Raw genomic sequence first — 72,089 nt, 5'->3', positions numbered from 1 at the left:
TTATGCCCAGACGAGTGCACATGGCGGCAAACACAGTGGACTCAAAATTTCTCCCCTGGTCACTGTGCAGCGTGTCAGGCAGCCCAAACCGGCTGAATATGCCTCCCAGCAGGGCACCAGCAACTGTCTCTGCCTCCTGATTTGGGAGGGCGTAGGCCTCAGGCCACTTCGTAAAATAGTCAATGGCAGAGAGAATGTAGACGTTGCCCTTATCTGTTTGCAGAAGTGGGCCCACAATATCGACAGCCACTCTCTCCATGGGGGCCCCTACTAGATGTTGCTGCAGTTGTGCATGTGACCGACCTGGTGGGCCTTTCCGCGCTGTGCACAGGTCACACTGCGGGCAAAAGTCTTCCACGTCCCTTCGAAGACGTCCCCAATAGCAGCTCTGGCGGAGCCGGCGGAGCGTCTTGGTCACACCGAAGTGGCCTGACCCCGGAGCTCCATGCACAGCCTGCAGCACAGCTGTCCTCAGGCCCCTGGGGACCACCAGCTGCCAACGCTCCTCCCCTGTAGCCGGCTCTTTCCACGCCCTCTGCAGCACGCCATCACTCAGGCGCAGCGCGTCGAACTTGGACCACAGCCCCTTAGTGGCCTGTGAGAGTCTTGCCACCTCTTCCCACGAAGGCCTCTGCTGTGACTCCACCCACTGACGCACCGGCTGTAAGTCGGGGTCGACCTCTTGCTGCTGCCTCCATTCCCCGGCACTCACCGTTTGCAGCTCCCGACAGACAAACACCTCAGCCTGCCGTACCACCTGCTGCTGCTGCTCTTCACACAGTTCATGCTCACGACTGTCCCTTCGTTCGCAATAGCGGCAGCCATCGTATTTTGTAATTTTTGGCGAAGACATGCATTTCGTTAGGGATATTGAACATATTTAACATTCTCTAACCATCGTGATTTCGAATTGGTGCAGTTGTCAGCACAAAAACTCATTTTATTCTTTTGCTCTTTTGCATTGCTCTATGCTGTTCTATGGTGCTTTCTGCCTCTTGGTTGCGCAGGCATGTTTTCGTGACGTTTCATAGAAATCCATGTATAATGAGCGCATAAAACGACTTGTTTTGGGACATTAATCTAGGCTACGTTAAGCTTTAAGGATTGTATGTCCTTAATTTATTTATATAGGCCTATTTAGGCTAGGCTACTTACTTAGCTTCAAAAGGCACCGCTTCAGAAAGCTGCACTGCTTGTGAAAGAAGGGGGTGGGGGAGGGGAGCTTGCAGCCAAGTGTCGGAAAAATGCATAGCCTACAACACAGAACCCGCTTCTCACATTAGTCACTGACAGTAGACACGCTTCCAGCCTAATGACTTTCAAAGCTCGAGTAGCCGAGAGAGACGCCGAGAATGATCGGTTGAAAGCGGAGGTCAACAACCTCAAACGAGAGCTTCAACAACTCCGAGAGACCAGCCACTTGGAGAGCCACAGAGACATTTTACAGGAGATGAGAGCTGGAATCCGAGAACTTCAGGCGACGCTACGTGAGCAGAGAAGTTATTCGACGCCTGAGAGACCAATCCCCAGGTGCACCTCGACACCAGCTCCAGAAACGTCCTCCTTGCAGATGTCTCCATTGGCCCTCTCCGTCACACTCAACGACAGCATCCAAGTTCCTAGTCAACACGCAGACGTGATGTTGGTCCCGAGGACCACGCTAAAATTCACCAACAGAGCTACGGCCAAGTGGGCAGATACGGATGTCTGCTCTTCAGGTCCATCGTCACAGAGGAACACTATAAAGCCTGGAGCAAAACCACCAACTGGGATGGAGCGAAGGGCAAGCGAGCACTGCCGCAGAATGTGAAAAACTTTGTGGTCTCAACACTACAACGAAAGTTCCCTGCTATGGGGAGGAGTGAACTGAAGGACTGCATCAATAAGATCAGCGAATTCCTCCGCACAACACGCAGATCTTCCCAGGGATTCAACGTGCTTTAAATTTAGACTGTAGAATGTTGAATGTAGACTGTTCATTATTTCAATAAATACGTTTTCTCTGAAGCACTTTCCCGACTTCGTCTTTCTATAGGCTAAGCATATCATGGAGATAGAGTAGAAAACTGGATTTAACTAAACAAATGTAACTAAGTAAACTGCTTGTTTACAGTAGGCTATGTTCCCCCTCTCAGGCTGTACAGTAGGCCTATTGAAAGTAGACTAATGAGCTTAGACACATTAGCGCTTCCAGCCTAATGACTTTCACACATGAATGATTTACAGTAGACACATTAGCGCTCCACGCAGTGGCGTAAATATAGTAGGTGCAGCAAGTGCAGTTGCACCAGGGCCTGTGACCTCCGTCGCTACCCCCGCAATGCAATTGCTGGAAAATTCTATACCGGTCCTTTCTGACTACCTGCGTGCCTTTGACCAGGCCAAGGCTACAGCGCAGACACTCGCAAATAAATGGGGGTTCAGAGTACATTTGAAAATGTTAGAGCACGGAGAGTGAAGCGTCACTTTGACGAACTATCGGAAGATGAACGCTTAACAAAGGCGAACACTTTAACAGGGGGAATTAATTGGGCATGAATCATTGTGCTGAACGGTATTTGTCAATGAGCAGAAACACACACGACATTCAAACTATTGATAAGATGTACTGGTATGTATCTATAGGCTAACATTGGACAAATAAATGACACTGACTCGCCATATCCTGACTCAGGAAAAAAAAACATTTTGCAGGTAGCCTAACGTCTTTTTCATAGAAGGGAGAGCCCAGTCTCTCCTGTGACATGGAGGTGCGCAAATAGTTTTTAATAGCCTGTTCAACTTCGAAAAGCTTCGTTCACCCGATGCCAGTCACTGATCGCAATTTCAAAATGGAAAGCTTCATCTTTTTAAGTTTTAAGTGCAGTGGCCCCTATCTGCCCCCTTTGGAATTATATCTCGAGCCTATTATAAGGTCCAGTGCGTTATGTCCTGGGATTCGGATGTGCTCAAAAAGAAAAGAAAAAACACTTTTTTATAGATGGTTATGAGGAGCAATATGAGAGAGAAATTTGATGATCATTGATCGTTGTTTTGGGACGTTAAGCCTTTTCCATAGGCGTCAGTGAAGGAGATTGAAGAATGACCATTTTTTTATACGAAAATATTTCTTAACTACAAAAACTCAGTGTCTAAAAACTCAGTGTCATTCAGACTCAACCCTCTTGTTGTTTTATTATCTTTTTCGTTGTCGTTTGAACGTTGGCAAGCAGGCATGTTGCGGTTGCAATTTAAGTGAAATTTCTACAGTAGGCCTACAACATGCTGTTAGGCTGGGCTACTGTCAATGTACTTGTACAGGTAAATGTTCAACAATTGCTGGTGTACAGGTTATATAATCAATTAGCTAAATCATTTGTCCAGCTGTTTAAAAAAATTTTCGTGCTACATTCAAACGCAAAAGGTGCTTTGATATATTTTTCGTTTGAACGTCGGCAAGCAGGCATGCTTTGGTTGCAATGAATGAGGATAATTGCTTTTTTTTGCATTATTTTGAATATGACTCGCTCCAGTCTCAACAGCACGTACTTTTTCCACATGCTAAGTTCTAACCCACATCCCCTCTCGCTTTCTCTCTCTCCATCCCTGCACACGGTGCTTTCTTAAAGGAGCTGCACCATTTTACAACAATTGCATCTACATTTTCATATTAGAATGTTTTGTCAAGTGTAAGCTTAAACTACCGTGATCAATTTAAGTTCCCGTGCCCCCGCTGCGTCATGGAAGCAGTAAGTCAGTCGCATCAAAAAGTGACCAAAGTGACACCTTGTGGTTGTTTGTGTCAACTGCAGTTTGTGCCATTTCTGCCGAGAAAATGGGGATCGTGATTCCTGAAGGAACCCGTCCAAACTTAACAGGGACCCACTGTAGTATTTGAAGTGGCGCACAGAAAGTACTACTGCCAGGAGCTCGCGACGGGTTACGCAGTAGCGCCTTTCAGCCTTGTTGAACACCCGGCTAAAATAGGCCACTACCCTCTCTCCGTCAGCACCCTCTGGCATCAGTGCCACTGGCATCAGTGTCCAACATAAACGGGAGGGAAGGGTCAGCTGGGGCTAGCACAGGGGCATTGCTGAGGGCCCGGCGCAGCTGGACGAATGCCTCCTGGCATGCTTCTGTCCAGACAAACTCTCTGTCTTTCTGCAACAGCTGGAACAGAGGAGCAGCTATGCATGAGAAACCCCGTACAAATCTTCTATAGTATGAGGCAAGGCCCAAAAAACTTTTCACCTCCTTTTGAGTGGACGGGACAGGCCATTCAACCACTGCTTGCACTTTGTCCTGCACAGTGCTAATTCCCTCCTGCCCCACCCTTTGTCCCAGAAAAGTCACCTGGCGCTGCATAAAATGACACTTATCTGGGTGGAGCTTCAGCCCGGCATCCCTGATTCTTCCCAGCACACGGCGTAACGACATCAGGGCGGCGTCAAACGATGGTCCATGTGCCAGGATGTCGTCCAAATAGACCAGGCACTCCTGGCGTGGTATGCCAGTCAGCACCCGGTCCATTAGTCTGGCGAATGTTGCTGGCGCATTGCACAAGCCGAAACTGAGGACCTTAAATTGCCAAAGCCCACGCCCAGTGCAAAAAGCAGTGTTTGATCTGGCGGACGAGGAGAGGGGAACCTGGTAATAGCCGGATCGGAGGTCCAGTGAGGAAAACCAGGCCGAGCCTGAGACTAGGTCCAGTGACTCGTCCACGCGGGGCAGTGGATACGAGTCTTTCTTTGTTACCCCGTTCAGTGGTCTGTAGTCAGAGCAGAGGCGCCACTCACCGTTCTTTTTGGGCACCATGACCACCATGTGTCCAGGCCATCACTGCTCAATCCAGATTTTCCGTATGGCAGACTGCGCCGCCCCCTCCTCTGGCTGGGGCAGCAGGGCCGTGGGGTGGCCCATGCTGATGGAGGCTGGCGCTGCCGGCAGGGGTGCCATGGTGTTGGGGTCTGTCTCCTCTGTCCCCACCTGAGATGGAGGAGGTTGCCAAGCCATGCCATGGTGGGGAAGTGGCGGGTTGAAGTGGAACTGTGGAGTTTTGGGGGACGTGAGTGTGACCTGGGGCTCTGCCGTAACAACTTCTCGTGCTGGCACAGTGGTGGGGGCAGCAGACGATGGCGTTATGGCCGCCAACATGATGGCAGGCCCATCCTGGAATCTCAGCGTGCCTCCTCCTAGGTCCAGCTGGCAGCCTGTAGCCTTAAGAAAATCCAGTCCCAGTATGCACGGGTCTTGCACACCTGCCACCCACACTGGATGGCGGACAGCCCTGCCCCCCACAGTCACAGTCATCATGCCTTTGCCTTGCATCGGTGCCAGGCCGCCCGTGACTGTGCGCAGCTGCACAGTGGTGGGCTCTAACTGAGTCCAGCCTGGCACCACATCAGGTCTTATGAGTGTTACTGTGGATCCCGTATCCACGAGGGCAGAGCAGAGGACCCCCTCTACAGTCACTGGGACGTGGCAAAAGTCCCCAACACATGTCCGTCCCACCACTACCACTGACCCCGGGGAAATGTTGTCGTCTGCTTCTGGGGAAAGTAGGGCCTGACTTCCCCGGCTTTGCTGTTGGGCCCCTCCTGTAGACGACGAAGAGGAGGAGGATGAGGTTGGGGTCCGCACAGCCTCCCCTATGCGGACCCCGCACCGTTTCCCGGGCCCGTGGAAGCTTTTGGGCACTGCCTGAGGAGGTGTCCTGGTTGTCCACACCCCCAACACAGCCTGGGTGATGTGCGCGGGGCACGGGTTGTTTGGAGAGACATAGCCCGTATCAGTTTAGTTATCTCAGTTGCCCACGCTGGCTTCTCCAGGCCTGGGCTGGTGCCCATCGCCACTCTAGTTGTAGGCATGCCCTCACTGCGGCTACTTCCAGCTGACACGCCCCACACAATCTCTCTCTCCACCGCTAACTCCAAAGCAGTCTGCAACGATCGTGGATGCTCCAGCTGCACATGCATATGCAGCTCAGTGGGTGACAGAGCTCTGATGAACTGGTTTCTTGCCAACTCACTTTGCACATCAGGTGGCATGTGTGCATATGCTCGCCTAGTAAGGCTCTCTATATCATTGGCCAAGACCCGCAGGTGCTCCCCTGGGAGCCTACATCGACTGCTGAGTTCATTTTTCAGTAGGTCAGGCTGTACACACTGTCCAAAGCGCCTCTTCAGTGCCCCCACTAAAGCCTCATAATCATCATAATCAGGCATTTTAATGCATCGTCTGTGAGGCACATAGCAAGCTGTAGTGCTTTCTCTTCCTCTGTCCATTCACCCGCGTGAGCGAGCAACTCAAACTGTGCATGGAATGCCTCCCAATCTGACCTACCCCCATACTTGGGTGTTTTCAATGGGGATGCGGTGTTATGGGCGCCGCCATGCCTGTTGTTATAGTCCCGAGGCTTCGCACGGGCACCTGCAGCCATTCCAGCATCAGCAGCCATCCTCGCAGCCGAATCCCTAATGCGAGCTCTTGCCTGCTCCATCCTCTCTGACCATTCTCCTCAACTTGCTCCCTCCTCCTTCACATTCGCGTTCGAAAAATACTTCTCCATGCCGCTACGTTACGTCTCACACAGTAGCGCGACTGGTCTGCCAACTTAGCAAAACTGATAGGTAACTACTAGCATATAAATCAGTCCATGAACACTTGCCTTCTGAGCGTAATTGCTTAACTTCTGACACCAGTTGTAACGTTCGCAGTTACTCGCACAAACCACTTTCATAAACCAGCATTTATTAGGTACAGCACTTGGTCGCCATTACGGGCTGCGACTTGCCAATATCAGTCCTTGTTTTTTCCTAGAACTCCCGCGAACTCCACACAACAGATAAAACAACACTGTAACTTTTCTGCTGCTCAGGCGTGCCCGCCCCCCTGCAGCGCCTCTACAGGCCGTTAACATAAAACACAGCAAGGCACAGAGACAACACAATGCACACAAAACATTAACATAGACCCCAACTGCACATCAAAACACACCCAGGACGTTACAATATATTAGTAATATATAACTAGTCAGACGGTGAAGGGACTGAGACCAAAACTGGCTTATCACATTTATTCCTTTAGGAAAAGTTAAAACAAAACAACAAGTAGTTGAATGGGCTATATTACATGCATCATTCCTATACCATCACTGTCAGCCCTACTAGCAATTGGAGAGACATGCGACATGGAATGTTCAGGTGCACAGAACGACAGTTTATTAATATTCTGAGACTCACTAAACACTCACAGACGTAGACCATACGGAGGTAATGCATAAACATAATGCTAAACTAAATGTACATTCATTTCCTGCTAGACTGAATTGCACTTTCCATGCACACTAAGCTAAACTACACTGAATGCATGGAAAGTTGCTAGCGGAGTTTACAGCTAGTCACGTTAGACTGTGTGTATGAACTCGTGGTCATAATGAAAACATTAATAAACGTTCTCTAAGTTGCTGGAATTGCACCCAAATCTTAACAATACATGTAAAGTAACATAATACAGGTGGTATATCAAAGTTTTCAACTTAAACATTTTACAGTTACAAAATTAAAACAAAGTGGGTAGAGCTTTATACAGTCAACCTAAGCAATGCAAAGCATACCGCTTCTGATCGGCTATGGCAACAATACAAGGACAAAATGCAGCAGAGCTGCAGTATAGCGTTTCTCCAAGGGGGGCTCCAAAACACCAATATCAATAAAGCTGCTTAATTACAGCGAAAATCACATACAAACACTAAAACATTTCTAACAAATAAATTCAAGCAGCAACCAAATAGTACTTCCAAAGGCAAAGAGTACACTACTTTCAAAGACTAGACAGAGAGTCACCAATTACAGGACAGCCAACCACAGAGGTATCCAATAAGGATGAAGTGGAAGAAGAGGAGCGCAAACTCTCACACAACCAACCACTGGCACTTGCAGGGTGCCTTATACACCCCACAAGACCATAAAGCCATAAACCATAAATTCCATAAATTATCCACAAAGCTAATCAGAAAAGCTAGATCAGGGGTGTCAAACTCATTTTGGTTCAGGGGCCACATACTGATCTCAAGTGGGCCGGACCAGTGAAATAATTGCAAAACATCCTTTGACAACTCCAAATCTCCAGCTTAGTTTTTTTCAGTAGGCTATGCTTTACCCTTCAGCCTACATTTGTAGCCTACATAATCACAAGGGATATATTAGATTATTAAACATTTATTCAGAGCGGCCAATGAAATTGAAATAAAATGCATTTCACTCTCATAAACAACTGGTTTATTTTTATAGTTGAGTGGATAGGCCTACATTTCTACATCTGACCACCTGAACCAACTCACCACACTAAACTCAAGTGGGAGCTATGAAGAAAGTTAACATCCTGCCTTAAAAATGTAAATGTGCAAATGTATTAAAAATAAAATGAATTTAACAAACATAAGTTAGCAGTGCATGAGCAATACGATCAACTGATACGATTAGGTTACATCAGATCAAATAATTTTGTAGGCTAGGTGGCGGTGCTGTGTAATAGGCTATCCACCACAAAGGCCAGATCCTGCACCCATTCCGGGCATTTAAATTGCTACTGGTCTGCCTTTTTTCTCCAAGAACTGTCCAATTTCCTCTCGTAGTTCAAAGAAACGCTTGAGTACGGCACCTCGGCTTAACCACCGTACTACAGCGTGGTATGGTAAGCCAGACAGAATGCCATTATCACTAAGAAAACAGTCAAACTGACGGTGAGTGAGACCTCGCGACCTGATTAAATTTACAGTTTGCACAACCACACTTTAACATGATCCAAGTTTAGTGTTTTACAACACAACACTTCCTGGTGCAAAATATAATAAAATGCCCAAACATCTTGTCCTCCGTTTGCAGGCTGCACTTTGTCTCTGAATTTTGTCGCAACGCCTGCTTTTCTCCCGACAATGTAGCCAAACTGACAGCACAGGACCAGTCAACTCCGAACTTTTTTTTTTGTTTTTTGGCTGCGCCTAGCGGCTGAATTGAGCATTTCGGTTATTTCTTTGAAAATTCATAACTCCTCACAGGAATGGGCTAGAGATTTTTTTTTTTTTGACATCGTCAGAAATGTATTCTCTACAAGTCTGGGCCGGATTAAACCATCTAGCGGGCCGCATCCGGCCCGCGGGCCGTATGTTTGACACCCCTGAGCTAGATAAATAATAATGCCATTAACTGTGATATTAGCATATAGTATAGCATTTAACATTTAAATGTTTATTTTAATTAAATTGAATTTAATTAGTTAACTATTAACATATATTAATACAATATTAGTTAATAGATTTGTTAAAACATTAACATACAGATTTTATGCAAACCACTGATATTTAATTAATGATGAAAAAACTATTAACTTGTGCCAAATAGATATTTTAGTAACAATGAACAAATATTAACAAAGGGTTAGGTAACTACTAGTTTGCTATTTATTATGGCACCTTATTATGGAGTGTTACCAGAATTTCCCCTATGTAAGCTCCTAATTACCCCTTATTCATAGTTATTAAGTAAGTTGTTGCATATGAATAATGACCTAAATATGCATGGCTCAATATGGGGCTTCTAAGGTGGTAGTACCACAAGAACAGTTATTCACCCCTAATAATACTTTTAAAGATGGTCTATTCAAATGGAACTAGACACTAAACCGCAAGTGCTAATAGTGTACAAATAACTCATAATTAAGTCTTTGTAATGCAGAATATGTTCCCTATTCAAAAAGTTACTAACATGTACGCACAGTAGATATTTGTATGCTATCTCATATTCATTAATAAAAGACACCATTTTTATTTGTGCTAACTTGGCTGTCTGCTTGTTGTGTAGCCTACTGTGCGCTGTAATACAGTTAATAAGTGTGAATAGGAGGCAACTTTAGTTTAGGGAACACATGGGGGTTAATAAGTGCCAAATTAATTGTGAATTAAATGTGAACAAAGACCCAACTTTAGAATAGGGAACATATTATTACATATTACTCTATTGGTTCCATAAGCACCTGCACAAGCCATTAGTTTCTGTATTTGCCTGATAGCGCTACTCAACCAATGTTCGACCAAGGGAAAACAACTTCTGGGATGGCGTTTGGCTCGAGGTTATGGTGCAAAGGACCCTAGGGTGAAATTACTCCGAACCATCACTTTAAGGGTCTGGCACGAATAATGAAAATGGCCCAACTCGAGGGGCGGCACCAAGCATGCATTTGAAAATGTCACTGCACGCAATTGGATAACACTACGATGTTTACTGACTGATTCTGGACTTCGACGCAATTGGATAACACTACGACCAATGTTTACTAACTGATTCGTTGCAGCGCTGTCGTCATCTGTTTAGCTCGCCTCTGGCCCATCTATAACAGATACACCGTTGTGATTGGTTCCTCGCGATGCAAGGGGCAAAAGTAACGTTACTCATTGCCAGAGTGTCTCCCAGAGACAAAGGCTCGCGGCAGAGCAAGTATGTACTCGAATCACTACATTACCATGTTTAGAAATCAGAGTCCACATTGCTAATGTTTAAATTAGTCTGTGCATCCTGGCATACAGTAGAAACATTTGAGCCTTGAACTAATTACATGTCTATCTGCTCATTTCAGGAGAGGATTCAGAGCCTCAACCTTGAAGACTGTCACCTACTCCTCCAGAGGTGCCTGTCCAGAGATCCCAGTCTTCTCTTTGATATTTTGACCACACCAGAGCAAAGTACTGCACCCCCAAATCCAGTACCAGGGGCCTTATTTATAAAAATGTTGCTTGATCGTAAGTGTGATTCAGAGAATGGCCTAACTAAGCTGTATTAAATATATATATATATATATATATTTTTTTTTTTTTTTTTTTTGAAAACATTATATAGGCCTAGCCTATGCCATCTAATGTTAACTAGCCTATGTTTATGCGTCAGTTAAAATAGCTTAACTAATTATGTTCCAAGCAAAGCTTTCTGGAAAGAGATATTATGCATCCATGTCCATTGTCTTCTGCTTGCTTTCATTCATTTTGCTTGCAGTAATGTGAAGAATCAACATTTAGTAAGTTTACTTTGTAGGAAAAAAAAAAGCTACCTTATGAAGGAAAGACCGCAATATGACCCAGGGTAATATAATGCTGATTTAGCCTACAAAACAGAGGACTAAATTACTTACTTACTTACTTACTTAAAGCTTTTATTGTCCCCTAAGGGCGATTTGGTTTGCAGCAAGACATCCATAGACAACATAGGACAAAAAGTACAACATGACAACATGAACACCCAATGGGTGAAGAAAAGCATACAGTACATGCAGATAAGCAGTGCAGTGTGTATACAGGCAAAAAATAAATAAATAAATAAATAAAATACTATAAGAACAGGAAACACTTTCTGCTCTCCATGGAGTACCTTCATACAGCAGGAAATCATACCTCACACTGTGCACCAAAAACACCATGATGTCAGCCCAGAGCTCCAAAATCTGAATTCAATAGAGAAATGGCACTGGGAACAAATGAATGTCTATATCTATTGGTTTTAACTGCAGGGAATTTGAAGCGTGACATAGAAGGTAGCAACTGAAACTCAGGGTGAAGAGGATGACCATTTGCTGATAAAATAGATTCTGCCTTTTTTTGGACAAATCTACTGTACAGGTCTGATAGGCTGCTTTGCTTAGCACCTATGATTTTGCCACTGACCTTCACTATTTTGGCGAGTGAGGCTTTATCCTTTACATTCAGATTTCCATACCAGCATATTATAGAAAAAGATAAAACAGATTCAATGTATGATTTTGTAAAATATTCTCATAATGGTTTTATCCACACTGAATTTTGCCATTTTACGGAGGCAAAAGAGTCGCTGTTGGCCTTTCTTGCAGATATTCTCTGTGTTAAGATTAAAATTTAGCCTGTCATCAATTATGCTTCCCAGGTATTTATATGAGCCCACTACCTCTACAGGTTGACCGTTTATAGCACTGACCTGGGTAGGGGGAGGGTTGCGCCTAAAATCAATGACCATGTCCTTAGTTTTGGATACATTCAAGTGAAGGTGGGCACTATCACACCAGGCTATAAAATATAACCGTGATATATCATGTAGGCCTAATGTTTCTTTTAGGATAGGCTGTTTTAAGATAGGATGTTTTTGCTGAAAAAGTAGCCTAGTTCGCCGGTCATTATTCATTCATTCTGCATATCTTTGCGATTTTTTTCTTTCAATAATGTCCAATGGCTTAAACATTGTCCTTTATTGTTTGCTTTAGGCCTGCCCTTATATTTTAGCCTACATTATCCAACTTACGTATTGTCATCTGATCTTGGGCACTGCCACCAGTCAAAAAAAGCAAACATGTGCGCACTCTGCATCTCCTTGCGCAACTCCGCCACAACACTAAATATAAAGATGCGAGGCCCTGCTTTCAGAGGATAACTTCCGTCCCTTGGTTGTGTATAGATCAGGGATTCCCAAACTGTGGTACGCGTACCCCCGGTGGTACGCGAGCTGCTTCTAGGGGATACGCGAGATGCAAAGGGCTATGGCGGACAGGTGTAAAATGAAAATTTTAAATCTTTTGCAATTAATTCATGAATAAATACATAATTTCGAATCAGGTCATAATGATATGGAAACATGAAATTAAAGGATATCATTTATAAACTCTGTATGTGTTCATCAAAAAAAGGGCAGCTTATTAAACATGACGCCTGGAATAGCGAATAGCGTTAGCCTACTTTTGAATGCGTTGGATGGTCCGTGGGGGGAAAGTTTCGCGGATATAACAGGTTTTTGAAAACAACAAAAACAGAAAAGGAGGGAAGGAGCAAAGCTAGGAGTTATTTCAGATGGGCAAGAAAGGTAACATTAAGCTAGGCTTTACATTTAACAAACTAAAAGTAGCCTAAGTTTAGCCTTTCTAGGCTGTATAGCCTAATGTACATCCTTGTCAGGCGTTGTTGTAGGCCTATTAGGCTATAAGATTGTATGTGGATGCGGACAAATATTGCATTATAGAATGCGTTACGTTTTTATGTGTTTATGTGTCGGATGGTGGGGGTACGCGAGCCGAGTCGGAATGTAGGCGGTGGTACGCGGGGGGGAAAGTTTGGGAACCGCTGGTATAGATGATATAGCTTACATTCAAATATGTGACCCTGCCTGTGATAACCCAGCTAAAGTGTTTTTTTAATGTTATGTATTTTTACATCAGATCATTCTACACAGTATAATGAATAGGCTGTGAAAATGTCTCCATGATATACCTAATATTGACTGAGTTAGGCCATTTCAAAGATTTGGAGAATCTCTGAAAGCTCTGAATTTTAGGGTTTTGAGAAATTCCCATTTGAAAATAAGTAAGCAGTGGCGCATACGGTCAGTCAGTGTCTAAACACCGAATTGTTTCAAGAGGTAGCATGCATGACACGTCCTTAAAATAGGTTGGTTAGATTCACAACAAGTTAATCTTCAATAAAAAAATCAGTTCACCTGAAATGTCCGTTGTGCAATCCATTGAGAAATCCATACCCGGTTTAAGTCGAAACTTTCCTGAACCAAATGACACCCAAATTATAGGGTGTTTATCCGCCAACATTAAACCCACAGCCAATTGAAAATGTGACATTTTGGAACTAACTTCCAGTATTTCTTGGGGAAATATGTAATCGTAACATCAATAAAAGCGTTAATTTTAATATTTATAATTTCAGAAAAGATCATTTAAACACTACATTTCGAAGCATTAGTATCTAAGCTATCATTTAGAAGTATAAACAAATATCCCATATTTTTGTCATTTTTTATGACTAGGACTACTTAATGCTCATTATCTCAAAATAAGATCTGGCGACTTTAGCCGGGTTCTCATGGACGGGGTCACATATTACCTTTCTGTTACGGAGCTGGGAATAGGCTGACTATGAGCACAAATGTACTTTTCCTCTCCTAAACGAGGGCAATTGGACATTTTATGGTCAATATTAGATTGATGAGAACACTAAATATTAGCCTGGGTGCCAGTCTGAACTTAGTCCCGCCCACAACATTTGAGGTCGGGAAGTTCGGTCTGGCATTGCTCCATTGTGGAGCAACTATGCTCGCCCTAGATCGGCCAGACCAATCAAATTGGGCTTTATGATGATGGACAGGTGAGCAACAGCGCCTGGTCTATCACGTCATCTGAGTAATCTGTGGCTAGAAGGAGACATGGCTTTTAAGACCCCATATGGAAAATGCATATTATTTAATGAGGTTTTATCACTGAAAATGATTATTTCTGAAAACGTTGGCCAAAGTTGAGATGTGGGAAAACTCGTGGTTTCACTTTCATCAAGGGAAAACAGCGCTGTTGCATTGTGACATGTTGTTCCCTCGTTCGTTTGAAATTTCTCTAATGAGTTTTGTAGGAGTTATTGACGGCACTAACTTTTACAAAAGACCAGAAAACAATGTTAAGGCATTTGTGGAGAAGAAGGATGGTTCGTTAGCCTGGAAAATCCAGACCCTGGTCCGTGTGTATTCTTCCTACACCTCACGGTAAGCTATTTCATTGCTCTGATTGGTTAGGTCTGTCCAATTGAGTGCAGAGGCATTCCCCCCCTGAAACACGCCCCATAATTATGTCCCAATCGAGCAGTATCAGACTCATATTCTGACTAGAATTGAAGAAAGACGGTTTTTATAAATCTGAGCGTTGGCATGGATTTGAGCGTACGCACGGTCTAAGATCAAATCTGTGCATAAGGAAGTTTTATAAATGAGGTCCCAGGACAACCTGCATGGTGCATCTGCCAACGATGTAGGGAGATGCCAACCGATATTGAGAGTAAGTGTTGTGACCAATATCCACAAAACTGCATATCAACTCTTTCGCACTTCGACCTCTACATTCTGGATGCAGGAGTCCTCAGACTTTCTAGAAGGACTATGTGTCGGATGGTGGGGGTACGCGAGCCGAGTCGGAATGTAGGCGGTGGTACGCGGGGGGAAAAGTTTGGGAACCGCTGGTATAGATGATATAGCTTACATTCAAATATGTGACCCTGCCTGTGATAACCCAGCTAAAGTGTTTTTTTAATGTTATGTATTTTTACATCAGATCATTCTACACAGTATAATGAATAGGCTGTGAAAATGTCTCCATGATATACCTAATATTGACTGAGTTAGGCCATTTCAAAGATTTGGAGAATCTCTGAAAGCTCTGAATTTTAGGGTTTTGAGAAATTCCCATTTGAAAATAAGTAAGCAGTGGCGCATACGGTCAGTCAGTGTCTAAACACCGAATTGTTTCAAGAGGTAGCATGCATGACACGTCCTTAAAATAGGTTGGTTAGATTCACAACAAGTTAATCTTCAATAAAAAAATCAGTTCACCTGAAATGTCCGTTGTGCAATCCATTGAGAAATCCATACCCGGTTTAAGTCGAAACTTTCCTGAACCAAATGACACCCAAATTATAGGGTGTTTATCCGCCAACATTAAACCCACAGCCAATTGAAAATGTGACATTGTGGAACTAACTTCCGGTATTTCTTGGGGAAATATGTAATCGTAACATCAATAAAAGCGTTAATTTTAATATTTATAATTTCAGAAAAGATCATTTAAACACTACATTTCGAAGCATTAGTATCTAAGCTATCATTTAGAAGTATAAACAAATATCCCATATTTTTGTCATTTTTTATGACTAGGACTACTTAATGCTCATTATCTCAAAATAAGATCTGGCGACTTTAGCCGGGTTCTCATGGACGGGGTCACATATTACCTTTCTGTTACGGAGCTGGGAATAGGCTGACTATGAGCACAAATGTACTTTTCCTCTCCTAAACGAGGGCAATTGGACATTTTATGGTCAATATTAGATTGATGAGAACACTAAATATTAGCCTGGGTGCCAGTCTGAACTTAGTCCCGCCCACAACATTTGAGGTCGGGAAGTTCGGTCTGGCATTGCTCCATTGTGGAGCAACTATGCTCGCCCTAGATCGGCCAGACCAATCAAATTGGGCTTTATGATGATGGACAGGTGAGCAACAGCGCCTGGTCTATCACGTCATCTGAGTAATCTATGGCTAGAAGGAGACATGGCTTTTAAGACCCCATATGGAAAATGCATATTATTTAATGAGGTTTTATCACTGAAAATGATTATTTCTGAAAACGTTGGCCAAAGTTGAGATGTGGGAAAACTCGTGGTTTCACTTTCATCAAGGGAAAACAGCGCTGTTGCATTGTGACATGTTGTTCCCTCGTTCGTTTGAAATTTCTCTAATGAGTTTTGTAGGAGTTATTGACGGCACTAACTTTTACAAAAGACCAGAAAACAATGTTAAGGCATTTGTGGAGAAGAAGGATGGTTCGTTAGCCTGGAAAATCCAGACCCTGGTCCGTGTGTATTCTTCCTACACCTCACGGTAAGCTATTTCATTGCTCTGATTGGTTAGGTCTGTCCAATTGAGTGCAGAGGCATTCCCCCCCTGAAACACGCCCCATAATTATGTCCCAATCGAGCAGTATCAGACTCATATTCTGACTAGAATTGAAGAAAGACGGTTTTTATAAATCTGAGCGTTGGCATGGATTTGAGCGTACGCACGGTCTAAGATCAAATCTGTGCATAAGGAAGTTTTATAAATGAGGTCCCAGGACAACCTGCATGGTGCATCTGCCAACGATGTAGGGAGATGCCAACCGATATTGAGAGTAAGTGTTGTGACCAATATCCACAAAACTGCATATCAACTCTTTCGCACTTCGACCTCTACATTCTGGATGCAGGAGTCCTCAGACTTTCTAGAAGGATTTGGAATGACATAAGGGCTGTAGAGGATGCCCTAGATCCAGGCGAGAGCCACAAGTAGTTTAGATATGCTGCCTACAGGCAATATGTTATATGCCAGTATGGGGTCCTTGGCCCAGGGCACCGGGTGGTCATACCCAGCTGCTGCGTCTGGAAGATTAGACAATACCCTGATCCAAACGGACAGTATAATTACTTTTGTCTTAATATATACTATAGGATATGTATACATTATATACCTATATACTGCAAAATATAAAATCTAACCAAGTGTTATTAATCTTATATTAAGATCAAACGATCTATTTGGGATTGTTTTTAGTGTGAAGAGACTTACCTAGCACTCTCTTGAAAGATCATTTTGACTTAATTTAAGAAGACTTTGACTTATTTTAAGGAGTCTTATCAAGACAAATTTACTTAAAGCACTGGCAGACAAATTTGCTTGTTTTTAGTACAAATTTTGCTTAACACACTGGCAGACAAATTTGCTTGTTTTCAGGATGAGACGTCTTAAAAGGAGTCAGACTCTTCTTAAATTAAGTCAAATGATGAGACGTCTACTGAAAACAATATTAAAGCGGCAGTTGGCAAGATTTTTTTTATCATATTCACTGAAACCAACACTATGCTCCAACAGAACAACATAAATCAGCCGCTTTTAGAAAAAACCCCGCACTTCTACCTCCATCTAGAGCCTGTTATTTGTTTTGCAAAAATCCATAGCTCCCGGTTCTTCTGGTCCAATCAGAGCAGGGCTGTGTGAGATCTGACTGTTAATCATAGTCTGGTGTGCACTGATGAGCACCAACTCGATGAGAGGGTGCTCGGTGGTAGTGGGGGAGGGGAGAGTTGTAACATTCAAGTCCCCTCAATCTGTCAGACTTGCCAAATGCATCTTTAACTAGATCTTAATATAAATGAATAACACTTGGTTAGATTTCATTAGATAAGCAGTTTTTGCAGTTTATATAAACACTCTAGATAAGCAACACAATATGACAAACTGGGGCCATTGCATTTATTTCAAAAAGTGCCACCATGGTGAATGTCAACAGTATTCAAACAGATTCCCAAATGTGTTGGCCCTCAGCAGTCTTGTGCCTCAAAAAAAGCCCTGTAAAGACAAACAAAATAAGGTCATCAATCATTTGTCTGACACTCCAGCCATGTGACACTTTGCGACAACAAAGTGGCAGTACTGTAGTAGACAGTGAGTATACATTTTGGTGTGACAATATGACACTTCCTGAATTTCAGTCAGGGAATGGCCTGGACACCACCCATTACAGAAGCAGTGTCTAAAAAAGGCCTTGCATACTGATTAAATATCGTACACAGTGGGTCAGATAACACAGTTTTTGATTGAATAACCTTCTCTGGTTTATGAAATGACCTTCAAATAAGTATTTGGTCTGTGCTTTCACTAGGCTGATCAGTGATCAGGGTTTAGTTGCCTTATCTATTTCTCTTGAGATGAGGATGTTTCAGGATTCTCTGTAAACACAGAAGGCACACAAAATAATATTGCCATTTTCCCTTCTGAATTTCTATACATGTGAAAGTGTGTTGGCTTATTTAAACAATCAAATACCAATTCCAACTTACTAATTCCACTGGAGTGCTGTTACTGTCCCGGAGTTGACGAGGCCGCAGAGTACCCTGTGAAGACAAAAAAACAAACAAAATAAGGTTATTAATTACTTTTCTGCAACTGTTCGCATTTGAGAGTGACAAACAGGCCCGGGGTGGGTAATCGGGAGAATCAGGAGAATTCCCGGTGGGCCGCTTCACTTTTGGGCCGGTCGAGGAAAAAAATATTGACATTTGTCACGTTAGTCTAAGTAGGCTATACACGTTCCGCATTCTGTGCATGACATCGTTGCCTCTGCATGGGTTGTAGCCTACCATGTGAGGGAGTTCTCCCCTCCCAAAAAGAGTTGGTTGGGTCCATATAGCCTGTCTTTTCCAAAAAGTTTTCTCAGCTGGGCTGGCCCTACAGTAGCCATAAGCGTCAGGAAGGATGGATGGTAGAAAGAGGCCAGGAGGGACTGAAACGGCCAGGTAGAATGCTACTAAATGTGCATAGCTTCCAGATTACAGACAAAAGTGGCAACTGGTAAAGAGAGATAGCCTATAGGCAATGATTATTAGCAATGTAATTATTGGGCTAATATTGGACGTTGTAGCGTTGTCAAGCTATTCGCAAGCAACATAAATTACTTAAAATACTAGCCTTTTGTATCCAATTCATAGACTTTGCAGTATGCAAATTGATAACAAAACTGAAGCTTGATCTGTATAGGCCTATGCTGTAAAGAATTGTAGCCTCTGAACAGCAGATCAACCAGTCGACCATTGAAAATGATGAGCCCTAAATTATGATGAGGAGGCCATGAGTACAGGGACAAGTAGAGAGGATAAATTAAAGTGATTTAATGTAAGAAAGAGCAATTATGCTACATGATAAACCTATGCCTTGTTTGCTCAGAAGAGGGTGTAGTAAAGGAGTAGCCTAAATCACCAAACAATATAGCCTACCCATGCAAAAAACATGTAGGCTAAACATTAGTTCAATATGCCTCTTTGTGGAAGCGTGGGATAGGCTACATTTCAAAGGCTTTCTTTCTGTTTTTGTTAACTTGTGGAATAGTGGAATATTTTTTGTTAACTTCTCAGTTGAAGTGAATTATTATATAACCTTTACACATTTGTTGAACCATACTAATAAAAACTACATTCATTTATCCAATTTCCACCATATGGAAAAATTGGGCCGGTCTTGGGCCTGAAACTCCCGGGCTGAAAAGTGGCCCCACTCCGGCCCTGGTGACAAATGATGCGAAACTGCAGCAATTAAATGCTGGACATTTGCAGTGCAAGTAATGCCAAATGGGCACTGTTTTACCTATTCCTCTGGAGTGCTGCGTCCTCAAAAGGTGGTTGAAGGTTGAAGGTACTGGCACACCTGAAAGGGTACCAAGGTGCCTTGGGTCGCCAGGTTTTGGTTTCGTTTTGCAGGGCATCCATTCAGATCAAAGCTTTGAACCAGTTAACAGAACAAAAACGAAAACCAGAAACTTTTGATATTTTGCTAGGAACAGAAACAAAACCAGAAACTTTACATTTTTTTATGTTCTGGAACAGAACCTTGGTGAGGTTCACTTTGAATCGGGAGAAATGTAATAGAGAATTTTGCCGCCAGATGTACAGGCAGAATTTTTTTTAATTTCCCTCTGGGCCTGACAAGGTTTTGGCCATTTGTTTATACAAGTTTAATATTCACAATGGCAGCTATGTACATGTCACGGGGTGAGCAGATAGGGAAAAGTGGGGGAGGCCAATAATGTTGAGGACGGGGGTCTGCACGAGGGTTAATTAGGTGAACACCACGGTGGATACCTTGTTTGCATAATTACACAAAGGTGAATAGCGTTAATGGTAAAAACTGGTGATTGGTGCACGGGGGAAAAGCTTGAGCTTTTAGGAACCCTGCTTGTAGTCACTTCACGCGTAGTAGAGCGGCTACAAGGCCAATTTGGCAAAAATCGTGCAAATTATGATACAAGCATGAAACTTGGTAGGTATGTGCTTATGACCAATACAATCAAATCTACCTGATTGGCCACTTGAAATGGTGGCCATTTTCCAAGATGGCCGCCAAAAAAAACTCCAGAAATTGATTTATTGCACAGAATTGACCTAGCAAATTATGATACAAGCATGAAATTCGACATGTATGTGCTTAAGACCAATATAATCAAATCTACCTGATTGGCCACTTGAAATGGTGGCCATTTTCCAAGATGGCCGCCAAAAAAGACCCCAGAAATTGATTTATTGAATAGAATTGACCTAGCAAATTATGATACAAGCACGAAACTCAACATGTATGTGCTCAAGAGCAATACAATGAAATCTACCTGATTGGCCACTTGAAATGGTGGCCATTTTCCAAGATGGCTGCCAAAAAAGACCCTAGAAATTGATTTATTGCACAGAATTGTCAAAGCAAATTATGATGGACGCATGAAATTTGGCATGGATGTGATCAAGACCAATACAATCAAATCCACTTGATTTGCTACTTGAAATGCTGGCCGTTTTCCAAGATGGCGTCCAAAAAGACCCAAGAAATTTGCACATTTCAAATGTGCAAATTGCAAATGTGGTGTAAATAATTGTTCACTCTCCTTAAATATGTTTCCATAGATGATGAAGTGATACAGATATTAAAAATGTTCCACAATGACAAATAAGCCACTTATGACACACAAATAGCATGGTGATAACATGCTAATAATGCCAGTTCTTAATGTCAATGCAGGGCGTTGCGTGATGCCACCCCCACCCCCCCAAACAAATAAAATGGTTATGACATGCTAATAATACAATGACACTAATATGCTAATAACGGCAATTCATGGTTTTCTCGATGTTGCTGTTAAACAAAAGATGCGTGAACACCAGAAACAACCTCAGCTACCAAGAAGCCAAGGTCGTTAAAGCTTTGTCATGAATTCGCTTTTTTCGCTCTGGACGTGACATTGACATGATTTAGCTAATCACATAACGGCTCTGGCTTGTCAGCCTGGGACATTCGAAGATAAGAGCATTCCAATTGTTTTTTGCCGAACCGCTCATTACCATCATATTAGCTGACTTTTAATTGCTAAATCGCTTAATCGCTCTGGTCGCCCAGATTGGTTCACTCCCGGCGAATTCACTTTGGTCGCTTTATTCGCTGACCCTCCATAGACAAATAATGACTTCCGTCTTTCCGGTCGCATAGGTTGCTTTTGGTTTTACATGCAAATAACAGCGGTAACGACAAATAAGCCCCTTATAACACACTGATAACATGGTGATAACATGCTAATAATGACAATTCTTGATGTCAATGGAGGGTGGTGCGTGATGCGATACCATTGTGGCAATAATATGCTAATAACGGTAATTTATGATTTTCTCGATATGGGCGTTTAAAAACACTAATAACGTGCTAATGGTACTAACGGTAATAATATGGTAATAATGTGCCGCTCACTATAATTTGTGCTCTCTGCGACTGTCCCCACAATTACCCTAGAGTTAGAGAACAAGGCGACCAGAGTGAATCAATCAGCAGTGGTCCAATGTCGCTGTAAGTGGCTAAAATTAATTCCGAATAACCTCAGTGGCTGGTTTAATTCAGATAGTTTTGGTCTAAATATTGTAAGGATATCGAGAGTGATATACAGTACATATACTCAAATGTAAAACGGCATATACAGTGTAATTTGTAGTAGGAGAGTAGGCTACAAAGTAGGGCAGTAAGAACAGACAGGAATATTATACGAGGCATACTAGCATATGTGTTATGTGTAACCACTCTGAAGGAGTCAGGCCAGATATTGGGAATCCTGCTGAATGGGGTTGGATGAAAGAAGATGATACATGGCAGGTTTGTTGGACAACTTTGCCTCCAATTGCAGCCAGCTGTCAGGAACTCACTAAGTGTTCATGCAAAAAAGGTTGCACCCATAGATGCAAGTGCTTCCGTTTGGGGCTTTTGTGCACAGCACTATGTGGTTGTGTCACGGGGGGCTGGGTGCATGTAATATATATATGTGTATATTGTGAACTGTGTATGAAATATTCATTGTTGACAATGGGGATTTGGGACATTCATGTTGATGGACTACTTCGTAACTGACTTATTATGTCATTATGCATGGGACAGTCTCAGCCGCTTGGACTGGCAGTGTGCGTGTTTGTGTAACAGTTTGCTCCTTTAAGCACACGGAGGTACCAGCCGGTAATGGCTAATTTGGAGCTGCAGGTGTGGGCAATCACTGGCTGCATCGGTGGTTGGTTGCGCTCGAAATTGGGACTGCACCGGGAGGAATAAGAGCCTTGCGTGAGGTTCAGAGAGAAAAGAGACAACGGGCTGTGAGCGGCTGGCGGGGAGTCATCGAGCTGCTGTGGAATGCTGACGCCGATCGCCGTAATCTAAAAGGGAAGTAAGAGGAGACTTTTCTGTATAATATCTTAGCCTTTGGTGTCGCTGACGTTGGTGCCCCGACTTGCAGGTGTGGGCGGCATTGTGGAGGTGAACGGACTGATCCAGACGGGGGTTCCTGAACTTCGGATTCTGAGGACTTTAGTGAGACTGAGCTACAACTGGAAGCAGAACTGTGCTATGCTGGAGTGCCGCTGCTCAGGGGCGCCTGCAGGAATTAATGCTATGGTACGCACACCCATCCCCCCCCCCCCCCCGCGCAAAAAAAAAAAATCACTCGTGAACAATATTCTTCTATTCTAGCGTAACGTAACGTCTGGCTTTAGTGCAGTCTAACGTTCTGACAAGCACACCGATTGCCTACCTTGTTCTTGTCCATCTGGAATAACTCCTAGCTTTGCTGCCTCCATCCTTTCTGTTTTCGTTGTTTAAAACTTGTGATATCCATGATGAGTACGGAGTTAGTGAATTAGCTCAACATTGTGTGCTGATAACCATATATAGATAGCCGAGTAAAATAAAACGTAGTGCCTGCGTGCGTATTCTCTCTCCTCAATCAAAATGTGTGCACGTTAATTTTGATAACGTGTTCACTAACTTTACGCAATAGAAAATGGTAAATAGCCTGATGGCATGCAGCTAATGGGATACTGTGCATAGTTGGGAAGGTATGGTAGGCCAATTTGGTGTGAATGCACACACACACAAGGGAAATTTGATCTCGCTGTTGAGCCTGATGGTACGCACAGTGCGTACGGACGTACATCTGCAGGCGCGCCTGCCGCTGCTCGCCTACTTCCGTGTTGACAACAGACAACGTTGCGTGGGTGCGCTGCCTGTGACTGCGTGACGTCAGCACCCGAGCTAAAGAGACGTTGGGTAAGACTGTGTGATGCAGGAACTGCGTTGAAACGAACAGTGCAATATTTTGCTATAGACTGTGCAGTGGTAATTCCTTTTTTTTTTTTTGGCCGGACGGTGCCGGCCAACGTAATTACCTCTCCATTCCCCTGTCTGTTTATTAGTGACTTCTGTGTGTGCCATACTATTGGGTATGGGGGAGGGCATAGTCATTGGGGGTGGAGTATGCAGTGGGGATCCATGCTGTGTTGCTGTGGGTTGCTCACCATTTATACTGCAGTTGTGGGTGTTGTGATGTGATGTGCTGTGCTTGCATTTTGTGTGCTCTGATGATGTGCATTGCCCTTTGGGAAGAGGTGGATTATTTTTACTGAATTCTACTAGTGGGCCCCACTGTATTTTGCGTACGTAATATTGTGCCTCCCTATCCGGTAGTTGGTGTTACTACAGTTTTATGAACTTATTGTAATAATAAACTATTTGTATTTTGACTTTATATTGACTCTGTGTTTTCGTGTGTGCAACTGGGATTGGCTGCATTGTCCCAGCTTTGTCTGGTGACAGTTGCACATGTGAATAGTAGATGTAGAGCACTGTTACAGTGACTCAATTAATTCCAAAGGGTGAAATGTTGATGGTGTTTTCTTAAACACAATTGAAAAATTGCTCACATTTCCATGCTGAGATACTTACAGCCATATTGTTCTTCTTGGCATCCGAGTTCTTTGCCTTGTTACAGTTACCAAAAAAAAAACAAAAAACATTTTCTGTTATTGCCTGCTCTGTTCTATTGTCCCTCAGTGAGATTTCTAAGATTAATTTAGCCCTTCCAGGGTTTGTAGTCTTACATAGTTCATTTGTGAAACACTGAATCTCAGTTATGTGCCTTTTTGCTTGATTTTTGCTTGATTGAATTTCCAATGACTTCATCATAGAAGGAAACAGAAATGTAGTGAATGTTAACATTGATTTGGGCCACATCTGCTAAATTAATTTCAATTAATGAAGTTCTAGTGTCTTATTTGGTTGCCATATTTAAAAATGGCTGCCATATTACATTTTCAAGTTGCAAATGAGGTGGATTTGATTATATTGCTCTTCAGCACAAACACAAAATTACATACTTGTATCATCATTTTCTTGCTTACTTCTGGGCTAAATTCAGTCTTTTGGCGGCCATATTGTAAAATGGCTTCCATTTCAAGTGGCGAGTCAGGTAGATTTGATTGTATTGTTTTTTTAGCACATTCATGCCAAAATTCATGCTTGTATAATAACTTGATAGCTTGATCAATTCTGTGCAAAATGGCCGCCATTAAAAATGGCAAATCAGGCAGATTTTATTGTATTGGTCTTGAGCACATACATGCCTAATTTCATGCTTGTATCATAATATCTTTGGTCAATTCTGAGCAATAAATCAATTTCTGGGGTCTTTTTTTGGCGGCCATCTTGGAAAATTGCCCCCATTTCAAGTGGCCAATCAGGTAGATTTGATTGTATTGGTCTTGAGCACATACCTGCCGAATTCCACGCTTGTATCATAATTTGCACGATTTTTCCTGTAGCCGCTCTACTCGGTGGGGAAAACGGTTGCACGTTGCAGAGTGAGAGTAGATTATCGAGTGGAGCGAAGACGGGGAGGCTTTGCCAACCAGAGAAATAAGCTGTTCAGGACCGACGCCTTGCCTGTGGCCTGCGAAATTGTCTGGGTGAATCCCGCTCCTACACACCGCGTTGTTGGATGTCTGAGGCCTCACAAAGTTAAGTTATTGTTTACTGTGCTGCCTGTCGCTAACCCCGTGACTGTGAATCTTGGATTACGATTGTTATCAGCCTAGTTACAACGAAGGATTGCCGGTGGAATCGCTGTGTTCTGCCTTTCCTCGGAGAACTGACACTGCTCTGTGTCTGCTTAACTTTGTGCCTGTGTAGCTACTGCTCACGCCATTTACTTTGAACCTGCGTGTTGCCTTATCAAGAACTGTTTGAATGCTCTGTGCTTGTCCGACACATTATCACTGTGACTGCGTAGCTACTATATTGCACATGCTCTTGATTTTGCACTGCTTTATCAGGACCGTTTGAATGCTTTGGGCTTGCCTGATACGAATTCTGTGACTGTAGCTACTATATGGCGCACGCTTCTTGATCGAAATTGCGTGTTGCCTCCAGAACTGTCCGATGTTATGTTAACAAGTGCCCACTGTGAACTGAATTTTTATCTCTGTGACTGTGTAAGCTACTATACGGCCCACGCCTATTATCCCTGTCACCTCATTAAGAACTGCCCAGGCTCATAGCCTATTGCCCCTGCTTTGAATTGACTGTGCAAAAATATTATTACTCCTCTGTGACTGTGCCCTTATCCACCACATCAGTCTCTGCCCTCCCCTCGCCAATCAGAGGTGGGGCCAGCATAGTGTAACTCCCAGCCATGGAGGTATTATATATAACTGGAGAGAGTGACTAAGTCCCGCCCTCCATACAAATGAATGGTGGAGGCTAGGCTAGTAAATCCGGCCAATTCATAGTCAACGCCATCTTGAACACTGGGGTTCGGATCCAGCGCCAGTCGACTCTGACCATGCGCCAGTTACAAAGCTGGAAATGACGCATGGACCAACGTCGATTTTTATTGGATATTCTGTAAAAAGAGTGTCATCCTCCAGTAAGAGGGTGGCGATAATGCACATAAAGTCCTTGCCTCATAACAAGAAGAAGAAAAAGTTGCTCGGGAACGCGCATGGAGTCCGAGTGGAGTCGCCCTGAAGCGCAACTTAATTTCATTGGATAACACAGCGGCTCTAACTAGGAGCGGTCTGCTTGCTGTCCTGCTGCAAATATGCATTCGAACTTGACGTGAAATATCCGTAGTCGAACTATAAATAAACTATTCGGTTTTTAGTGCCAAGTGTAGCGCATTTTTACAGTCTATGATTAGTTTGTTTTTTATTTTATTGTTTGCCATCTCATAGCGGGTGCTCTAAACGTATTCTAGCGTTGGCCCATGACCAAATCAAGCCAATAATAGCCAGTAGCCACAATAATGACAGGAGCCAGAGCCCTCAATAGCCACCCTGTTTTGAAAATAATATTGAAGATAACGCACAAAACGGTCAGCCTGAGCGGACAATTACGTCCCCAACTCATCTAAAATGTGGAGTCTTTACTTTGAGTTGTACACCGCAGATGGTAAAGTAACGGTTAAAGAGAATGTTGTCTGCGGACTCAGCAAAAAACAGTTTACTTACGCATGTACGACGTCCAATCTTCGCGCTCACCTGTGGAGTTACCATCCAAATGAAGCAGCGGTGTCAGAGGCACAGTAGACGGCCAGAGCATCGCCAGGCGTCCAACATCTTATGATTGCATTTCCGTAAATCCTAAATTATGTCCAGGGTCTGCTATTTACTTAGGCTGCAAAGCACAGGTATTTATTTGAGGTATGCTTATTCGAGGCAGACCTTTATTTCTTACATTGTACGTTATTGTGAGACATGCGTTTTGTTTGGAGCGGCATACCAGGCTATCAAACGCAGACGATTTTCGGCTTTGGTATGGGATTTAATTTACTTTTTGACTGTTATTATATAGTTAAATGTTGAGGCTGATGGGCATTTAAATATAGAGGGTATTTGATGATCACTGTAAAGTTTCGTGTAGTTGAAAAAGTGTTGGAATTTTCAGCTGTTTATTGCGAGACAAGGCCATTTTCATTAATTGAACGTGCGCTGTGCTCTAATGGAATCCTTATTGCATAGAGAAGTAGCCTAAATTGAGTTTTTTTTTTAAATTATGCATGGTTTACTTTTTATTAAATTCGTAGGCTGGAATGCCTCGCGGCAATAATTGTGTTTAAATGTAGTAGCCTAGTGCTTCAGCCTCTGGCAAGCTCCAAAGGGGGCGGCTATAGGTTGAGAGGTCTTTATGCCGCTGTTGTGTAATTTATTGTCTTTAATCATGTTTAGGCTACGTTTGTTCGGGACAAACAACAACGAAACAAGATCAATACAATTTTCTTTATTTGTTTATTTGTCATATGATGGATAAACAACCATAATATGCACGTCTTCTCATAGGAGCCTCAAGAAATACGCACTGAATAACGTTTGGCTGTAGCCGCCGGATAGGTACCCGCCCACCAACATGTACGCGCATGAGAGCTCGTGCCCTACACGGATTTTCGTGCATGGAGCTGGTTCCAAATGCTCCATGCAGCGCCATATTTGAAAATGGCGTATGCTAACATGCCGAAGCTAATATGCACGCTCTTGACCCCCTGCTCCCAGCAGCCTAGCCTTAATTGTAACAGCCTATGGTGACAATTGTGTGACCTCACTGAAGTGTTGATTGGAATCATCCCTTGTTCTGGTGTGCTGATGTTCTGTGTTATGTTGTGCTGTGCTATACCCCACGTGTGTTGAACTGTTACCCCAAGACCTGCTAGACTGTTGGGCGCTCCGCTTAACCCTGCTCACTAGTCTGTTTAGGCAGCCGCTGCCGTCCAGGGTAAGAGACTGGATTACAACCCGGCCTGCTGCGACCATTGGCGACCACCGGGGTGGAGAGCCGGCGACACAACGACCAGAGTGGGTGCGGTAGTATGGAAGAATATTAGACTCAAAAGTTTTGTACCTGTGTATCACGTTTTGAAACTGTAGAAATTATTTGTAACTGTAAAAATGATCTGTACAAGTAATTGTCAATATCACAAATATGCCCTACACTTACAAATCTATTCTACGGGTACGGATCGGTTTTACAGCTACAAATCATCCTACTGTTAAACATATTTTACAATTACAAATATATTCTACAATTACACATCAATATTATATGCACAAAAAGCTGCTCTACAGTTACAAATCTTTTCTAGAGGTGTACAGACTTTTGCATCACCTTAGGGATGAGAAGTGTCTCATATGTATTGTGTGTGTGTAACAGGATTTGTAACTGTAAAAATGATTTGTGATTTAACAAAAAAATAACACGAACAATTTTAAGTATTACTCATATGTCTGAGGTTATTAGAGAGGCTGAAAACCAGACTGGAACAGGCTCTTCAAAGGCAGCCTCTGGACTATTTATCAATACCCCCTTTAGGAAGCACCATTAATGCTTAATAACTTCCTTTCACCTTCATTATTGTATTTGGGTGAAGGGAGAAGTATAATTCAGAAGTTGTTTTGTTTTCACAGTGCAGGATTGTATGTTTATGAAGCACATACAGTGGGTCCCATTCAGAAGTGGCCACTTCTTTCGCACTTTCTGTGATTCATGCAGCTGTGTGAAATGTATTAAAACTTATCGCAATGGCAATTTAAGTCCACTGTAGCATTTGTAAACAGGGCAGTGGAGTGCATTCAAAGGCGTTGCAGTGGCAGTGAGATACTGTAAGCAGAACGAAACTGAAGATCACCTCGTTGAAGTCATACAGTAGACTAGGCTAAATTTAAACACAATTATTGCCGCGAGGCATTCCAGCCTACGAATTTAATAAAAAGTAAACCATGCATAATTAAAAAAAAAAACTCAATTTAGGCTACTTCTCTATGCAATAAGGATTCCATTAGAGCACAGCGCACGTTCAATTAATGAAAATGGCCTTGTCTCGCAATAAACAGCTGAAAATTCCAACACTTTTTCAACTACACGAAACTTTACAGTGATCATCAAATACCCTCTATATTTAAATGCCCATCAGCCTCAACATTTAACTATATAATAACAGTCAAAAAGTAAATTAAATCCCATACCAAAGCCGAAAATCGTCTGCGTTTGATAGCCTGGTATGCCGCTCCAAACAAAACGCATGTCTCACAATAACGTACAATGTAAGAAATAAAGGTCTGCCTCGAATAAGCATACCTCAAATAAATACCTGTGCTTTGCAGCCTAAGTAAATAGCAGACCCTGGACATAATTTAGGATTTACGGAAATGCAATCATAAGATGTTGGACGCCTGGCGATGCTCTGGCCGTCTACTGTGCCTCTGACACCGCTGCTTCATTTGGATGGTAACTCCACAGGTGAGCGCGAAGATTGGACGTCGTACATGCGTAAGTAAACTGTTTTTTGCTGAGTCCGCAGACAACATTCTCTTTAACCGTTACTTTACCATCTGCGGTGTACAACTCAAAGTAAAGACTCCACATTTTAGATGAGTTGGGGACGTAATTGTCCGCTCAGGCTGACCGTTTTGTGCGTTATCTTCAATATTATTTTCAAAACAGGGTGGCTATTGAGGGCTCTGGCTCCTGTCATTATTGTGGCTACTGGCTATTATTGGCTTGATTTGGTCATGGGCCAACGCTAGAATACGTTTAGAGCACCCGCTATGAGATGGCAAACAATAAAATAAAAAACAAACTAATCATAGACTGTAAAAATGCGCTACACTTGGCACTAAAAACCGAATAGTTTATTTATAGTTCGACTACGGATATTTCACGTCAAGTTCGAATGCATATTTGCAGCAGGACAGCAAGCAGACCGCTCCTAGTTAGAGCCGCTGTGTTATCCAATGAAATTAAGTTGCGCTTCAGGGCGACTCCACTCGGACTCCATGCGCGTTCCCGAGCAACTTTTTCTTCTTCTTGTTATGAGGCAAGGACTTTATGTGCATTATCGCCACCCTCTTACTGGAGGATGACACTCTTTTTACAGAATATCCAATAAAAATCGACGTTGGTCCATGCGTCATTTCCAGCTTTGTAACTGGCGCATGGTCAGAGTCGACTGGCGCTGGATCCGAACCCCAGTGTTCAAGATGGCGTTGACTATGAATTGGCCGGATTTACTAGCCTAGCCTCCACCATTCATTTGTATGGAGGGCGGGACTTAGTCACTCTCTCCAGTTATATATAATACCTCCATGAGCCACGACGACGGCGCTGCTCCTGCTCTGTGATTGGTTTGTGAACTGAGATTCATGGTTGGCTAGCCAAACCTGAGGATCGCCATTGGCTATTCAACAGGAAGCGCCAGAACAGTCTAAAAAGTACTTGTGTACTTGTAGAAAATACTTGTGCGAGCAGCAGAGATTTGTAATGGCAGAATAGTTTCGTAATTGAAAGACAGCAACTGTGGAATATATTTGTAAGTGAACGACATATGAGAAATGCTTAAAATTGTTCGTGTTATTTTTTTGTTAAATCACAAATAATTTTTACAGTTACAAATCCTGTTACACACACACACAATACATATGAGACACTTCTCATCCCTAAGGTGGTGCAAAAGTCTGTACACCTGTAGAAAAGATTTGTAACTGTAGAGCAGCTTTTTGTGCGTAGAATATTGATGTGTAATTGTAGAATATATTTGCAATTGTAAAATATTTTTAACTGTAGGATGATTTGTAGCTGTAAAACCGATCCGTACCCGTAGAATAGATTTGTAAGTGTAGGGCATATTTGTGATATTGACAATTACTTGTACAGATAATTTTTACAGTTACAAATAATTTCTACAGTTTCAAAACGTGATACACACGTACAAAACTTTTGAGTCTAATATTCTTCCATACGGTAGCCTACACCACATCTTATATACAATTCCGGACCCTCGACTGACTGACTGGAGAAGGGGGTGACTGGTGGCGATAGGGACGATCCTTCGGTATTTTCTATTGCCGAGGAAAAACCTATTTTAATGACTATTTAAATAAAACATTTCTTAATTTAACTCTGGTGTCCGAGTGTGTTCGGTAGAAGGAGGTGGTGATAGCGCCCCTCGCCTGTGACATACACACCATTGTGGTTTTGTATTGTCTGATGACATAAGTGAGACAAAAATGCACTGATTGGGCCCTGACCAGGTTTGGTCAATTTAAGTTCTCAATGACTGCTATGTAGCCTTAACCTGACTCTCGCCAGATGAATTTCGTTCTGCCTAGCTCCACTCATCCATCTGGGATCAATCCATTGGAGTGGTGCTTCAGAAGGCTGGGCCTAATCTTGCATATGATTGGATAAGCCACTTGTCAGTCATCTATTGACGTGCTACTTCAACCACTCGCATCGAAGCCAACCCGTGACGCTGAGAATAGTCTCAGTCGCTTCTACGCTACGTCACATCTATGAAACTCCCGCCCTGCGTCCTGATTGGCTCTACCATACAATCTGGTGCCGAAATCACTCAACGGAACCGATCCCAGATGGATGTGAGTGGAGTTAGGCGGAACGAAATTCATCTGGCGAGAGTCAGGTTAATGCAGCCTGCCCTATTTGTCATTTGCACCAATTGAGCTATGTAAGAAGTGTAATGGATGTGTTCAGTTGTAAACAACATGGCAGAAATGTTCCTTGTCTTAATTCATGTATAATACTGAAAAAAATTTAGGGATTATGCTGCCTACATAATGTAGCCTAAAAAAATGTAGGAATGTCAGAATTACAGTTATGTCGCTTACATAATGTAGCCTATATGCTTTTTTAATGTTTGATGACTTAAAGAAAATTATGTAGACTAACAATATAATTTTAAAGTCCTAATGATCAGCCTATTATTTGTATGTCCCACAGCTGACATGGAATGTTATTAACCGGTTTGGGAACTTTATTTTTTTGTTCTAACCGGTTCAGGAACGTCAATTTTAGGGTTGAACCGAAAACCGGAAACGTTGATCCGGGATATAACTGTAATCTTTCTTCTCCTTCATTGTATAAAGGCACCATCGCCGAGACCTTTTACTGTAAAGCTTGACCCCCTGTCCCATTGACCCCCAGGCTGCAAGTCAGTCAGCACATGGTAGTACTACACACATGTAATGATATCTGGACCCCCCAAGCCAAAGTCTTCATCTGAAGGGTATTCATTGTCCTCCAGGTCAATAAAAGCAAAACAATGATGGTATTCTGGAAAATAAATTACACTTGTATAAAACTTGAACTGATGTCATTGAAGGCATCCTCACTGATAGGGTCCGCAGAGACTGTGGCCTCATTTAGATCAATTGATGACATACTAGAAAAAACATCAAGAGTCATCAGCCTTCAAGTCCAAAATCTGACCCAACGTTTCAATGTGCTTTGCTTTTTGGGTCTCACATTTGTGATCTTGTGTTGTTGATCGTGTAACATTCCATGCACTGATATCTTCATTGTCTTCTACAACAATAAAAAACAATAAAAAAAAAATTAGCAAAAAAGTCATCAGCCTATGCTATGGAAATACACTGCAAAATTTAAAATCTAACCAAGTGTTATTAATCTTATATTAAGATCAAACAGTCTATTTGGGATTGTTTTTAGTGTGATAAAAAACGTGCTCTGGCACAATGCCAACAAAAAATACTTTTCCGATACAACCCTACACATACATTACAATAACACATCAACATATATTTCAGTATGACTGATAATTACATTCTAATACATTTATAATTAAATAATAATCACACTGAAATACCTCTAATCACATTATATCGCGACAACAGTGAAAGTAAGCACTATCAGTGTATTGTTGGTGTTTGTGTGCACAATGTATGGACTACCGGAATGGAATGGGTTATGGAGCAGAATCGACGGGTACCACATTGTTCGCTATGATGTTTGCAGATGTTTGGTGAGCAACTGAAAGATGTGTAAATAGCGATCGCGCATGAATGAATTGCGTTGTGTGGTTGCAGGCACCGCGTGTAATTACAAACATTTGAAGCTAAGTGTGTGCCTGCATGTAAGCGTGTTTGGTCAGGTCAGTGAGGAGCGCAGCTCTGCTCGCAAAGTTTGACACAAACCACCTGTACCACCCAGCAAACCCCAAAAAGGACCGGATATCCTTTTTGGTCTGGGGCTGCAGGCAGTTGCGGATAGCCTCAATTTTGTCCTTCGGGGGTCTGATTACCCCACAACCTAGGATATGTCCCAGGTATCGCACCTCCTGCTGGGCCAAAAAGCATTTCTTGGGCTGTGCAGTCAGCCCTGCCTGTTGTATGTCCCCTAGCACCTCGGCAAGATGCCCAATGTGCTCGTTCCACGTGGCACTGAAGACGACAATGTCGTCCAGGTATGCACCTGCGAAGGCACTAGTCCCATCAAGCACACGGCCCATCAATCGCTGGAACATGGCTGGTGCCCCCTGCAGGCCAGATGGCAACCAAGATTAACCTAGCAACCAGCATAGCAACCACAACAATTAACCTAGCAACAGCCTAGTAACCACCTCAAGTACCCTAACAACAACCAATCAACCACTTCCACAATGTGAACCTAGCAACCAACATAGCAACAAAAATGATTACCCTAGCAACCAATTACTATAGCAACCACCACAACTACCCTAGCAACACCCTAGCAACCATCTTAATTACCCTAGCAACCACATAGCAACCACCAAAATAATGTCAACATAGCAACCACCATAGCAACCAACATGAATACCCTAGCAACCGCTTAGTTTTGCATAGCAACCACCATATGTACCCTAGCAACACTCTAGCAAACATGATTTACCTTAGCAACAACCTAGCAACCACCATTACAGTCTCAACCTAGCAACCACCGTAGCAACCAACATGATTACCCTAGCAACCAGCATAGCAACCACTTTTCTGGCATAGCAACTGTCATATGTACCCTAGCAACACCATTGTAACTATCTCTGCATTATCTGTTTTTACTCTTTATGATAATTTACATCATATGTTTTGCATTTTCATGCACTGGTTATTCCCTGGAATTACATTTTCTAGTTACAGTGCATGGAAATGCACTGTACTGTTCTTCCTACAGTGCATGAAAATGCACTGTACTGTTCTTCCAAAGTATTCTTATTACAGTGCATGAAAATGCACTGTACTGTTCTTCCTAGGCTTCTTATTACAGTGCATGCAAATGTATTGTACTGTTCTTCCTAGGTGTCTTATTATTATGACCGCCGCTAGCGAAGCGGTCATAGGGATTGTCAAAGTTTTTTTTTTTTTTTCCCCCCGTCATCTACTTCCTGAATTTTTGGTCAACGATACCCGGGACAACGATACCCGGGACACCAGCCCCACTAGACTTTTACGGAAACTGTATTGTTATTCTTTTGGCTTCTTCCGACTTATTATTACAGTGCATGAAAATGCACTGTACTGTTCTTCCTAGGTGTCTTCTTATTATTATGACCGCCGCTAGCGAAGCGGTCATAGGGATTGTCAACGTTTTTTTTTTTTTTTTCCCCCGTCATCTACTTCCTGAATTTTTGGTCAACGATACCCGGGACACCAGCCCCACTAGACTTTTACGGAAACATTTTGTTTGGTCCCCCCCCCCCCCCCCGTCACATAGTTGTTTGTCCACCAGATGGCGCATCGTTGCAGTGAGACGTAATTTTGTTGGAAGTTAATCTAAAGTGGGTTGGAAAGACACTACGCTTCCTACAAGGACAAGACTGTAGTTTACCGCAGAGAACGTCTAATAAGGGTAGGATGATTTCTGCATGACATGTAATTCCCATTTCTTTTTGAAGCCAAAATAAATCTGAGAATGTTTATCGGACGTGCTTGGTTTTTACTGCAGGTAGGCTACGTTAATCTTAAGTTATATCAATAGCCTAGGACATACAGTGGGTCCCAGTAAAGTTTGGACGGGTTCCTTCATGAATCACGCACCCCATTTTCTCAGCAGAAATGGCACAAACTACAGTTGACACAAACAACCACAAGGTGTCACTTGGGAGTTCTGCCACTACTATTTTTGATGCGACTTGACTTACTGCTTCCATGACGCAGCGGGGGCACGGAAACTTAAATTGATCACGGTAGTTTAAGCTTACACTTGACAAAACATTCTAATATGAAAATGTAGATGCAATTGTTGTAAAATGGTGCAGCTCCTTTAAGAAAGCACCGTGCGCAGGCATGGAGAGAGAGAAAGCGAGAGGGGATATGTGTGTTAGAACTTAGATTCGTGTGGAAAAAGTATGTGCTGTTGAGACTGGAGCGAGTCATATTCAAAATAATGCAAAAAATAAATCCACAGATAAAACCTAAATCCTCATTCATTGCAACCTCAGCATGCCTGCTTGCCAACGTTCAAACGAAAAAGATATCAAAGCACCTTTTGCGTTTGAATGTAGCACAAAAAATGTTTAAACAGCTGGACAAATGATTTAGCTAATTGATTATAGCCTGTACACCAGCAATTGTTAAACATTTACCTGTACAAGTACATTGACAGTAGCCCAGCCTAACAGCATGTTGTAGGCCTACATTTCACTTAAATTGCAACCGCAATATGCCTGCTTGCCGACGTTCAAACGACAACAAAAAAGATATCAAAGCAATAAGAGGGTTGAGTCTGAATGACACTGAGTTTTAGACACTGAGTTTTTGAAGTTAAGAAATATTTTCGTATAAAAAAATGGTCATTCTTCAATCTCCTTCACTGACGCCTATGGAAAAGGCCTAACGTCCCAAAACAACGATCAATGATCATCAAATTTCTCTCTCATATTGCTCCTCATAACCATCTATAAAAAAGTGATTTTTATTTTGTTTTTGAGCACGTCCGAATCCCAGGACATAACGCACTGGACCTTATAATAGGCTCAAGATATAATTCCAAAGGGGGCAGATAGGGGCCACTGCACTTAAAACTTAAAAAGATGAAGCTTCCCGAACTCTGAAATTGCGACCAGTGACTGACATCGGGTGAACAAAGCTTTTCGAAGTTGAACAGGCTATTAAAAACTATTTGCGCACCTCCATGTCACAGGAGAGACTGGGCTCTCCCTTCTATGAAAAAGATGTTAGGCTACGTGCAAACTGGCCTATGATTTCATTGCTGAGTTTGCGGCAAAGCAAGAAAATGTTTTTTTTCAGGATATGGCGAGCCTGTGTCATTTAGCCTATTTGTCCAATGTTAGCCTATAGATACAGTACAGACCAGTACATCTTATCAATAGTTTGAATGTCGTGTGTGTTTCTGCTCATTGACAAATACCATTCAGCACAATGATTCATGCCCAATTAATTCCCCCTGTTAAAGTGTTCGCCTTTGTTACACTATGTGGTTTCGCAGTGTTTCCTCTAGGATTTTTTTAAGCAGTGGGGGCAGGCCTGTCCGAACCCCCCCCACCCCACGGAACTGACAACTGACACTTCGCTGCAACACAAACAATTATATGTATTCACCTCTATTCACACACAATGAGGCTTAATTATTTTCAGTTGTGATTGAGCTGTATATTTGGAGAATCTACAACAGGTCTGCACAATGAATTTTGAAAGGCAACTGCGACTATTGTACGTCTGCCCCATTTCTGATACCGTGGGGGAAGAAAATTAAACCGTGGGGGGCCGCCACTACCAAATCAACATAGAGGAAACACTGGGTTTCGTGATGTAGCCTATGATAAACACCATATGGCCAAATATGTGACTCGGCTAATGTTATAGGCTATACTTGTAATCACCAACACCAGAACACCATCTGACACAATCCACAACCCCACCTGCATCAACAACGACAACGTAGAAATAGTGGACCCTGTATTACCCTGGACAATAAACTCAGCTTTAAGCAACACACCACTGACATACAAAAACGCAGTCAACAGAGACTCTATGCCATCCGTAAGCTCAGATCACTTTCTGTTGCCCCCTGTCACTTGCTCCTCCTGTACAAAAGCATAGTCCAGCCCATACTCCTCTACTGCCTTCCCTGCTTTTTCAACATGCTAACTGCTGCCAACAGAAACAGACTCATACGCATCACCCATACGGCAGCCAAAGCAATAGGCCTCCCCGCCCCTAATTTATCAGACCTCAACAGCACACTCACCAAGAACAGAGCAGGGACCATCGCTCATGACCCCACCCACCCCCCTCAATCCCTTCTTCATTCTGCTTCCATCAAAACGAAGGTATAGGGCTATGGGGTGGAAGCGAGTACGCTTTGGGAAAAGCTTTGTGCCCTCTGCAATAGCAGCACTTAACAACAGATCACAGCGGTGATGGATCACTGTGCCACCCTCATTCCTCTGTAATGTCAAATGGTGATGGTTTTCCTGTTTGTATCTGTGTAATGTGATGTATATGTGCTGTGTGATATATGTGGGTGGGGTATGTGGTGGCAGGGTGGTGGGTGGTGGGTGAAGAACCGTGACTGTGTGTATCTATGTATTTCATGTCTGTGAGGCTTGTATGGTATGTGAAAACAAATTTCCTATGTAAGAACAAATAAACTAACTAACTAACTAATTACAATTGAATTTCCCCTCTTAAAGACAAGCTGGTGTAACTTATTAGACTAAGCTACTATTAAAATACACCGACGGTAGCCTTGGCTATGTGTAAAGTAAGCTATCGCATGATTTCATGCACATAAGTGAAAATTTCAATTCAATTTATTGTGCTTATAGAGCGCCAAAACATAACACATGTATCATGTCGCTTTACAGAATGTAGGCAATCAGAGAAAGAAGGAAAGAAAGGAAGAAAAGAAAAGCAAGAGAGAGGCCCATGGGTAACAGGGGCGAGGAAAAACTCCCTAGAATTGGAGATATATATAGGAAGAAACCTAGAGCAGATCCACGACTCAAGGGCCTGACCCATCTGCCTAGGGTCAGTACATGACAGTAAGGTCTGTATACATGACATATGCATATGATAGTCGGGTGTAGAGAATAAGACATGGTGTTAAGCACTTGAGCTGAAAGTTACAAGAGGTGGGATGATTACGTATCCGTTATGGTAATACATTATTCCTGATTCAGTGACAGAAAGTTCAATAGTCCAGCGTTGGAATTGTCCAGGGGAAGGGAGTTGTCGAGGGGCATGTGGTGGGTTGGCAGACGGGCCAGTAATCCAGGCAGAGTTGTCATAGGCTGGTGGTGGGTCGCTAGGCTGTATGGGCCAGGAGTCCAGATAGGGGGCAGTAATAGGGCAGTCGAGGATGGGACTTCAGGTGAGATGGGTGAGAGGAGGGCCAACACACGGATGGTTGATGACTGGTGATGATATACCTCACAAGTGAGGTACAGTAAGGGGGAAGAAAGAGAGATGTAGAGTGGGTTAGTATTACTGAAAATCAAAATGGTTAATGTCAATAAGTAATCAGTAGTACTATATATTGTTACAGTATACCATGGTGGGAATAGGCAAGAGAGGGAGAGTTGAGGGAGAGAAGGGGGGAGAGGAGAGGGGGGGGGGGGTTGTACGACGTGACACATGAAAAGTCCATGACAGCACTATGCTATAGCAGCATAACTAAGGCATGGTGAGGGGTAGTCGACACCAGCGCAGGTCTGGTCAGTGACCACCATCGCACGCGCGACTGGGGTGCCAGTCACACGAGGACTCAGCAGGGTGGTCCATTCCAAAAACCCTGAGGTGGGTGAATTTCCACGCACCATACCCAACTATGGGAGGCAGTAAAGAGGTATGTTTTAAGTCTAGACTTAAAAATAGGGAGGGTGTCTGCTAGTCGAATTGAGGTAGGAAGATTATTCCAGAGGAGGGGTGCGCGATAGCTGAGAAAAGGGCCTTGCATCTGTCAAGTTCGCACAGGGCCTCGCACCCCCTTGCGACGTCCCTGCAGCTCCTCCTAAGACAGCGAGGAAAAAGTTAAAATATGCGATAAACCCGGGAAAAGTTGACAGGTTTGTTTCGGTCCCGGAGATTATTTGTGAAATTGTGCAAACGACAGCCTTTTCAAGGCATTTCAAGGAAGGTGTCGTAGCATGCAAGCTCCCAAATTGACCCAGTAGCCTAAGGCATCAATAAATTGTTGGGACTGGGGAGGGTCATGCGTTTTATCTCAATCACTTTGGAGGGTCATAGAAAAATATCTTGCGCTGCAACAACCCAAACAACTGGTAGATGGCTCAAGTGAGCAGGGTGTCTCGTAAAAAGAAATGGAGCCTGGAAAACCCCAGTGTTGTAGTACTCGAGTCCGAGACTCGAACTCGAGTCCGAGTCATTAGCTAAATTTAGAGACTCGTGACTTGACTTGGACTTGAGCACTGATGACTCGAACTTGGACTCGGACTCGTGCATTCGCACTCGCGATGACTCGTCGAGGACTCGACTTTTTTTTGTAATATATCATAAGGCTATAATTGTAGTATGTCATTAGGCTATAATTTGCTATATGATTTTAATATCTAAATTATTCGTAATACTAATTTTAGTTCAAGGGAATGTTAGGCTACATCGCAAGTCACATCATGTTCACATGCAAAGCAAACTAACGTTAACTTTAACACCAAAATGCCTGGAGATGTGGCCGCCGCTATTTTTTTTTATTATTAAAGAGTGTTTTTCATTTAAAAGTTTGACTTCGTGCTTATTCAGTAGAGCATTTAAGGCTCTCCCCAATCCCAGATGTTTACATTGCATGTTTGTTTATAATGGATGCAACTGCGAGATAGGCTATGCGTTTGACAATGAGTTGTTAACAGACATGAACCAAGACATATAGCCCAGCAGCAATCTACGGGACTATTCGTTATTTATTGAAGGGGCCACCAGAGAAATTTTGAGTGCTTCAAGTTGGAAGTTGCATGACCCTCTCTTGCCTGCTAGAAATTGTTCAATGACCCTCCGACAGAATTGTTAAAAAAGACATGACCCTCCCCTGCCAATTGTCGCTGTCTTCCGCCCGCGCCACAGCCACACACTGTGATAACGTTCTTAAATCAATCTTTCCAGTGAGCTTGCATGCTACCAGTCCTTCCTTTTCAAATGTGTTGCGCCTGTTTGCACAATTTCACAAATAATCATATGTCATTAATTATATGACAAATAATCCCTGTGCACGGGGACCGAAACAATGCATGCAAACTTTTTTTGTGTTTATTACGTATTTTAACTTTCCCCCGCTGTCTTGCCGTTTTAATGTTTTCCCGTAGAATATCCCATATTTTAATACTCTCATAACAGCCCTGCCATCGGGCCTGTCTCTGTGCTGCCCTGCCCCTTGCCCTTCCAACAAAACAGATGTCTTCAAATCATCGTTTTCCTTGCTTGAAGGCGAACTTAGAGTGATGTTAACCTATTTAAGTTTAACAGCGTGATTGTCGTGAGAGCACGATTCATTGGCATGACATGGCACTTGCATGTTCGGCCTTATGTCTATGTGCGCACCTGAGGCTACTCGGCTACAAGAGAAATAATTTCCCCTGTTTGTATGTTCACTGCAAGTTGGCCTACCATAACTTTTTTTTGTAATATATCATAAGGCTATAATTGTAGTATGTCATTAGGCTATAATTTGCTATATGATTTTAATATCTAAATTATTCGTAATACTAATTTTAGTTCAAGGGAATGTTAGGCTACATCGCAAGTCACATCATGTTCACATGCAAAGCAAACTAACGTTAACTTTAACACCAAAATGCCTGGAGATGTGGCCGCCGCTATTTCAATGTAGTAGGCTATTGCCAGGCAATATTAGTTCTCATACATGACATAACATTACCTAAGATTACACTCAGCCTAGGCTAAATAACACACACTGCTGCTGGATAGCTGATCATCGTGACTTGGTGAACAGTGTTTTCCGTGACTGATGCGAGAAGCTAGGTTCCATTCATTCATTTTCATTCGGGGCGTGCCCTGCCGTGCTTCTGTCTGTTAATTTGCAGCAGGCTATTATCGGATGAAAGAAAAATAAACTAAAAGTTTTCCCGATCAAGATATAGCATACTTCTTAATTTTGGTGTCATAAAATATAGATATATAATTACATTGCCTAGTAGAGTGTCAATGTAGTGTCAAATCAGGCCTACGTGTCTGCGCAAGTGAAACTGACAAACTGAACCTCTGTGGGTAGGCCAGAAACAACTATATTTAAAACCACAAATTGACTGGATTACTGTTAGGCCTACTGTTCAAACGAGCGATTTGATAGCCTAATCCACTGCACGAAAAAAAAGGAAATAGCAACGTGTTCTATTTCTAACAGGTGAATATCGTAGCAAATAGTATGGTGATGGCAGCTTAAAAAAACATTTATTTCACGCATCTCGCTGAAATGAACATGGCCTGTTGCACAAATAAATTAATTAGGCAGATGATCTACATCTTCGTTAACCTAAAGCTAGTTTTCATCTCTATTGTTGACGTGAAATATGTCTCCATAGTGTCAGTGAAGTGATAACATAATTATGCAGTTGCCAGTGTTCACGTCACGGGAGTCAGTACCAAGACGGGCCCTGCTCTGTTTCTGTCCCTCCCAAACTGCGCTAAAATTGTGTAGGCTATTTAACAGCCAGAATTAAAAAAAATGCCCTTTTATGATCCACACTACCTCTTACAAAATAGGCCTACTCCAACGTTCATCTAGCTCTTGTGAAGTATGAACTTCTACAACACTGCCTATACAATTGTCAGCAGTCAGTAACAGCATAATGTGACTTAATGGCCTGTGAGATTGGGATGTGGATTGCTCATTTATTATGAGTAGGCCTATAAGCTATGGTATAGCTATGGTATGGTATTCTCTCCGATATAATAAAAACACATTGGGTTTGGCAAGAAATTTGGCAATACTACTTTCACACAAGTGATGGCACCCCTGCTTGGAGACAGAAGATTGTCCATTTTGCTTTTAAGGATTTAATCTGCAATGGAAAAAAATGGAACGACATGTAGGCTATGCTTACTTTAGTGCTGGACTTGGACTCGACTTGATCAATAGAAACTCGACTCGGACTCGACGTGGATCAATAGTGACTCGACTCGGACTTGACTCGGATGAGTAGTGGACTCGACTCGGACTTGACTTGGAATTTTTTTTCAATGACTTGGACTTGACTCGGACTTGAACACTGAGGACTCGAACCTGGACTCGGACTCGAGGCATAGTGACTTGACTACAACACTGGAAAACCCTACACAGACTTCACTACAGACTTTAGCAGACTGGTTTAGAAATAATTTAATAGCCAGAAATATGCCTGCCCTGCCCTAATAAAGAAATATTTGGTTAACTGCGAGTGAATCCCGTTTGCAGCCGTAGAAGAAACGCAGGACAAATTAAACATTCTGGTTTTCTCCGAGTGCAACGATGATAGACAGACATCATTTGGACAAAATATAGAGCATATTAACCTTCGTTGCTCAGCCAAATGCCTTCCTGTTACGTCCTGTTATCACGGAGTAACAGGCGATAAACGATTTTTGATGGTCACAAGTTTACTTCATTAGCGGTTTATTTTTTTTATTATTAAAGAGTGTTTTTCATTTAAAAGTTTGACTTCGTGCTTATTCAGTAGAGCATTTAAGGCTCTCCCCAATCCCAGATGTTTACATTGCATGTTTGTTTATAATGGATGCAACTGCGAGATAGGCTATGCGTTTGACAATGAGTTGTTAACAGACATGAACCAAGACATATAGCCCAGCAGCAATCTACGGGACTATTCGTTATTTATTGAAGGGGCCACCAGAGAAATTTTGAGTGCTTCAAGTTGGAAGTTGCATGACCCTCTCTTGCCTGCTAGAAATTGTTCAATGACCCTCCGACAGAATTGTTAAAAAAGACATGACCCTCCCCTGCCAATTGTCGCTGTCTTCCGCCCGCGCCACAGCCACACACTGTGATAACGTTCTTAAATCAATCTTTCCAGTGAGCTTGCATGCTACCAGTCCTTCCTTTTCAAATGTGTTGCGCCTGTTTGCACAATTTCACAAATAATCATATGTCATTAATTATATGACAAATAATCCCTGTGCACGGGGACCGAAACAATGCATGCAAACTTTTTTTGTGTTTATTACGTATTTTAACTTTCCCCCGCTGTCTTGCCGTTTTAATGTTTTCCCGTAGAATATCCCATATTTTAATACTCTCATAACAGCCCTGCCATCGGGCCTGTCTCTGTGCTGCCCTGCCCCTTGCCCTTCCAACAAAACAGATGTCTTCAAATCATCGTTTTCCTTGCTTGAAGGCGAACTTAGAGTGATGTTAACCTATTTAAGTTTAACAGCGTGATTGTCGTGAGAGCACGATTCATTGGCGCTTGCATGTTCGGCCTTATGTCTATGTGCGCACCTGAGGCTACTCGGCTACAAGAGAAATAATTTCCCCTGTTTGTATGTTCACTGCAAGTTGGCCTACCATAACTTACCAACTCTGCACTGTAGACCCTAACTGGCTATTTATATTTTTCTGTGAAATAAGCAAATGTATTTGTTCAACTTCATGAAGCAGAATTACGCATAGGCTACTTGGAAGATAATACATTTGACAAAGGACAGATGTATGTTGCTAGTGACAAAATATTAACTTTCAGTGTTTTACGATGTCTTTGTCATGGGGAAGTGTTTTTCCCCATGCATTTATTCTAGGTTACTGTCAGTGACTGCCGTGAGAGAAACGGGTTCTGTGTTTCGTTCATGTCAGTGACTGACGCGAGAGAAGCGGGGTCTGTGTTGTGTTGCGTTAATTTATTTTCATTGGGCATACCGTGCCATGCCGTCCACAGCTCTTCAGTTCTGACAAAGCCAAAATTACTCCTTTTGAAACAATGAGTGCAGGAAGCGCGTTTGTATGGTTATATTGCTTGACGGGGGGATCCCAAGCAGCTTTCAGCCATAAGGCTACTTTGAGAACATTTCAATTCACCCGACACTAATATTCAAAATGTTGAAAACTATTTCGGCATAGCCTATAAAGCAGTTTAATTAAATGGAATGTTAGTTGTAGGAGTGGGCGATATATATCGTCTGCGATAATATCGTGATTGTTGTTTTAACGATGTGCAAATTGACATTATCGAGTATTTAAATTACTTATGGGGAAAAAACACTCGAAATCACGCACTGAAGACTCATACATTCCCAGGAGGTAGGCTATGCAGGAGAAGTGCAGCAGAGCAAGTGTCACGTGATCACTAATGGGTCACAACGTTGTCCCATGCAGCCTAATGTTTATTTTGTGCAGGGAGTTGGGATTTTATGCAGCTACTTCTGTTCAAGTAGCATTGATGAGACAGTCACGTTTTTTGCTACACGGTATTATATGGAGAGAAAACATTAGCCTTTGAGTATTTTAATAGTCAGTTGTAAACAAATAACTATTCTCATGTAACTCTTTTGTAAATGGACTGAAGTTAGCTCTAAATATCTACGTTTGCCGATTATGCTAACCGTTAGCATCTCTATGGGATTTCTCATATACATTAGCCATAAGCTAACGCATTAGTTTCTATTCTGTAACTTGGAATGCTAGCCTACGTGATTGCTCTAAAACAAAACATAGAAGGAAATAACTGAGATGTAGGCTACTCTGTTGGTCTGCTCTTAGTTTTACAGTGAATCCTATGTAAAGGTTTGAAAGGAACTTCAGCTTCAGACTTTCTCTTGGGAAACTGTTAGGCCTATTCATCTTCTCTAATGTAGCTGGCTAGACCATGTCATTGCCACACACACACAAGTGGGGGCAGAATTGGAAATGTCATAGAGTGACAATAATGCATTGGTTGATTTGGTTAAAAAGTCACAGGTTAGGTTATTGGTTATTATTGTAATGATGCTATTCATAAATAATGAGCTGTAAAGTAACTCAGACTTTAACAAAAACAAAATTTTAAAGGATATCGACTAATTATCGTTATCGTCAAAATCACAAAAAATATCGAGATATTATTTTTTGTCCATATCGCCCACCCCTAGTTAGTTGTAAACAAACGAGCTACTTGGTGAGGCTTGGCCTCACAGATGCGCTCGTGCCTTAGATGGCAGGAAAAATCTTCACGATAGGCCTACTAACTAACCACCCGATTCACGTTGGCTGGGGGGAAGGGGGGCCATCAGACATTTGTGCCCAGTTAATACGGCCCTGCCCCCAACAAATCACACCTTCCCACCTCTGACCGCTTAAAAGAAGTCAAGAGGACTCCTTACTCACAGACCTATTCACAAACCTGCGGCATTTTACCGTGTTTTGAAATCCTATGCAGCTACAGGAGCTTAACGCGAGGAAGCAATTTTGCATTGTAGGCATAACTAACATGCAATAACGCCGCCAACAACAACCAAAACTAGGCTAATCATTGTCAACATTTAAATTAAATGTAACATTATTGTGAATCAAATTAAAATGTTCTCTTTTGCAAACGTAGGCATAGTAACAGAATAATTTAATAATGTTACAAAGATACTACATCAATCCGTATGTTTCATTAGGCTACTAGGCTATTTGTTTTGCCTTGATTCATTTAGGCTAGGCCTTTTTATTCAGGGGCCGTATTCACAAAGAATTTTAAGGCTAAAAGTAGCTCCTAACTGGCGAATTTAGGAGCAACTCCTAAAAATAATGGGCGTGTCACTCCTAACTTTAGGACTCCTATTTTTTCACAAAAAGTAATTCACGAAGCATTTTAGACCTAAAAGTAGCACCTAAGTCTGGGACAGCTTAAGTCGAGAGGACTCCTAACTCACTAAGACCTATTCATAAACAGCTTATTTGTGGCATTTTACGTTGCGATGTTTTGAAATGCGTAGCCTATGCAACAGGAGCTTCCAATCGCGAGGGAACAATTTTGCATTCATAAAAGGGATGCAATAACGCCACCAACAACAACCAAAACTACTCATTGTTAACATGTAAATGAAATGTAACGTTTCATTGTGAATCAAATTAAAATGTTCTCCTCTTTGCAAACGTAGGCATATGGTGACAGATTCATTTAATAATGTTGCAAAGGTAGGCTACTGCATCAATCCATAGGCCTATGTTTCATTAAGCTACTAGGCTATTTGTTTTGCCTTACTCTTTCATATTCATTTAGGCTAGGCCTTTTTATTCAGTTATTAATCATCTTCCGTCCTTCGCACTACTTGTGTAGCGCACGCATTCTCCGACCTGTCACCTGTCACTCATCATCGGAAGAGAGGTGTTTGGAATTCCCGCGTTACAATCGTCAGCCAATCAAGGTGAATCGTTAGCGTTAAATTCACCCTTCGCTAAGCCACACCCGAAAACCGCCACAGGCCAATCGTGGCTTAGCAACCCGTCACTAGGCACGGGAGGTCTGACAAGCTTTTCGAGTTTTGCCATGTTAACCTGTGGAGTCTGAAGGCCTGTGGGTCATGAAGGGCACTTATTTGGATGTGTGGTGCCCTAACCCACATAAAGACACAGTGAAATAACATGTTACACTATAGAAACATGATATAATTAGGAACACATATTGTTCTTAAAAAATGGCATATTGCATGATATTTTCATAACCGCGAGATACACGCTTCACGATAACGGCAAGAAGTTGTTAAGACGTTCACCAAGATGTATAGCCCATCAGCAATCTATTTAAAATAACACCTATTTGAAGTACCATTCATGATATGTTGTCAAATATTGAAGTTGTGGGAAGTACATAGCTTAAATGGTATGTTTCTTTTGTGCCCCATGCCTGTTCCATTCATTCTGGCAAGGAGAGTTGAATGAAACAAAACGCACATTCGACTTCTGCTTAAATAACTCATGAACGGTTTTGTTCAGAGATGAAATTCCAACTGTATTTGACAGAGGACAGATGTAGGTTGCTAGTGACAAAATATTAGCTTTCAGCGTGGTACGATGTCTTTGTAAATTACATTTCATTGAAAAGTCCCGGTTCTCCCCCTATGTAATAGACGTGCAGGGTGCTAAAGCTTGTCAGGCATAGCAACAGTAACTAAGGAGGGCGGGACTTAGCGAAGGGTGAATTTGACCGATCCCAAGCCCCGCCCCCTTTTACTATGTCACAATGAGGACTTCGGAGGACCTCGGTCAACCTTGGTCAATTTTGAATTTTCTAGTGTCCGTTCTGTATAGGGAGGGAAAGTGAAAACCAGCGCCCCAAGTGGTTGCGTTCCTATCGAAGAGCAGCTCCAATGTTAAGTCCCATAGCCTATTTTTAAAAAAATACTGTGAAGCCAAATCAGCGATCTTATCCACCAAAAATATTGTTCAGTGTCTATACAGTAATAATCTTCTAACTGTGCAAATGTCAGACCCTATTTTGCCTTATTTAAAAAAATCGAAATTGCTCCTTTTGTTTCATAAACGAACTACAAAAAAGCCACGTGACTTTACCCTTCGACGTTACTCATGTAGCATGGTTTATTTATTAGCCTGGTTAGCATTGCCACTTAACACTTACTGCCAGCTCTTCATGTGAGTAGAAGCACAACACCAGTTATCCAGACATAAAGGTTACCACCACGCGGTTTACATCACCTTCCGTTATTACAAAAATATTTAAGCCAGTTAAGCAAATTGCCGTATTGATCAGTTAGAGATTAAGCGCCCAAACCTGTGACGTCACATGCAACTGTAGTTTGTTATCACCATGTTACGACAAAAACTCAAAACAATTCAACTGATCCTAAAAATAAGGTATGACCACTTGAAGCAATAGAGGTGACCCCAGTGCCTAACATATGGAAGGCATTAAATTAAGATCCCAATGTGCACCGAGATATATTTTATCTGAAAAAAAATCCCATCCCCTCCGCTAAACTCTAGGAACGCAACCACTAGATGGCGATGAGATTACTTTCCCTCCCTATGACAATACGCACGTTATGCGAATGCTATAATGCTTCTTTTGCGAGTAGCCTAAGTAACTAAATAACTAAAGAGCTCAAAAAGGTTCAAAGATAAGCCTGAGATACTTGTGGAAGTGACATCCGATATCCTGACCGTGTGAAACGTTAACACACATAGGCCTAACTTTGCATAACTTTGGATAGGCTGCTACTTTTCAGTAAAGAAATCTGAGTGTGTAGCCTACGAAAATGTTTACACAAACATAAGCCTACGCAAAAAAATATACCTACCTTGCAGGAACTGAACTCGCACATTCATACGATTGGAAGACGCGCAAAAGGCTACACCTTCAATCACGTATCGCATTACACACATCAAGAACATACTTTCAGCTTTGCTACATTGCCATGTTTAACTTGGGATAGAAGACTGTTGACAGAAATAGGCTAATGATAATTTTTTCAACAAACGCAATAATAGCCTACTGCGATGCATTATTGATGGCTGAACGAGATAGACGTCTTCTAAAGATCGAATCATGTGCTGATTCAAAACTATGCCTTGCTATAGGCTATGCAGTCTCGAAATCGCCAATATTAGACCTAGCCTACTACATTGCCCACGTTTAAATTAATTATAGCATAATGATGAAGTCTAGTGCAAGACAAACCACGTCTGCAAACTGCAGATAGCCTATGTCATGCGTGGTATGGGTTTGAACTCGGAGTGGTTTCTTTTCAATACACTTGTATCATGTTTATTTGAACTCTTCCTTCTAAAGCAGCCATTCAAAATAATAAGTAGACTCTCGGCCTACCGAAGAGAAGCTATCTCTCCACCTCCCCAACATGAGCTGCTTAACAGGCTAGTCACTCTCCCAAGTTGCGTGAACTTGGATCTGCAGCACTTGGTCCCGTCTTACTAATCCTCGAAATATGGTTAGATTTTGTTATGGACACGTCAACACCATATGTTCGCACAGACCTGTTTATTGAATCAGAGTCACATCTGCAGCAAATAAGGTAAACTACCTGCTCGGGATAACGTGCTAATTGTTTATCCAGTTAACATGCATCCAATAAGATCCACGACACCGGATTTTTTTGTCCTCAATTTGTGGTGTTCCACCTCGTTGATGACAGCGGACATTGTGAATGTGTCCTTCTGCATACTGAAGGCCTTTCTGACCTCTGATTTTTGAATATATCAATATTACTTGACGCCCAGAAATCCAGCATACACTGTTGCACTAGGCTAAATGGGGGTGCTGCGTCCCCATCAAAGATTGTTAAGGCGGAGCAAGATACTTCATCGTAGTTCATGTCTATGGGCGCGAAATGGGGATCGAATCCTGTCTGCATAAAGAGGCGTGTCGATGACGTATTGATGAGCGTACGTTGCAAACAGCCAACAGCAGCGGCATAAATAACCGGCGCACACCTGATATAAAGTCGATTTTCTCCAGACTGGAATGCTCAAAAATGCTAAAAATGTACCTGAAATGTTCACAAGGGTTTGAGGAACATGAAAACGTGCCCGAAATTCACATTCCTAACTCTATAGAACTAAGACCTTAGCATATGTGGTAAAATTCTGAGCTATGCCCATAGACTTCAATGGAGCAGTCGCTGCCTCTGCTCTGCATAAAGGGGGATTTTGACCCCCCCCCTCGTGCGATCCGGGTTCCCGGAAGTGGCTCCTGATGAAGTATCTTGCTCCGCCTTAACAATCTTTGTCCCCATGTTGAACACGCGTTCTCGCACACTTTCCTGCAAACTTGTCAGACTTAGCAACAGTAACTATGGGACTGACAATGGGAGGAGGGGCTTGGGATCGGTCTAAGACTCAATGCTACGTCACTCATTCATTCATTACTTCCGACCAATCACCAGTCTGCATCAGCCTTCATAATCACTTTACTTTGCACCTGCCTGTTGCTTTCAGGTGCCGATTTTCGATGTTCCGTATCCAGGCACGGGTAGCTAGTCATTCACTTCGCCACAACTTTAACATGTGATGCAGTCACAGACCAGTAGCTTAGCCTACCTTACGTTCGCTTCAACTGAGTTGGACGCATCTCCCCAAAGTCTCGGGGGTTTCCATTAATGTAGCATAGTAGCTTGTAAACGTCGGAGAGTAAGGTAGGCCAAATTGTGCCACTGTTCGCGTTGTCTGCCCGGTCTTATCAACGGAAAGAGACAAGTTCCGCGGCTTGAAGGTTCTCTTTCACCCTAGTCTCATGTTAGATCCTAGTTGCTTAATGAGGTTAACGTCGTATCGCTAACAACGCAAATATGGTTGCTAAACTTTTCTGACGAAAACTGTCAGACTTATCAGGCTACGCTGTTAACATACATGTACGGAACCTTTTAAAAAACTCAGTTCGGCTACTCCAGTTATCGACACTCACGATGGTTTCCTCGCCAAAGTTGCCATGATGCAGCTTTGCTAGGTCCACATCCTAGGCAATTTGTCTCGCTGGTCAGGCTGTTGTGTATGGAAGGCCAACAGGGACAAAAGTACTCTTCCTTCTTGGCTGCAGTGTTAGTCGCAGAGATGCTGTTGGTATTGTCTGCAGGGCGGTAGGCTACTAATGTCATTAACCCATAATATTTCCGATGCACCTGAAGGCCATATTAATCTTATTTTCATTATCTCATGTCTGGCTGATCATTATTGTCTGTCATTGTCTGTTACTGTCATTGGTTATGTGTCTACATATTATGTAGGCCCATACATTGTGTTTGTTGATTTAACTAATGGCAACGTAATGTATCATGGCTGTTTATTTGCCTGCATCCTAGGTCCTTTTGAAAATGCTCCTCTCTAACCACTCCATTCCTCCTTGCAGGTCTTCAGGCTGTAGGGACTAGAACAAAATCTTTCCTCAAACTCTTCTCTGCCAAAAGAGCAACACCTCTAGCAGGCACAAACTCCTTCAGGCCAATACTGCACTCACCCTTATACTTTTTCCAAGCACTTTGCTTGTCGTCATTCGTAATCTCCCATTACGTCACGGCAGCCGCAAGTACAGGGATGGCATTCCTTCCCATTTCTTCATTACTTAACATCTTAATAATCTTTCAATTTCAGGAGCAGCTCCTCTTCGTTTAATGTAAATGCCTCTCTCTTTAATTTAAGGGTATGCATCTGTCGGCAGTGGAGTACTGACCCTCACCGTAACTATCTACTTCATGCAGGGATGCGGGGCTGGTTCACGTAGGCCTATAGCCAAAACGTTCATCGAGGGACAGTGCTTTGGTTCATATTTAATCTTACTTCATCCAGGTCATGTGATGTCAATTTATTTACCTCCTCATCTAAGCTATACGCTAACCCTTCATGTCTTTATCCCACCACAGTAGGAGCAGCAGCATTAGTGAACTTGCACTGTTAAATCATTAGATTTTGCAATTCACTATCGAATATCCATATGTCCTCGGATCTCAATCCCATAATTCTCAATAGTCATATAATCAAATCAATCAGCAATTATTAGGCTACATCACCAATTCAATCTAACTATTTAATTTACAAGGTCTGTGATGCTGGTTCACATATTCTAAACACCCACTTACTCTTGGCTCTGGAGCAGTGCTTTGTTTCACATTTAATGTTATTTCACCCAGTCAGCATGATGAGGATTACTCTTCCATCTCTTGTCTTTATTTTAGTTATATGCTAAACCATCCTCAACGACCATCCATAAGTGCTAGTGTACTCCAGCTATGTATCTGCTGATTGTATTTTGTCTTGTCCTGTTGTGTCCTTAGGTCTGCTGCTGGTTAGTTAACCCTGGCTCTCTTTTCACTCCCTATCAATTCACTCCTTGAATGTGTTCCTCATGGCTTTCTATTGCTTCATGCGCTCTGGGGAATTTTGTTCTGACAGCCAGGTTTTTAACCCTTCTCAGGATCTGGCTTGCTCAGCCATCCTCTTCTCCTCCCACTTCTATAGTGTAATTCTGAAACATTCTAAAATGGACACCTCAGGTCTTTGTCATTATCAGAGATTCTAAAGTAAATAACTCTTCTGTCCCTATACTTCTATGATCAACTATCTTAAACTTCGCCCACACACTTCTCCTAATGCACCTCTTTCTTCTACCCACTGGGTTATCTATGTCTAAACAATGGTTCAGAATCCACTTGTCGAAAGTGGTTGGTAGCTGCGGGCTCTCAACCTCCCAATATACTGGCCAATCCTTTCGCATCGGCGCTGCAACGTCAGCAGCCGCTCTAGGATTACCTGCATCCTCAATCAAGTTGCTCGGAAGATGGTCTTCGTCGGCTTACGAGTCCTATAAGACCTCAGGACCAAGCCTTCTAGATGCGCAAATAGTTCTCGCAAGCGTCAATTAAGGTAAGCTACCTTTCAAAGGTCAGCTGGGTCAGCTAAAGCATTATATTAATTATGATGGACCCGAGCCACTCTTCTCCAGTCACTACGCACAGCCGGCACTTTAGGCACAGAATAAAGTGTTAATACATTCTAGTCACTACGCACCGCCGCCCTAGGTCTAGCTTCTGCAAGCAAAACCTCGGGTAATCTCACGTCACAACAGTTAATTTCTTTTATCCTACCATCACCCCACTTCACTCATCATATACATACGCAACTCGACTCGGCAGTCGACTCGAATCGCAATCATCAAATCGCAATCATCAATCGTTATCGAACCGAACGATCATTAAGCACGTTCCACGGGGATTTGCACCACATTGCATTACATTCTTGCCGTGCAAGAACCGAGCTTACGAAAGCTCTGAGCTTGTGCAAGCTCCTTGACATCGCTGCAGACCATGCTGGTCATTTTTTTTCTTTTCACCAGAGAGTGCTCAAGCTTTCTATCTGTTTCTCTATACCTTTTCTCTCTGAACTTATTACCCATGGACAATGTCTATTTCATGTTTTCCTGTCTCGTTTAGCTAACGTTACCTATGCTGCTCATCTTATTTTAGGGGGCCTTTCCAAGAGCAAGGTGCAAAAGCATGGCTCACTCTTTTCATCTTGCCCTCGGATCTGCTTTAGCTCCATTCCGTTGCAGGATGCGGCTCGCTCACGGAATCACATAGGGGTCGTACTTACATTGGATATAATCTGTCATGGACACTACACCGTGCTGTTATTTTGGGTAAGTCAACATAATTAATTCATTAATCTAAACCTTGCTTTGTTTACATTTCTATCCTAATAGGCCTATACGTTGTGCTATTTAGCTTTCTTTAACATGGCTTTACCTCTGCCGGATGGACAGTAGTCTGTTAATTATAGTGCTTGAAAATGCACTATACTGTTCTTCCAAGGCTTCTTCTTATTACAGTGCATGAAAATGCACTGTACTGTTCTTCCTAGGCTTCTTCTTATTACAGTGCATGAAAATGCACTGTACTGTTCTTCCTAGGCTTCTTATTACAGTGCATGAAAATGCACTGTACTGTTATTCCAAGGCTTTTTACAGTGCATGAAAATGCACTGTACTGTTATTCCAAGGCTTTTTACAGTGCATGAAAATGCACTGTACTGTTCTTCCTAGGCTTCTTCTTCTTATTCTTCTTCTAACGCATTTAATGCAGCTTCAACCGTTTAACGTAGAAACTTCATTCAAACTATGTTACGTAGGTCTTACTTAGGACACCCGGGCTATGTATTTTTCAACTTTGTAACTTTTATACTTTTTAAACTATTAATTAAAAACGAATCAAAATTTCCCCATTGACTTAACTATGATTATGACATCACAATACGGCCGTTAAGCAATTAGAATCCTATGGCAGGTGTTCGGGCCGGTGTCAGTACACGATCCGTACCGCCTGCCAGATCCGTTCTGCGCATGCGCATAATATTGCGCATGCGCAGAAGCTTAACGTCTTTTACGATGGTTTACGACACTACATGATCGGTTCTACGCTTGCGCGAATGTCAGTATTACCTATCCAGAGAACGAGAATGTATATTAAGTCAAGTTAACATTGTTTGTACTTTGTAGCAGTAATAAAGTTCTAATAGTTAAATGTTCATGTTTTAAGGAACCAACGGAAATGTATGGAGGCTACCCAGATAGCAAAGGAGGTCGAATCAACGTTGATTGGTCAGGGTTGCGTTTCCTAGCTGCTAACCAAGTTAGCAACTTAGCTGGTTGCAATGCAATTTCCCCATTGCCAACCAACTAACAGGTTAGCAACTATTTGGGAAACGCATCCCAGATTGGTCGGTTTCTGTCAGACGACCGAAATTCAACGATGAATCAACGGCATGAAAACGTGAAGAACGTAAAAAAAATATTTGCAGTTGTAACTTCTACAGACCAAAACCCTGGATGAGATGTACGAAACAGCTTTCTAGTTTACACTTAAGCTAGGTTACACAATTGACAGCTCTCATTACCCTACATGCCATCTCCTCACACTAACTGTTAAGTCTTTGTTTTCACATGTAACATTGTTATCATTTAATAATGAAATATGAACTGATCTGGGAACTGGATACATTCATTTAATGGCCCATAACGTTTGCATGTATCCACGCACGACACCTGCGTAAGCGTTTCAGGAGGCAACACTGAATCAAAACGAGAGCACACATTCAAATTCACACATGGAATGATCATCAAATGACTCATTACTTTACTGTGAACTGCTAGCCTACGTATTTGCCTGTGTAAATAACTCTACTGAATCAAAGATAGAATTGCAAAGATGAGTATAGTCACCTACATTGAAATAAATGCTATTACAACCATGAATAAATGCATTGAGAGAATGAGGAGAGCGGAGGAGAGGGCAACAAGTAAACTAACTTGCTGTGTTGAGACAAGAACATGGACTCAATGACCATTTATTAATATCATTTTATTGCATGCATAAATAACAAATCCTTCAAGGCCATAGAGCATATGGGTGTTCATATTGGGTGTTCATCCTTTTTAAGATGCTCTGCAACTTCTGACTATAAACACACTAATAGGCTACAAGAGACTATATTCACCTCTCAATAAGTTTTTTTTTAACTACATAAGTACAATCTTATATAAATAACACTTCGTTCATTTTAATTCATGTAATGTGAAAAAATACATCAGGTATTGTATGCAATTTGAAGCCCATAACATTTTCTAATGTTTTCACAACTATAACATTAAGCAAACATCTCATGATTGCTGCCCATTGCATAAGTACACTGTACAAAGAAATAGCCTATAAAAGGTTTTTGCTGTAATATGTCATCACTGGAAATTTTTTGAAATAGTGTTAAAATACCGTCACACCCCTACCTGACAGTCATGAGTACTTTGGTGGTTTGGTGCAAGGCTATTAGACTAATGGCCTCCTTACACCAAACAACTTTGACAAGATTTGGGAAAGATTGGAGTCTTTTGAGTAAAGCTTGAATGGGGGGCATTAGTTAAAATACTACAATCTTTTAAGAATCTTTCCCAAATCTTGTCAAACTTGTTTGGTGTAAGGTGGCCATTAGACGTTTCCCCTCCCACTCAAGCAATTAGGATGCCTTTCACACTGCTCCTGCTTGACCTATCCCTTCTGGCAATTTCCAATCAGAGCCATGCAAACATTTTCATCTCACAGAATAGAGTGTGCGTGCCTTTCTCTACAAACCATGTGCAGTGGCTGAGTCATAAGCCTAAAAAACATGGCCAAACTTAGATGTCTAATGTCAAAACATGATTTAGATAACTTATTGATGCATTCATCTCCAGTAGGGTTGACCACTGCAATGGGCTTTTCCATCTGGTGTCACTGTGCCAAGTCATCATCTACTTCTTTGGCTTCATGTTCTGAGTCCTTGGGCTTTTCTGTGAAAGAGAATCACCTTGAGTTGACCATTTTTCATTTTTAATGCATTTTATTTACACCGATGTATTATAACTCTTTATGCAGTGGTTCGACACTGATTAAAATAGGTGAAATAAGTCACCCTATAAGGACTGGTTTTCCAACAATTCAAGGGTTACATTATATTACATTAATACACAGGATTAGATGTTACAATCCCTTGTGCCAAAATCCAAGGTAAAATCACATTCAGTATATAAGTATGAAAGTATAAGTATTTATTCCACTGCTTGGTTGAATTTCCCATTGTCCTGCGTAATTTAGAACGACCATTAACCGTATGGTATTTGCACACCTATGAAGTAGATCCATTTTGTTGGCCGTATCACACTTGTATATTAATTTGCCGAACTCGTTGTGAAGTTTAAATGAACTGTCACGTTGCATCCGAGCTGTAAAATGCAGACGTTCAGAACATGGCAACATTGTAGCATATGACGGAGGTGGCTTTTAGCTAGATGGATGACAGCAGGCTAAGTAAAATAGCGATGTTTCAAAACTAAAGTTCATCAGAATCTTGGGATAAGCCCACTTGACAACGGGAGAGATAGAACTAACGACTGGCCTTTGGCCGGAGCAACCATCCATTTAGAACTAGTAACGGCAGTTTGTCCTGCAAGTTGAGAAATTAGTTGATATGTGTCGGAAGAAATTAGTTCTACAAACAAGACAGTTTTAGCGATTAAAACGTTTAAATTGTAACAGGAAATGAACACAACGCAAGTGGCAACAGTGGAATAAGCGGGATAATGGACTCCACGGTGGTCAGTTCACAGAAATGAATGCACTATTTTTTAAAAATAACCCTTTAAATGATGACATCTGATGACTTTTGGGAAGTATTGATACATTGAGATGCATATATTTCAAACATTATAGCATATTACAATACAGCCTATAAGGCCTAAAGAAAACTAATTTATAATAGAGCAAAGTAGATGTAGCCTATAGACCTACACAAGACTAAACCAAATATGGCTGAAATATATAGGCCATCATGATCATTTTACCAACAGTGACGCAGAACCATGGATTTTTTCCATTTATAACATGTTTTGTTTATAACTTAAACCAACATTGAGTTAAAATGTTGACTAAATTATTTACTATACTCCTACTTGATAATAAATAGCCTGCCCCCTAACAGTCCTCTGGGCCTACGTACAAAATAGTGAATCATGCAATGTCTGAAGCTTGATTTTGTGTTCAGCAAACCATACTTGTTTTGATCCTGACATTTGTTTTCAGCTTGTACTGGGGAGTCTTGGTGAACTTGGTTGCACTGCCCATTCTGATGGTGTGAACTGTTAAATGAGAGTGAGAGAGAGAAATAGGACAGACAAAATAATGTATTAGAATAATATTACTACAGCACTAGAACACTATCACTATCATCATTATTCATACACTGCAGTACTGAAAAACAAAAGGGCAAACGCTAAGAATCTACAGGTCATAATACAATCAATACTCTGATGCATCTGTGATTAAGGCCAAATGGGAGACAATCCAACAGATATCTTTGACCCTTACATGCATAAGTGGAGTCAAATATGACCCCAGCATTTTTTTGTTGTTGCAATATCTTTTACATTTTTAATGTTTAATCTTCCATGTATTCCTCAAATATTTTGTCTTTGACATGAGGCCATTTGGATTTGCATCATCATTGGTATATTTTTTTGTATCATTACCACACTTTTCCATACATTGGGTCAAAAATGACCCCAAGCATTTTCTATGGAATTTCAAGTAATGCCAACAAATGGTGGCTTGTGTGTATCAAAGTCGAATAAAGTTTCACTGTTGGGTACTGTATAAACAAGATGTTTAGAGTTGGAGTGAACACGAAAGGAGCAGAATATAACAGAAGAGAATACATTTCTAATCTTCACATCAACATTGTGACCTGAAGAGTGACTTCAAATGGCATTCCCCAAACACAAGAGATGGACAAAGGAAATGCATGAAAGAGGCAAGTAATTTCCCTCATCTCTGGAATAAGAAACATACTCAATTGCATTTGATGGTATTGCCTTCCATTGCTTGGATACTAGGTCAACCTAACCCACTTAGTTAGCAAAGGCAGAGGTGAGTAGGGAAGTGCCACAGCAGTGCTCCTTGTAGAGCCGCCCATGGACCTTAAGACTCACATACATTCTAATTTTTACGTTTTGATAGAACTAAAACATTCATTTTAAGGTGCTTGTTGACAGCCATGTCAAAGAACAGAAAACTGGTTTGCCGACTATTACATTACATTACATTACATTTAGCAGACACTTCTTGACCAAAGTGACTTACATATGTCAGCTATATTACAAGGGATCACACTATAAGTGAGCTTAGAGCCCATACAACCTATTTTGTCAACTCATAGCTTTCCTATGCTTCACTGAAATCAATCCTGGCACTTTACTTATCAGATGAATAGAACAGAATACTGCACATTGAAACGTTGCGTGCTTGTCGCGTGCTTGCCAACAAGCCGCAACTATAATAGCCCCTGGCTACCATCAATCTGCGCAGACGTTGGTGGTAATAGAGATAAGAGATATTGAAGAGACATACGAGAGACAGCATTTTAGTAATAGCATTTTAGTAATAGGCAATATTTTTATTGATTTATTTTACATTGTTTTAGATTAACGTCAGATAGAGTAGATTTGTTTAGTTAGTTAGAATAGTTTGACATTTGTTTGTTTGTTTGTTTGTAGCGTTAAATATCGTAGCTAATCTTTGTTTTAGTTTGATAAATAGATAGCTGCTAGATAAAGTTAGGTCGATTTAGTTTAATTTAGTTCAGTTAAATAAATAGATTATCATTAGCAGTAGATAGTTTTAGGCTGTTTCTTTCTAAAGAGCAAGAGTTGCTGAAAAGGTAAGTGTATGGTGGCTACAATGTTAAAAAGTCACTTAAGTGAACTAACTTTAACGCTATTAGGCTAGCCAACGATAACTGTAACGTTAACCTTAAACTTTGGCTGCGCGAGCACCTTTGACCTTCCTTGATGTTGATAATGTCAACTTTACCCAACGTTGACGTTATCCAATAACACATGACATGTAGATAAATGTCATGAATAACTATATATTGTGCATTTCCGAAGAAAATGGGCTATTTTTGTACCAACGTCATCTGCTATGACAAATGCTAACTATGTGTGATCAGAGAATGTCTAATAAGACGGGCTCTGGTGTGATGTCGAACAACGCTCACGTTAACGTTTTAAGTTACAACATAGCTATTGTCACTGGCGGTGAACCCTAACGTTAACACATGACATGTAGATAAATGTCATGAATATACAGTAGCAGCTATATATATATATATATATATTGTAATTAAACAGTGACATTACCGAAGGATATTTGATATTTCTGCAACAATAATATCTAGAATACTACTAAATTGTCACGATGGCTATTAGGCGACATTAACGTGACGGAGTTTGATCAAAATATGCTACAGTTACATGGGATAGCTTTATCATCAAAGAATATGTCTGTTAATTCAGCGAAAACGCGGCTCAGGCATAAGCGGGAAACCTAGCCAGGCATGATGAGTGATGTCAGTGTAACGCGCAGCGTTCTTAACTATAACGCGCAGCGTTCTTAACTAAATCCCCGGGAAACTGTCGAAGCTAATGTTAGCCCATGCTTAAACTCGGCTACAATAAAAAAAGAAAATGGCTATCAGGGGGCCAACTGGCTATCGAAATCAGCCCCATGGACATATCGGTCCATACTACAATCCATCGATGTTAATATCTTAACTAACGTTAACCAGTAAAAAAAAAGTACTTACCGCACATATCTCCAAGTCAATTTCCTCTGGTGAAGTTAACTTAGTCATGGTCGTTATGTTAGTGGCATCAACCTGATAAATGCACATTATTAACCTTAGACCATAAACCATCCAAAGAAATACAGCAACCTTAAGATTTAGTAAGCTAGCTAACACCGACATGAATAAATAATAGCTAATGGTCAATGCAGCCCCTATTTAAATTACAATTGCATAACATTAACTGTTCGATTAATGATTACCCAAACGGCTAACGATAGCTAACGTTCACATATGCAAGACACAGTTATATTCTGTTATTCAACAATATCAAAATTTCTAAAGACAAAGATACATTGAACATCTGAACGCTGTACTCTTACCTGCACAATCTGTGAAAATAATTCGTCGGGTGTAGCAGCTAGTCAAAATATAGGCTATTTTTCTGAGAACTTGGTCTCATCTCACAAACCACATGGCAACCCATGTGAAATTACCGTGGGAATGACAGACACTTGTCGTGGTGGTTTGCAGGATTAGGAAATCTGGAGAACGATGTGACGTATGCCAAAAAATTGACCAATTATAAATGATCTAATCTACTACACCCAATCAGAGAAAGTGACATCATCGTCGAGCAAGTGGTGGATTGCTTCATACAGGGCACCAAACTATCTTTTACTGTCTATGGCACCAAACCTGGTTTACTTTGTTAGTCAATGCCCCCACATGACACAAAATATTTGATGGACTTTCTAAACTCACAGTTGAACATTGATTTTATTCACTTGATATTATATGCATTTTAATCTCTATATTTATATATTTATCTAATCTTTATTGTTTGGTCATGTTTGTTGTTTTACTCCCTTTCTTTTGGGGCACATTGGGTCTGTGTTTGTCAAATATACTGTATAAATAAATTTGATTTGATTTAGTCTCCCATCTTGGTACCTAAATGTAAACATATTTTAGTAGTGTATGCTTACTAGATATCTATGTTTTTTTTTATCATTTGTTCAAAGAAACATGGACCAGTACTCATTTCATGCTGCTCTTCGGCAGTATCTACTCAGTGGGGCTGTCGATGCCGCTGTTGCCGCAGTTGACCGGAAGAGAGTCATACGGGTGGCCAACACCTTTGTTGTAAATGGTAAGTTGAGATAACATTGTACACACTCAGAGACATACTAATCAATCAATCAGTCACTCAATAAATCTTGAATATTTTCTTCAGACAACCAGTTATTCTACACTGGCCCAAGCAGGCAGTTCATGAGGCTGGTTGTTATGTCCGAGCAAAAAAAGGAAGCTGTCTTGAAGGAGTGCCACAACAAGCCTGGCACTGGTAACCACGCTGGAGTGAGGGCCACCAGAGACCGGGTCACTGCTGGCTACTTCTGGTCCACTCTAAAGGCAGATGTGGAAGAATGGGTAAAATCGATATGATAATTTCGTCATGGCTTGCAAACTAATTTAACAGGCAAAGCTTAATCACACCCATCCATGTATTTCGGGTGCAGGATCAGAAATGTTACAGTTCAAAGAAAAGTGAAGATCCTCACACCAGAGTGCTTCCTTTAAAGTTTTTTGCTTTCATACATCAGGTGCGATGTTGTCGGCAATGCCAATTAAATGATCCCATCAAGACTGTTCCACGGGTCCTCCACCCAATAAAGGTAGGGTTTGCCTCGGTCTACAATTGTAAGTGTAGAAGACATTTATGTATCTAATAAAGTTATTGCATATCCACAGGTGAAAGAGCCATGGGATGTGGTGGGCATGGATCTGATTGGTCCTCTTAGAGAGACTCAGAGAGAGCACCAGTACATTTTAACCATCACTGATCTGTTCACAAAATGGGTCATTGCAGAGCCCCTAAAGAACGGTTCTGCCAGTGAGACATCAGCAGCCCTGGTCTCTAAGCTCTATATGTTTGGTATGGTCCGGAAAATAATTTCGGACAGAGGCAGTGAGTTTGTGAATGAGGTACGTCTTCTGCAAAATTCCCAATGGCATACTGCACTTACAACAATAAATAGATGCAGACCAAATTGGGGAATAGCTTTAAGTTTGGGTGGGACAATGCGGGACATGTTTTCAATGCTTATAACCTATATTTTGGATTGGCAGCTAAACAAACATATCTTTGAGGCACTGAATATTCAACATGCAGTGTCCAGTGCCTACCATCCACAAACAAATGGACAAGTAAGTGTGCTGGTACAAAATGCTAGTTCAATGATATTCAGTCTGTGAATGTTTTGTTTGCTTAAGATGAGTATGTATGTAATAAAAGCATTTTGATGGTAAAGGATGAACGGACCAACCAAAATGTAAAGCGTGCCCTCAGACGCTATGTGAATTGGGACATTCATCTGCCAGCCATTGTGTATGGAATCAACACAGCGAAACAGGTTGGTCTGACATTTCACAGGGATGTTTTTGTTAGTGTTACTTTTGTTGTGGAAAGTATGCATGCATGCTAAAATGCTTTTTTGAAATTAGAGATCGACACAGCACAGCCCGTATTATCTGCTCTTCCATCGTCACCCCCGTCTCCCAGAGGCTTTGAATACTTGTCCAATGGAGGACAACTTTGAAGTGGACAATCCAGAGGATGAGCTTGACAGTACCTTGGCCAAAGTCAAAGCTTTAAACGAGAAGGTTGGGTGTGATGTAACTTATGTAACTTATGTACAAGATGATTGCATGCCTTGAAGTATACTAAATTCTATTTACTGACCTTTTAGGTCATCAGCAACATCGAGAAGGCCCAGAACAAATACAAAAAAAGCTTTGAAAACAGAAAAAACAAGCGGGTGAGGCAGGTCTGTTTAGAGGCCGGAGATGAGGTCCTCATCGCGGAGAACCCCCCCCCCAAAAAAAGGGCTACACTCCAGACCCGACACCAGGGGCCATTTAACCTCACCTCGGTCACCTCAAAAGGTGTGGCAACTCTGAGGGTGGAGGGTAAAGTGAAGACAATGAATGTCTCACGTCTGCGGCCCTATTTCCGTATGAAAGGTTAGATTTGTATGAGTTACGGATGTCTAAATTTGTATTCTCTATGTATCTGTTGTATGTCAGAGTGACGCCAACAACCTTTTTCTGTTGTTAAAGGTAATAGCACACCATCGAGGCAAGGGGACCATGTTTACGCAGCAGGTGGTTGGCTGGTGGATCACCAGTATGCAAGCCGTGGTCCACTGTGGTCCAATGACCTGGGGCCTCTCCAGGATGAACTGGTGAGTGCCAATTACAAGAGTCTTCTTTCTTGTTATACAGCACCTTTGTGAATCTGCCTAAGAGTTTCCGTAGGACCTTCTTAAGAACACAGTTCAGATAATTCTTAGGAAGACACTGGTGAATGAGGCCCATAATGACCTTGGCACCAATAATGGTCAAAAATTGACACGTTGACTGAGTAACGAAAATATGAACACCTTACAAGGGCTAATGGAAAACAGGGATAATGTTTTTTTCCCCCCATTCTTTGCTGAACTATGTGCTGGACAAAGCACGTCCAGCAGCAGAACTCATTGTGCTGGATGGTCCCGTCTGCCTACGGAGGGAGGACTTTTGGAGCTTGGGGTTAGAAGAAAAGCTTGAGAGCAACGTAAGTAGATAATGCTTAGGGTTTGGATAATTGCAGTGGCTTTATTGGAGTTTTGTAATCCAATGCATTCTGTTTTCTTAGATTGGGAATGCTTGCTTTAAGCTCATTGGAGAGGCAGCCAAAAGACATGTAAGTGTTAATTTTTAGATTTTATATAATTTTGGTGCCGTTATTAAATACTGACTTAAAATAACCTACAGGGAATGGATGTCCATGTAATGGATTTATACGTGGTTCCCACCCTGAAAACGGGTGAAGTTCGATTGCCGGTGAGTTCATTGATTGCAATACCATGTCACATAGATGCCTTTACAAATGTAAAGTTGTAGTTTATGGATGTATGACCCTTACTTTTGTAGGAAAACATGGGATCAAAAACGGCAATCATAATACCGGCATGGAGTAGGCAGCCGAATGCAGCGGACCACTACATGCTCTGTGTACGGTTCCAGTAGCTTTTTCTTACGTATTTTCTCAGGCTTTATGACATCATAGCAATTAGAATATTGTGCCAGGTGGCCAGGCCACGTAGATCAACTGTCAGTTTTTCAGGCTTTAAGCATACAGTCTCATTCTATGCTATAAGCCTGAGAAACTGTTCAGTCATTCCAACTATATTAAACCTCGTCAACCTAGTTCAGTCATTCCAACTATATTAAACATCATCTATCCAGCAAATAATTTAACCTTTTAAACCAGGGGTCTCAAACTCAAATGAGCTGGGGGCCAATTCTGCCAACATCTGATTGGAGGGCCGGCTATTTCTGAAAATGCAATGTTCTTTTTTTCAAATACCACACAAAACTGCAAACAGAAAGTGCAAGTGTTTTTATCTAGTTTTAGACACCTGTGCTAGGAACCTTAGCTTATAAATAAAATAATGATAAAATAAATATTAATACAAATTATAAAACAAATGAAAAGCATAAAAACAGGTATGTGTGTGTTTCACACTGTAATGAATGAACCTCAGACTCAAATGCAGCGAGCAAGTTTGTTTTAATAAAGTTCAGGCAGCAGGTCACAAGTCCGATAAACAATCCGATAAACAATCCAATAAACAATCCAAGGGAGAATCCAAAAGAGTAATCCGAGGTCAGGCAAACAGGTCAAAAACGAGAGTTCAGAATTCGATAGTATGCTATACAGGCTAAGTAGAGTCACAAACAACAATACCTCACGTTGGTGTGAGGTGCTTCAACTGAATATAAAGGGTGAGGTTAATTAGTGATTATTCCCAGGTGTAGCTAAAACTCCGGGGAAGCTGTGCAGGGCTGAAGTGGGCGTGTCTGTTGTGAACGTGCAGCCTGCACTGTCTCAGGTCTTACAGTACCCCCCCCTCCACGGGATGCTCCTGAAGACCTTCCAGCGACCGGACGGCCACGTCGACGGGGCGCAGGGCGCCCTGGGTGGGTCCGATGGAATTCTCTGATGAGCGACGGACACAGGACGTCTCGTGCAGGGGTCCATGACTGCTCCTCCGGTCCATACCCCTCCCAATCCACAAGATACTCCAATCGCCCCCCCCGGTATCGGGAATCCAGGAGCGTTTTCACCGCATACGCCGGTTCGCCATCTATATCCAATGGTGCCGGGGCATTAGAAGGGGTCACTGTCGGTGGGTTCATGGGGCTGTAGTGGACAGGCTTGAGGAGGGACACATGGAATGTTGGGGCTATTCGATATCTCACAGGGAGCTGTAGACGATAAGACACAGGGTTAATACGTTTCACAATCTTAAAGGGCCCAATGTACCTGGGACTTAGCTTGTGGCACTGAAGGCGCAGCTTGATGTCACGAGTAGACAGCCATACTCGCTGTCCGACCTGGAATCCTTGGTGTGGGCGACGCCGTCAGTCCGCAAAGCGCTTCTGGGACTTGATCGCTCTCTGCAGATGCGTGTGCGCAGACTCCCATACGCTCCCACTGCGTTTGAACCAGTCCTCCACTGCAGGCACATCTGTAGGGGCTATCTCCCAGGGGTACAGAGGTGGCTGGTATCCTAGAACACACTGAAATGGCGTTAAGCGTAATGAGGTGTGGCACAAGGAATTCTGGGCATACTCAGCCCATCCCAGGTAGCGGCTCCAGTCACACTGATTGTCCTGACAGTATTGTCTCAGGTATCTACCCAGTTCTTGGTTCAACCGCTCCGTCTGCCCATTAGATTGCGGGTGGTAGCCTGATGATAGGCTGATGGAAACCTGAAGACGTTGACAAAAAGCCCTCCATACTCGAGAGGTGAACTGGGACCCACGATCAGACACAACGTCTTCAGGGATGCCGTAAAACCTAAATACATGGTTGAAAAGACATTCAGCCATTTTCATCGCACTAGGCAAGCCAGACAGGGGAACAAGTCGACACATTTTAGAAAAACGGTCTACAATTACCAGAATGGTATTAAAACCATTAGATGGAGGAAGATCGGTCACAAAGTCCACACTAATATGAGACCATGGCCGATGGGGCACTGGAAGGGGTTCTAACAGACCTTTAGGAAGGTCTCGAGAGGCTTTACACTGGGCACAAACAGGACAGGCTATTACATAATCCCGGACATCATCCTTCAGAGAGGGCCACCAGAACCGCCGGGAAATCAGCTCTGTGGTGCGGGAGATTCCAGGATGCCCGGAACTGAGGGATGTGTGCACCCACTGCATAAGGCGAGGTCTCACCGTGGCTGGCACGAACACCCGTTCGGCTGGAGCGTCAGGTGGAGCCGGGTCATTCCGCAGGGCTTCTTGAATGTCATCGTCAATCTCCCAACGCACCGGGGCCACAATACAAGACGGAGTCAAGATCTGGAGGTGGCGCCTCAGGTGGGCCGAACTGCCTGGATAGTGCGTCCGCTTTTTCATTTTTTGAACCTGGGCGATAAGTCACAGAGAAGTTAAAATGTGTAAAGAACAGCGCCCACCTTGCCTGTCTGGAATTGAGCCTTTTGGCCTCACGTATATATTCCAGATTGCGATGATCTGTCAAAACCACAAAAGGATGTGTTGCCCCCTCCAGCCAGTGTCGCCATTCCTCCAACGCCATCTTCACTGTAAGGAGTTCTCGATTGCCAACATCGTAATTCCTCTCTGTAGGGGTCAATTTGTGAGAAAAATACGCACAAGGAAACAGCTTGCCTGGGCTACCGTGTCGCTGGGACAATATAGCCCCTATGCCCACTTCCGAAGCATCCACCTCAACGACAAAGGGAAGTGCGGGGTTAGGCTGTTTGAGAATGGGTGCAGAACAAAATAAATGCTTTAACCTGACAAAAGCATGTTTAGCAGAGTCATTCAAGGCCAAAGCCCCTTTACCCTTTCCGACGAGGTTCGTGAGAGGGGCTGCCACCGAGCTGAAGTTCCTAATGAATCTTCTATAGAAATTAGAAAATCCCAGGAAACGTTGGAGTTCCTTTACGGTCTTCGGCTCCTCCCATTGTTGTACGGCCGCCACCTTCCTGTCATCCATCATGACACCCTCTGGACCCAGGACATAACCAAGGAAGGAGACGGTTGTACTGTGAAACTCACACTTTTCGGCCTTCACGAATAGGTTGTGTTCTCGGAGGCGTTGAAGGACCTGGCAGACATGTTGGACATGAGTTGCTGGATCAGAGGAGTAAATTAACAGGTCATCAATAAACACAACCAAAAACAGTCCCAAAAAGTCTCATTCATAAAAGATTGGAACACGGCAGGTGCGTTAGTAAGTCCGTAGGGCATAACCCTGTACTCATAGTGGCCCCTGGTGGTGACAAAAGCAGTCTTCCATTCATCCCCTTCACGAATTCTAACGAGATTGTAAGCACTACGGAGATCCAATTTTGAAAACAGTGTGGCCTGTCGCATTTGTTCCAAAGCAGCAGGGATCAGAGGCAGGGGATAACGAAACTTTACTGTGCTGTTGTTCAGGGTCCGGTAGTCAATGCAGGGGCGGAGGCCCCCATCTTTCTTTTCCACGAAGAAGAACCCAGACGCGGCAGGAGATGTGGACGGTCTGATGAATCCCTGGCCCAGTGCTTCATCAATATAACTCTCCATAGCCTCAGTTTCTGGAATGGATAATGGATAAACACGACTATGGGGTAACGGAGCGCCCTGTAACAAGTTAATGGCACAGTCCCACGGCCTGTGTGGAGGTAGCTCAGTAGCTCGGGTTTTTGAAAATACATCAGAGAAACTATGATACACTGAAGGTACAGTCTCCGCGATAGGCAAAGCCTCAGAGGGGCTCTCAATAGAAGTGGAGCGGCAGGGAATATTCAGACAAGACGTAATACATTGAGGGCTCCATGATTTTAACTCCCCATTTCTCCAGGATATCACTGGATCATGCAGTTGTAGCCAGGGGTAGCCAAGCACAAGTTGATCGCATGGAGAATGGATGACTAAGAGTTGCATAGTTTCTTGATGGAAAGCACCAACCTTTAAAGTCAAGGGTATAGTCTGATGAGTTACCCATCCGGAGCCCATGGGCCGCCCATCCAGTGTATATACAGTCAACGGCGGTTCAATTTTCTGCAAAGGGAATCCATTCTTTTCCGCTAGTGTGGCATCAATGAAGTTACCGGCAGCTCCGGAGTCGATTAACGCTGGTAGAGAGACAGTGCGATCATGGTAGAACAGTTGAGCAGGAAGAGTTAGTTGTTTATGGGAAACATTATATAAAACAGTAACTCTTACCCCGGTGCCCATATTTGGAGTAGGAGGATTCCTGGGCCGTGTAGGACAATTGCGAACTTGGTGTCCCGCTTCTCCACAGTACATACACAGACGCTGTTGGATGCGCCTCTGTCTTTCCTCCCGAGAAAGAGGTACTCGCCCAAGTTGCATAGGCTCCGGAGTTGAGAGAGGCTCCGGCTCAGGACTAAAACCAGATGCTGCAGAGGGAGCGAAGGCCCCAATAGGCTGTCGTTCACGCAACAGGTTATCGATAGAAATGGACATACGGATGTAACGACTGAGTTGTCTCACGTCAGCACGACAGGCCAATTCAGCTTGTAAATCCGGTCTCAGTCCGCGTCGATACATGGTCAACAGCGCAGCGTCGCCCCATCCACTTCCTGCTGCTAATGTTCTGAAATCCAGAGCGTATGCAGCTGCAGATCGTCGCCCTTGCCGAATTTCACACAAGAGATTGCCTACATCACGGCCAGCTGCAGGATGATCAAAAACTTCTTCAAAAAGACCATAAAAATCAGACTCATTTTTTAAAACGTCATTGTTTTGATGCCATAAAGAGGTTGCCCAATCCAGCGCACGACCAGACAAAAGGGACAGCACAAAGTGTACTTTATCCACCTCCGTTGGAAACCTTTCGCGATAATGCGTTAGGTACAGAGAGCATTGCATGAGAAAACCCTTGCATCTTTCTGGGTTTCCGTCATATTTCTCTGGCAGAGCAATTACAGAAGGGGGCTGGTGGCCTGGACTTACGGGTGGTGGAGTTCCCGGAGGCAGAAGGTGAGTCCGCATAAGATCCACCAGTTCCTGCAATGTCTGTTCCGCAGTAGACGGCGGTCCCTGACGAGAAGCTGCTGAGTCTGAATTTTGCATGGTGAGGTATTCTGTAAAGAATGAACCTCAGACTCAAATGCAGCGAGCAAGTTTGTTTTAATAAAGTTCAGGCAGCAGGTCACAAGTCCGATAAACAATCCGATAAACAATCCAATAAACAATCCAAGGGAGAATCCAAAAGAGTAATCCGAGGTCAGGCAAACAGGTCAAAAACGAGAGTTCAGAATTCGATAGTATGCTATACAGGCTTAGTAGAGTCACAAACAACAATACCTCACGTTGGTGTGAGGTGCTTCAACTGAATATAAAGGGTGAGGTTAATTAGTGATTATTCCCAGGTGTAGCTAAAACTCCGGGGAAGCTGTGCAGGGCTGAAGTGGGCGTGTCTGTTGTGAACGTGCAGCCTGCACTGTCTCAGGTCTTACACACACCAAATAAAAATATTTCCTCTCATAACTTTTTTAAACCTGGCAAACTATAGGCGTCAGGGTTAAGAAAGCAACACCATTGGATTTTTATATCAAAATGTCAAAAGGCCATGGCTTGAAAGTGGTCAAAGATAAAGTCCTACTGTAAATGTAACAATCTTTGAGTAAAACAAAAGTTTATGAAGGGGGTAAATTTACCCATCTAATTTGCCACTGGATGGCAAGCACCTCAAATTATGCACCTTTCAGTAAATACTGGATGAACATATTTGAGCAGGTTTACTTTCCTTTTTTCATATTACCCACATAACAAATTAACAGGAAAACACCTAAGATGTATACCAACACCTAAGATGTATATGGTTTCTAAACCACAAGGCCTACAATAAAGTATTCTGGTCAAATCAGTTCCTATCGCGGGTAATCTGAGTACCCAGAAGTTCGCATCATATTGCGGGTGACTTTGTAGTTTAGAGCCCTATTTCTACTAGCCCTGCTGTCTGTACCACGTCCATTACGGACACTATCGTTACGATTACCACTGCAACCTCCAATCTATGTTGAGCAGAGGGTCGAAATAAGCACGGTATGCTTAGTGGACACCGTCGTATAGGCTACACGCAGACGCACCTCCATTCAATAGACAATCGATCATAATCTCCAAAAGGATATTCTCCTTCAGATTTAGAATAGGTGAATAACATATTCTACCTAAGATTTCATCACACGTAAATGTTTTTCAACATTTGGTGTAGACCTATTTCGGCTTAATTTCTGCTTTGATTTGTGCAAGACTATGCCCTGCATCGATTCCGCGTCATTACAAATGCACGTCTTTGTGTTTCTCGCGTGTATTACAAGTATTTCCTGAAAACTTTGCGCAGCGATTTTGGGTTTGAATGAAGCTCTGGATGTCTAGCACATAGTGGAGCAGAGTACAAATGAGATTTGTCACCCTACTTGGAACTATCGTCTATTTTAATCAGTATCGTTGTTTGTCGCAATTAAAAAGTATCAAGGGCCGGATTACATTATTATTTTGACATACGTCGCGGGCCGGAATTGGGCCGGACGCGGGCCGGATTTGGCCCGCGGGCCGGGTGTTTGAGACCCCTGTATTAAGCTATCCACCTATTTAACTGTTCAGTCATTCCAACTATATTAAACCTCGTCAACCTAGTTCAGTCATTCCAACTATATTAAACATCATCTACCTAGCAAATAATTTAACCTTTTAAACCATCCACCTATTTAACTGTTCAGTCATTCCAACTATATTAAACATCATCTACCTAGCAAATAGTTTAACCTTTTAAACTATCCACCTATTTAACTGTTCAGTCATTCCAACTATATTAAACCTCATCTATCTAGCAAATAGTTTAACCTTTTAAGCTATCCACCTATTTAACTGTTCAGTCATTCCAACTATATTAAACCTCGTCTACCTTGTTCAGTCATTTCAACTATATTAAACATCATCTACCTAGCAAATAATTTAACCATTTAAACTATCCACCTATTTAACTGTTCAGTCATTCCAACTATATTAAACTTCATCTACCTAGTACAGTCATTCCAACTATATTAAACACCATCTACCTAGCAAATAATTTAACCTTTTAAACCATCCACCTATTTAACTGTTCAGTCATTCCAAATATATTAAACCTCATCTAACTAGTTCAGTCATTCCAACTATATTAAACATCATCTACCTAGCAAATAATTTAACCATTTAAACTATCCACCTATTTAACTGTTCAGTCATTCCAACTATATTAAACCTCATCTACCTAGTTCAGTCATTCCAACTATATTAAACCTCATCTACCTAGTTCAGTCATTTCAACTATATTAAACCTCATCATGTTGGTTGCCAATTAGCACATCATCTGTTTTAACAATATATTTCACACCATATGTTTTGCATTTTCATGCACTGGTAATTCCCTGGCGTTTTCTAGTTCTTCTTATTTTTCAAAACGCTTTTTGTGCGTTTAATACAGCTTCAACCTCATCTATCTAGCTAGTTCAGTCATTCCAACTATATTAAACCTTATCTACCTAGCAAATAATTCAACCTTTTAAACCATCAACCTATTTAACTGTTCAGTCATTCCAACTATATTAAACCTCATCTACCTAGCAAATAATTTAACCATTTAAACTATCCACCTATTTAACTGTTCAGTCATTCTAACTATATTAAACCTCCTCTACCTAGCAACCAATATAGTTTGTTTATACTCTGTATGATATTTTACATCATATTTTAAACTATCTGTCTATTAACAACTGTAAAACTATCTACATTCAACTTTTAAACTGTCTACGTCTAAACTATCAAGTTTTTATTAAGCTATGCTATGTCTGTCCTGGCTTCATTTTCATGCACTCGTAATTCCCTGGAATTACATTTTCTAGTTACAGTGCATGAAAATGCACTGTACTGTTCTTCCTAGGCAACTTCTTCTTATTACAGTGCATGAAAATGCACTGTACTGTTCTTCCTAGGCTTCTTATTACAGTGCATGAAAATGCACTGTACTGTTATTCCAAGGCATTTTATTACAGTGCATGAAAATGCACTGTACTGTTATTCCAAGGCATTTTATTACAGTGCATGAAAATGCACTGTACTGTTCTTCCTAGGCTTCTTATTACAGTGCATGAAAATGCACTGTACTGTTATTCCAAGGCATTTTATTACAGTGCATGAAAATGCACTGTACTGTTCTTCCTAGGC

The 72,089-nt window shown here is 42.2% G+C and overlaps 2 long non-coding RNA genes across 2 annotated transcripts; one reads left to right on the top strand and one right to left on the bottom strand.

Moving 5' to 3' along the window:
* Nucleotides 1-17,844: 17,844 nt before the first annotated feature.
* On the bottom strand, nt 17,845-24,135 carry LOC143102761 (uncharacterized). Its single transcript, XR_012982642.1, has 3 exons — nt 23,167-24,135; nt 18,410-18,463; nt 17,845-17,918 (listed from the first exon to the last, which is right to left on the bottom strand). It is a non-coding gene; the product is annotated as an uncharacterized LOC143102761 (long non-coding RNA).
* LOC143102759 (uncharacterized) lies at nt 22,255-55,183 on the top strand. The gene is made up of 4 exons (XR_012982641.1): nt 22,255-23,030; nt 50,992-51,428; nt 53,102-53,274; nt 54,170-55,183. It is a non-coding gene; the product is annotated as an uncharacterized LOC143102759 (long non-coding RNA).
* Nucleotides 55,184-72,089: the final 16,906 nt, after the last annotated feature.

Source organism: Alosa pseudoharengus, unplaced genomic scaffold (genome assembly GCF_046254945.1).
Source record: "Alosa pseudoharengus isolate Yale_2024_CS ecotype anadromous, Long Island Sound unplaced genomic scaffold, YU_APseudo_1.1 YU_APseudo_1.1_scf_4, whole genome shotgun sequence".
Taxonomy (NCBI): domain Eukaryota; kingdom Metazoa; phylum Chordata; class Actinopteri; order Clupeiformes; family Clupeidae; genus Alosa; species Alosa pseudoharengus.
This window is presented reverse-complemented; position numbering and strand designations above follow the sequence as displayed.